We start from the raw sequence: 72089 nt of genomic DNA on the forward strand, positions 1-72089 counted from the left end.
GGAAGGTCCTATGGTCAATCCTAATAAAGAGTATCTAAAAGCAAACTCTAATGCAAAAGCGTTGATGAGTGTAATATCAATTTAATCTCCTATAACCAATTACAATTTTACTATATCATCGAAGACTTTCTTGGATTTGCTGTTTTTCTAAAAAGTTACTACTAATAGATATTTTATGTGGTCCCTTTCGAAAAACTGTTATTTGGTCACTAAAGATAAAACATTATACGTGAATTATGTTAAATAATGAGATGATATAATTTTATTTACTGAATTTTTGTCTTCAACACGGTTATCTAATTCAATCATATTTGTTTTATGGGCCAAATTATTTAAAATTATTTTGATAATGGATGAGGAGTGAGACACGAACACATGAGCTCTTTTCTCTGATATTATAGGTTAAAAGGAGATACTATTTATTATAATAACTGTGGAACAAAAGAGAGTCACGAAACTTATAAGATCTTGATTGAAGAATTAACCTAAATAACCGCTAATCCTATCGCTTAAATTAAAAATAGCCAGTGAATATATAATATATGATATATACATGTATGTTATGTGTATAGCCATATATAATTAGTATTTCCTCCGTTTCAATTTAGATGACACACTTTCCTTATTTGTCCGTTTTAAAAAGAATGACACATTTCTATAATTGGAAATAATTCAACTTTAAACTTCTCATTTTACCTATTTTATCCTTAATGAGAAGCTTTTATGTCATGGTTCCGCAAAGATTTTACTCCTTAAACTTTTAAGACCACAAGTTTCAAAAGTCTCGCTCTTTTCTCTTATTCTCCTTGCCGAGTCAAACTACCTCATCTAAATTGAAACGGAGAGAGTATATAATTCATATATACCGGCTAGAAAAAATAAATAGTGAATCCAGCCGTCTATTTATGTAAAGATCTTATTAGCTAAATCTTCAACAATAGTACGTTGTCACATTACTCTCAGTGGCGGACGCACGTGATGGCAACTTCATCAAAATATATATAAATTAGGATTAAAGTTGTGTAAATTTTGTATAAATATTTTATTTGAACCCACTTGACAACTACTATTTTACGACTAAAGTTATGTACTTCTAAGATTGAACCTGCTTGCACAAAATCCTGGATCCGCCACCGATTACTCTCATGTCTTTTCAACGGCAGTAACAACCTTTGACTTGATAAGCTCCAGCAGCTTTGCTTCTTTTTTCTACTAGAAATCAAGGAAAACGAAAAATTTCCTTTGTCACACAGAAGCAAATTTGGTGAAAGTAGTAGTAACTGCTTAATAATTCTGACAATTATAGTTTTAGTTTGTCATGGCAGACGACCATGAACTACGCAGACTGAGTCTACACTATTTTCTTGTTATTCCCTGGAGAGTGTCAGAAGGTAAAAACTCGAAGTTGAAGTCTTCTAATGTTAGGTCAAGTCAAAAGTGATCTTGTTTTTGTACAGAGAGTACTTAAGGCATGCATGGACAGATCGTAAGATTCCATTTCTAATATTGGACTTTAATCAGTCAAACCAGGAAACAGGACACACACAATGACACAAACACAATATTATAATGCCATATACGAATTTAATGCCCTTAGCCTTAGGTTTTTCATGCTCTCTCATCTTGCTGTAGAGTTATATTATTTTCCTGATTTATATTTTATAGACTGAAAGTGCAAAAATGAAGGTCGGTAATATGTTATAATAAGTTAAATTATAGTATTAGATAGTGCAAAATTTCTTATAATGCTAGTCAATCTATAGTACTCCTTAATTCCATCCTATATATGTGGTACATGTTAACTAAGCACAAAGTTTAAGATTTGTTTTAAAAAAACTCTTGTGGCATAAAACAAGCCATAGCCCATAGATATTCATTATTCTATTATTCATTTCATTAAGGATAAAATAAAAAGTTTAAACTTGAATATATTTCTAAGTATAAAAAGAAATATCATTCCTTTTTAATAGACTAAAAAAGAAAGTGCATCATATAAATTAGGACAAAGGGGGTATTTTGAAAAATAAGGTAAGAAATTTATTACGATCCGTATAAGTTAAATCCTTTATTTATTTATTTCTGCACTTCTGCTGTTGTTATGTATACAGAGTTCATTCATAACAATTTAAGCGGACATGACTTCCACCGGTAACTCTAGAAGAAGTCGTTGCTACTTATCACGAAGACAGTGCAGATTGCAACGAGTTGAAACTTATGGTTGTTTTGGTTTAACAAAGCTTCTACCCATTGATACTCGTCTAAGTATATGTGTTCAAAGCTAAATTGAATTAAATTAGTTTAATATTTTAAAATTAAAATTAAAATAAAATACATAAAATTAAAATTAAAATTAAAATAAAATACGAAAATACAACAAAATTATAATTCTTCTAATTATATCAATATGGTGAAAAAATACATCTTAAAATATTGATCAAAGTTCATGTAGCTTGTACTTCGAGAAGCGAAAAATAACATATTTTGGGACGGGAGAGTATATATGAGACAGTTTGATATAATGATATGCTAAACCATTTGGTAGACTATTTAATCCTGTCATCTACTTTCAAATACTCTTCACGAAAAAAGAATTAGATTTAGGTTGAGTGGGTAAATTCATAAATAAAAGATAAATAAGTACTAATTTAATGGTTTTTGAATTTCTTCGCAGATCTATAAATGAATAAGATGCCAAAAAAGTAAAAGTTGGCAAGTTTTATGTAATAATTATGTCAGGTGGAATACTAAATTTTGAGCCGTCAAAAAGTGACAGCAAGTCTGCAGAAGTTACTTAGAACATCTGGATTCTGGAGCAAACGAATGTAAGTCGTAAAGGATGTTCCATTTGATCTGCTGCCGAAAGACATATGGTAGGAAACCTAATTAACTGTTCATCTTTAGAATCTCTTTGAATGAATTTATTGAGTTGGTTATCTTGAAATCTACCCCAGTCAATCCAACTTAATAACTTGGATATAATTCTCCCAACTCCTTTGTTCATATAATCCCTCCGTCCTATTTTATGTGATGCACTTTGACCGGAGATAGAGATAGATCTAATATTTAAATTTAATAGATTTAATTTTGCATTGAATTCATTATACTGTTAAAATTATGAGTTTTAATCTAATATTTATTGAGATTTTAGTAAATTTTTACATATATATATATATATATATATATATATATATATATATTAATATTCTGTGTCGAAAAAGTTCTGGATTCACATGAACACATAGCCAAAAGGCTACACCCGCCTCTGACTAAGCATGAAATTTAAGAAAGAAATAAAGTTTTTTAAACATGTGAGTTGAAATAATTCATAGATATTCTGTGTCGAAAAAGTTCTGGATTCATATGAACACATAGCCAAAAGGCTACACCCGCCTCTGACTAAGCATGAAATTTAAGAAAGAAATAAAGTTTTTTAAACTTGTGAGTTGAAATAATTCATAGATATTTGTGTGGCTACCAATCATCTCATCAAGAGTAAAATACGATATCCAAAATTAAATTGTTTCTAAATATAGAAAGATATATTATTTTTTGGGATAGATAAAATGAATAACTTAGGAAGTAATATTTAAGTACATCATGGTTATATTCTTGAAAGTTCAACTCCTTATAGCAATCCAACTATATTTATAAGCCTAACATTACATTATATCCCACCTTTCCAGTTCTTACCAGACAGTATGATACCCTCACTTGCCCTCCCAATCTTTCTGATACAAATTGTAATTTGTAAAACCCAACAACAACGATCCAGTAAAATTCTACAAGTGGGTATGAGGAAGGTAGTATGTATGCAGACCTTACCTCTACCCCGAGGTGGTAGAGAGACTGTTTTTGATAGACTCTCGGCTCAATAAGACGAAAAGAGACAATATATCAGTAACATCAACAAAAACTATAAAAATAATAACAATATCACAAGGACCAGTAAATAGATGGAAAGCAAACAATAACCAGTAAATAAGGCTCGACAGCATAAAAATAGAAGAGTAGTGTGAACACAATATTGCCCACCAGCAGTCTAAGACAAAATCCTATCAGACTAGCCTCACACTGGTACGAGTTAGAAATATGCTCAATTATCTCCTAACCTATAACCTTAATGCTCGACCTCGGAGATCTGAAGCCTCGCCATATCCTGCCTGATCACCTCTTCCCAATACTTTTTAGGCCTCCCTCTACCTCTCCTCGTACCCACCAACGCCAACAGCTCGCAACTCCTTACCGGGATATCTGGGCTTCTCCTCTGTACGTGCCCAAACCATATGAGCCTTGCTTCCCGCATCTTGTCATCCATGGGAGCCACATCCACCTTCTCCCGAATATCCTCATTCCTAATCTTATCCATCCTAGTCCTAGTATGCCTGCACATCCACCTCAACATCCTCATTTCTTCTACTTTCATCTTTTGGATATGTGAGTTCTTAACTGGCCAATACTGAGCCCGTATAATTTGTAAAACCCAATAAGTCTAATTGCTATCCTAATTAACAAGCTCTCAAATTTGCTTTCAATGAGACAGCTTTAAATTCAAACGTAGTTGTTGACCAAGCTGGGATAGATGTATCCCCTATATTGTTGGACTTATTCTCTGACTGCCAATCTGAGCCTTTAACTCCCTAACTACTTGTGTGTATATATAGTTTCATCAAGAAATAAAATATCGTTATTTTTTTTCTTTTGGTACTTATTTTGGGAGGGAAAAATATGATGTGTGTAACATAAAGAGGAGAAAAAAATATCACAAGCATATGAGAGGGTTTCTTTTGCAAAACAAATAAATTATATATAAAAATCATGAAAGAGTAATTATTGACTAATTGCTAACTCTATTCAGAAACAATTTATGTTAAAACAAGTACACAAAGAGAAAGTACCAAGGATTCCACTGATACATATACATCTTAGAAATGTTAAGGGATGGTCAAACCTTATTCAACTTATTAATAGCAGCTAGTAGATTTGCACATAAAGTCTCATTTATGTCATAATAATTAAGGCCCAGTGCCAATTCACCCTAATAACGAGTGAGTAAAAGCAAACCTAATTGTTCAAAGCTGTACGACCAGAATTATGGTCAAACCTTATTCAAATGTATTTTTCACAGCTACTAACAGAAAATTGCATGTAAAAACTCATTAATGATACACATTGTTTAATGTATATGTTTATGATGTCCCTTGTGACAGATATTTTTATGAACACTGCTTCTGTTTATTTTGAAGCGCAATTGGATAGATAAAAGAAGCTCAAATAAAATAAAATAAAACAAAATAAGTTGCTGCAAAAGTTAGGGTACAACATAAGTCAACGATAAATATTGAAGGATATCTGACAATAGCAATCAAGATACGACAAATACTAGGAAATATGCAGTGGAAGCAATATCAACGTCTCTTCAATTTATGGCTAGAATTTGCATTAGAGGGAAAAAAAGGAGAGGCTCTAAATCACTAATTGGAAGATCTAGAAAGCTCAATCAAGACGTTTAAACATATGATTACATGACAGAAGGTGAGGTATAGTTTCAATTTCGACTTGAGTATCTAAATTTGGGTCAATAGCGGTAAAATAATATTTCCGAACAAGGTTATAGTACCATGTCAAGCGTGTCCAAAGAAAAAAAGCAAAGCAAACGAAGCATGCCCAAAAGTAAACCAATATCTTGGACTGCTACGATAAATACTACCCCATTTCAAAGTAGCACGATCTAATCAAAATTTTCACCAAATTGAGCACGTCTAGCATATTTTTGCACAATAGTAGGATCATTAATTATAACTCGTTGTTGAGTTCACCTCCGTAGAACTCAATCGTTACACAAGAAAACTCCAATTTACTGTGAAGATTTGCTACTACTAGCACTAGAAATATGAAGTGGTTAGACATTTGGATATACTTGAGTAACAAAGAACTCATGCTCACATAATATATTTTCATGTAGTACCATAAACACCTAAACTATTGGTTTTAGTGTGACGATTTGTTAACTTTCTGAATGAAGTGCATAAAGATTTCACCTTGAATTTTGTTTTTTGCAATAGTTCCGTGTTCGTTATAGTCAAAGGGCTTTTTCCTTCAAATTCTTTTCCAAAATTTACTTCATAGTTTACTTCATGTTTAGGGCTTTAGTGTTTACTGTTGTTTACTTAGTTGAATAAATAATTCATCAGTTTTAATATTTAATGTATTTCTTCTCCTCATGAATGAAGGTTAGATTTCATGACAAAAGCTACTCCATTTATCAATAACTGTCGGAATTTGCAAATTTATGACTTCCATCTTTTTTAACTTGTAGATGAGTAGTAAACTAAGTTCAGTATAAATAAAATAAATGAAGTAGAAACTACTGAATTAAAATCTCACCAGAAAATTCATCAATTACACCTAGCAAACGCATGCATTAGATATAATGAGATAAACGAGACAATAATCTTGCCAATTCTGGGTACGAGTTTGACTGGCTAATTAAGGCCATTTATTTATGAAATGATTCGAAAGAGGCATAAAACTTATGGTTGGCACTATTCTTCTTCATTGTTTCCATCTGGGGTTGGAAGAGATTTTCTCCCCAATTTGTTATATATGGATATGAATTTAATCCTGAAGTAAATTGCCGTATCCAGGAAGGTCTATGCATTCAAAATTCCAATAATTATTCTTCCAATCAACTTGAACAAAAAAGGCTAATTCATGTGTCAAAACTACAATATGCCATAATTTGGTACAAGTTTAATTGACTGGCTAATGTATTTTAAGGCTATTTATTCATGAAGTGATTCAAAGGGGCATATACCCTCTAGGCAGCACTACTCTTCATCATTGTTTTTATCTGGGTTGGAAGAGATTTTCTCGCCAATTTATAATATTGGCTTGAATTTAATTCTGAAATTAATATAAAATAAGAAACTGCCTTACCCTTGAGGCTCCTGTGTCAAAATGCTAGCTTTTCTAGAGCTTAATTATGCAAGAAATAAATTTAGTCAGCATTTAACTATTCTATAACAAGCAAGAAATATCATGAAACTTAGAAACAGAGCATATATATATATATATATATATATATATATATATATATATATATATTCAATAGACTTTTTATATAAGGTGGCACATACCCATCATTCATCCAAAATAAGAAGGGAAAAAAAAAGAGAGCATATATAACTGGTGAAATAATCAAACAACAAATTTTATTCATAAACTCATTTTCTGTCTTGTCTACACCAAGCAGAAAAATTAGGTCAAAACAGTACTAGAATTTTTCCATATTGCATAAATCAACCAAAAAAAAAATTCAAACAGGGTAAACATAGGAGATATAACACTGTAAAAAAGTAACAAAAAGTTGCCTAAGTACAACTTAAGACCCAGTTTAATTTATTCCTGTCTGTGATGTCTGCAGGATAAATGTTTTTCTTGGTCCAGTGGCTGAAATTGATAACTGGAGTTTGCCAAATAAATTGAGCTAGGGTTACCTGCATATGACATTGGTGCATATTCCCAGTTCCCAAGGAAACCCAAGAAGCAGTTTCCAGAATCTAAGCCTCCTATTGCTGCTGAGGAATTTGCATAGTAATTTGAAATGAACTGATGTTCTAGAGATTGAGAATTTGCTTCAAGGGGAGAATCCTTTTCTTGATTGACACTTGTATTATTATAAGAATTGTTGTTGGAGTATTCTTGATCAAGAAAACCACTGTTGCTTGATGACCCTAAATGGTCAAGAATATTAGTACTACTATTAGGGTTTGTTTCATACCATTGTTTATTGCCCTTTTTGTCAAGACCTTTGATCATCATTTTCTCTTTAGTTCTTTCCCTAGCCCTTGCTCTTGCTTTGTTTCTTGACTCCCTCTTATGTGGACTATTTTGCACCATTTCACTCAATCTATCATTCATGTTTATGTCTTTTCCTCTCTTCCCTTCATTGTTTGAGTTCTCCTCCCATCTTGATAGTACTTCACATTCAGACATAAGAGATTCACTCTTTTGATCTTCACTACTTGAACTATTACTATTAATAATCTTGTTATAATCCTTTTGTGGGATGTTCTCTGAGAGCTCAGCTATGGCATTATTGGATTTGGAAAACAACCATTCTATAGTTTTACTTGCCTTATCAAAACCTAACATGTCTTGGAGATCAAAGAACTTACGCGCTATGTGAAGTGACAATCTCACTCTCCGATCCCTCACCCCTTGAGCAGTGCAAATCTTGCTATGCCTATCTTTCTTTCCAGTTCTCCTTCGCGGTGGCGTTGCACTGAGATTTCTCTTCTTTGATGATGTTTTAGCTGCTTCAATAGACATTTCCTCCTTTGATGTCTCGCAAGAAATATTATGAGTAACGTTGCTCTCTTTGGCATGGTGATGATCACCAGCCTCTTGATCTTGGTGATGCTGATGAGACAATATTTGGTTCAAGCTGGGCAACTCATTATTGTGATCATCAAGAAATGGAGAAGGGAAGTTCAAGAAAGATGCAACATCTTCTTGCCTTGAACTTGAACTAGGGTTTTGATGATGACCATATGTAAAAGACTTTTCAAGGAATGCTTTTGAGATGTAGAGATTAAAGGTTTCTTGGCTGTTGCCTGAAGGAAACATTTGTAGAGTTTTGTCAAAAGCAAACCACAGAAAAAGTAATGGATTAATTAGGTTAAGTTGTTCAGCTTATAATGGAAAGTGCTGCTTTATTTTCTATCTTGAACATGTGCAAGTAGGAAAGGTTGAGGGGAGGGGAGGATAGGGCTTGACTATAGCTATGATGAAGAAGACATGATATAGTGGTGGTGGTGGTTGAAAGGAAAAAATATAGATTCTGCGGACTATGGAAAATTAGAAAAGTAAAGGTATCTATTTATATTCGAATCTCACTCTGTCTTTCAAGTAATATTTTGTACACTCCCTCTGATTTAGTCCATCTCTCAAATTTATGTGACACTGCTTTTTTAGTTTATCTCTCAAAAACTTTATCTATATTTACACATCTAACTTAAAACTTCTCATTTTAATATGATTTATATGTAGTATAATTATTCACGACTTTTTTTAAACCATAAGTTTTAAAGTCTTTCTTTCTTTCAAAAATTTGTGTTCGGTCAAACACTCTCGTGTAAATTAGGGACGGGACGGAGGGAGAATTAATTTATAGTACAACAGTCTAGCCAATTTAAAACGCTTTAGTATTTTAAACTCTGACATGATCTTTTTTATCAAACTAATTAAGTACTCCTTCTGTCTCACCTTAAAGGCATAAATTGAAGGGCACGACATTTAAGGAAATAAGATAGACTTTTAAAATTTATATTTATAAATATATCATAATATTTGTGTGGGTATAAAAAATTTTAAATTTATAATCTTAAATATGTCATAACATTTTGGGTGATCATAAGAGCTTGTTAATTATTAACGTTAAAATAATGAGTTCAAGTTAAATTATTTTTATATATACAAAGGTGTTATTTTTCAGAACGGACTAATTACTAAGGAAATCTAGTTATTTTTTTTATTGTTTTTTGGGAATGGAAGGAGTACCTTTAACCATTACATAGCTATGGTGTTCAAGCAATGATGCATGCGCCTCCACTACTTCACTTGATACATATTACCTCCTATCAAAACAAATAACTTTGCTTACCAAAAAATATAAGAATATGAGAAGAAATTACTTCATCATTAGCTACGAGACTTGCACATGATTTTCACAAGCTTCATTAGCCACTAAATCACTTGACTCTTCACTTCCATCATTTTTTCATTATATAAACTACAATTAAAATGAAAATGGAGTAAATGTTTTGCCTAGTCAAATACAGTTAGTATAAATTAAAATCACAGTACATGTTTTGGAATAGATGATAAGAGACAAAATAGAATGTGACAGTACTGTCACCGGGAGCAGGTGAGAGAGATTGATAGCAGTCAGACTTAGAGGGAGGTGGAGCTACGGAGCGTGGGAAGAAAAACTCATCATATATTATATCAATTCAATAAATGTATATTATATGTTCTAATATATAATTCTATAGGTAAATTATAATTAATTAATATATACTATAAATCTAAATTTTTGACTTAAAAACATCTTTCGTCTCAATTTATGTGATATTTAATTTTTCGCTTTTTCAGATTCAAACATCCTAGTTTTTTATTGTATATTTGGACACAAAATCTTTAAGTTTTTCATAGTAAAATTTATATATTTAGAAATATGCAAAATGTACTATAAGTCACAATAATTAATAATTTTTAAAATTTTAAAAATATATTAAAAATTTATAATTAAAGAATAATTTATTTGTCTTTTGAAATTGGAACATCATTACATAAATATTGGATGGGAGTAAATTTTTATTAAAACAATGTTGAGCTAAGAGAACGCAATGAAATGAGTGACTGTTTTTGTGGAGGAGGTCTATGAAAGTGTTTTAAAAGGGGTAGGTATTGGCCAAAGCCTATAGCTATGAAAACCTAAAGAGAAGGACAATTATTTCAAGCAATATTAAAATTGCTTTACTACACATTAAAACTTTGAAGGCCATGCTCCCTTTGACTGGCTGTCGTATCATTTTCAATTCTAAAGTTTGCAAACCCCACTTCCCTTCTTTTTTCCTGTCATTAGATCACTAGCACACAGACTAATCAAATCAATCAAAAACGTTCAACAGTATTTTATTCGGCATTAAGTTTAAGAAAATAAAAAAAATTATTTATATAGTTATAAATCATTTCATTATAAGTAAAACGAGAAATTTAAAGTTATATTATTTTTAAATATTAAAAAGGTATTATTCTTTTGATATACTTAAAAAGGAAAGTGTACATATAAAATGAAACAAATAGAGACGGAGAGTATAAAAATTTATGCATAACTTTAATAGAGTACTATTTAATACCGGGCAACCAAACATTATGTATTGTTCTGGGCGATTATTTTTTATGCATGAGACCAATCAAATATTGTATTATCTTATGTAAAATTTTATATTGGGATTAATAATTTTTAATTACGATTATATATTGTATAACTATCAATGCCTATATTATTATATCCACAGTATAGATAACCCCTATATACACAATAAATCAATCGACCCTTAAGTCTTAAGTCTAACAAGCTAGAAAAGCTTCAACTTGTGCTTCTAATATTGAATTATTGATTCCTCCTAACATGTACATCTGCCTTGACCACTAATGAAAAATCATATGGAACTTAAAATCGATACACACCAATGTCTTGCACTTCTTAGAAAAACTCCCCCTCACCTCTTAGTTTCAGAATTGAACTCTACATAAATTATGAATTACTCTCTAATACATCCCTCATAAGAATAGAGTGCTCGTTAAAAAGCTCCTTTCCTCAGTTTATGTAGCCAAATCCATCAAATCAATAAATTGATTAGGTAAGAATAATTAAATTAGTAATTTAGAGTTCAGAACTCTTGCACAAAAATCCACAGTGAACAAATCGACCATCCACTTAACTTGGTGACCATTATGATTATTTAATAGGCTGCTTAAATTCTTGGCAAAGCTCATTTTCCAGCCAAGCATTATAATTGTTTACCCGAAAACGGATATAGTTGAATTTATATGTAGTTCTAAGGATGCGTGATATAACTTGGTACAAATTAGAAAAATAGGGAGTGATTGATAAGGGAACAAGATGAATCAATATCAAAGCCCAAAAAAGGATAATCTCCTAGATGTTATGTAAATTTCAGTAAATCTCAATGTGTCCATCAATCATTCCTTTTTACAGATGATAACCTCTCTTAATATAGTGGGGAAATCCTGCTTTGGATATAATTAAAAATACATAGTGGGGATCCCATGATAGATTAATTAATAAGTTTTTTCTTGATTTAAGCTGTGATTTCTACCGAGATTCTCCCCCAAATGCGGCCATAACGGCTTTTTGTTCCTTGGCTCGGTCTCAATCTTGGTCGGTCTCTGGGTCTCGAGCTCGATATTAACTCGAGCTTGATATTGATCGGTCTCTGGGTCTCGAACTCGACAACCCAACTTTACATCACAACTCGATATTATAACGACGAACCTCGGTCCATCATGCTTCAATCTCAATTAATCACACGAAGGGAAAATTCGGTTTTGACCGTATACAGATAGTCCCCTCCCCCCCTCCCCCCCGTTTCTCGGAAAGAAGGTGGCGAGAAATGATATTATTTTTCAACCTCTGACTAGACGAATTCTAACGTCTGCGACGAGCCCGATTGTGACGTATGAGACAAATGTTTGTCGGTCCAGTTACCAAGGCATTAAATGCGTGTCAGTCGATAGTCGGCCACTGCCAATTTTGAACCATCACTGTGAAATCTATAAATAGCCCTCTTTTTCATTATTTCAAACTTTTACCTTTTAATCTTTTTTATTCCAATCGTCATAGTTCTCCGTCTTCTTCAAAGCTACCTATTTCTAAGTTTTGGAATTTCTTTGCTTGTTCTTCTCAAAACACCAAATACTTCAATCTCTTCTTCTTTGTTCACGAAAATTTAGATGGCCAAAACCTCTAAAATCGTTTCACAAAAGAGGCTGCTTCCTCATCTCGGCCGGCCGGCGAGAAAACAGTGATGGAGCCATGCCTAGAAGAACTTGTCCACGGGTGGTGCGTTATTGATTCCGACTTTAAGGTCGAGAAACCCTCATCAGTTGTTGGTCAATGCGAGCCTGTATCGAGATATATATGCTCGATATCCAAAAACCTTCTTGATTTGGTGAAGAAAGATCGCAATTGAAAAAACAAAGAGGTTATGATACCGGCACCAGAGGAAGCGATCACTACCCACGTGGAAGGGTACCTGGGTATTTACACTTATCCTTTTATGTTGGGTCCCCTCGATCCGGTCATCATCAATTTTTGCAAGAAATACAAAGGTGACCCTTGGCCAAATTCATCCTTCTTTCTGGAGGATCGTGATACTGCTCCGTTTCTTTGTGAGCAAAATCGATGGGCTTCCCTTTATCCTCGGCCACCTCGTAATATTATATAGCCCTCGACTCTACCGAGGTGGGCTGATAAAGCTTCAACGCTGGGCCACCAAGGTGTTCGTCTCGAGCATAGATAAAGACAAAGATCAGGGTTGGATGGGCGGGTTCGTTCGAGTGAAGACCTCGGACCTGATCCCGGCTGTGAGTATGCCATTTTCCGAGAAATGGAATATGAAATGTAAGTATGATCTCCTTTTAAATTTTTGTTTGTTGTTTTACTTCTTCACCCTTTCTTATCAGTGTTTTTCTCGATGCAGTCGTTGCTTGGATACCGGGTGCGGTTTCCCACCTCGAGAACTAGGTCAGGAGCCTGGTTTCGACATCAACATACGTCGAGCGCGCATGGCGCGATTTGTCAAAGGGACGGTGGGAGGCTCGTACTCACGATAAGCCTTCATCTTGGCTTATCGATTTGCCTATCATTCGAGGCGACATATTTATCCGAAGCATGAGTTTACTTATTTTCTCCTTTTGCAGGTCTCGGAAAGGATGTGGCTGTGAAGCCCCCATCCGGTGATGAAGAAGTTTTACCGTCTGTCTTGAAACCGGCGAAGAAAAATAAGAGAAAAAGGACCTCGGATTCCGAGGGTCAAAAACCTAAGAAGAGAATAGCACGTAAGCCTAAAGGGAACATAATTCCACTAACTGTGGAGTCAGTTCAAAGACTAAGGGAAGAAGAAGAAGAAGAAGAAGAAGAAGAAGAAGAAGAAGAAGAAGAAGGTGGTTCTGGGCTGGTGGTCCATGCACGAGCTGGCACCGATATTCATAAAATTGCAAGATCGGTGGGGATTGATATTGCTCCATCTAGGCTTGAAGAGGTCGAAGAGGAGACTCCAGCCCAAGTTCCTGAGTCGAGTGGAACCGAAGATATTTTTCCTTAGGGTGAAGAGACCATTGAAGAGGTGGTCGATGCCGATGCAGAAATCGGGCTTGAAGCTCGTCGAGAGGGAGGCGGTGCCCCAAAAAACCTACTTGGGGTAATAGAGATCGGGGACTCCCCCTCGTTTCCTTCATTTTCCCAGTCGATAATATGGGACGCTCAATCTGTGGAGATTTGTCACAGGGAGGGGGCCCACGGAGAGAAAGATCCTTTCTGTGGTTATTTTGTCGGGGTAGAAGATGTCACCGGTCTGAGTGACTTGGACGCTCCGAAGAAGAGCTCGGGCGAGGTGGGAGTTTCTTGTCTTTTCAACGAAGCTCAACAGGCCCTGAATCGGGTAAGTTCTTTTTCGTCAATTCTCATACTTGGTATTTTCTTTCCTTGTATAATTCCTTTCTTTTATTTTTGTAGGCTTCTGCACTTTATCACGAAGCTTTCTCCCGATCCTGGGGGGAGTTGAACCGGTATGAAGCTGAAAAGTGAAGGCTTACTAAGGAGAGAGATGCCTTCAAGCTTCTCAATAAGCAGGGGAAAAAAAAAGCAAAAAGACTTCGAGCTGAGTTAGAAGCAACTTAGAAAGAACAAGCCGATTTGGCCGAGCAAGTAAAATAATTCTTTGAAGTTAATGACACTGACTTGGGCGCGATGGCTAACAGTTCAGTCCCACAGGTCTAGCAAAAGCTTGATGTTATCAGGCAACTTCGTGTTGAAGTGGACGCAGTGAAAGTGGAGGCCGAGGAGTGGAAAAAGAACATGGATTGCCTAGCCTCAGAAAAGGAGGTCGCCCGAGCTCAACTGGCCTCGGTTGAGACCTAACTCCGAAGTTTGAAAGAGAAGGCCTTGGTGCAAGCCAAGAAAATTGAGGAGTTCCAGTCTCCGTTGGGTTCAACAACTTCTGATCGAGAGAAACTGGCCATAGAACTTGCAGCAGCCAAATCGGAGATCGAGATAGCCACTGCTAATGCCGATGCAATGGTGGCCGTTTACCGGTCCGATGCTGAAGCTGCTCAGGTTCGAGAAAATGAGGTTGCCGAGGCTGCTCAGGCTCGAGCAAACAGGGTTGCTAAGCATACTAAATGCCAGTCTTGGAGGGAGACTCTGGAGGAGATCCACACTCGTGGCTTCGATCTTACAGCCGAGATCGAGAATGCTAAGGAGCTTGAAGCCGAAGCTAGAGTGTTGGCCTTTCCCGATGATGATGATGATGATACTGGGAGTAAGAGCAGATCCGAAAGCGAAGGAGGACTCGAGGGCAAAAATGCTGCTCCTAGAGAGTACTATGTCCTTTAGTATTTTTCGTGTTTTCTTTTAAGGCCATTTTGGTCTTTCGTAGACAAAACTTGATCGGGCCATGGTGCTCTTGTAAATGATTTTTTGATACATACATATAAAATTTTCTTCCTTATATGGCTTCTGAATCTTTCGCCTTTTTTGTTAATTTATACAAAGGTCAAAAGTGCCTTAGCATGGAATAATTATTTGAAGGTCTAAGATTGAGATAGTAAGGACCGATAGTAAGTACTGCACTCAACCGTTTCTTATAGGTAGTCCCCGAGTAAATGTTCGAACTCGAACTGAGGTAGCTCTTAGGCTTGATAAATAGATGTCAAGTGAAATGATTAGCTCAAACTTGAAGCAAAGTAGCCCTTAGGCTTGATACGTAGTCCCCGAGTGAGAATGGTTTGCTCGAACTTGATTTAAGGTAGACCTTAGGCTTTTATAGTCGAGTGAGAATGATTTCTCGAACTCAAATTAAGGTAGCCGCCAGGCTTTACAGCCGAGTGAGAATGATTTCTCGAACTCGATTTAAGGTAGCCCTTAGGCTTTATACGTAGTTCCCGATTCGAGGTAATAGTTTGAACTTGACTCGCGGTAGCCCCTGGGCTTTGTAGTCAAGTGAGAATGATTTCTGGAACTCGAATTAAGGTAGCCCTTAGGCTTTATACGTAGTTCCCGATTTGGGGTAATAGTTCGAACTTGACTTAAGGTAGCCCTTGGGCTTTGTAGTCGAGTGAGAATTTTCTCGAACCCGAAGCAACGTAGCCCTTAAGCTTTATATAATTTGATCTCGTTGATTTTTCGGACGGAAGTCCCCGATTTATGGGGTTAATCATTCGAACTCCGTTCATGGTCGGCTCTTAAGCCTGTTTGCATAATAGATCGAGAATATGAAGTAGAAGAACCTTTTTGAGGTATGAGATATCGGTAAAGAGGAAATTTCTCTTTATAGGTCATTATTCATGCGTACATGTTTTGTGCCAGGGCTCGAGCAAACTATGCGGGCATGGTTCGTTTGACCATTTGGCCCTTATAAATAGTTTCTATCGAGACCCTGTTGCCATGACATAACAAGCTTGCCCGAACTTGATATTCGAGGGTAATGCCTCCAGTATTCGAGGTTGATTGTAAATAGGCCTCAGATACTGTTGAATTGTTCTAAGTTAGCATGATCAATAGCTGCCTCATTAAAAACCTCGTCGGAAAGCCCATTTGGGACAAAACTTATCTAAGGGAAAAAGAGTGCAACGCGTTCTTTCAGACCTAAAGGCTTCGTGTTGAAGAATCCATTCATGTTTCTGCTCGAACACCTTCAAGGGTTAGTTTCGAAGTACAAATGAACATGGGAGGGTCATACCTTAGCAGTAGTATCGTTTTAGGTGCGATACATTCCAATTGCTCGGTAGTTGTTTGTCGTTTATCATACCAAGCTTGTAGGATCCTTTTATGGTGATTTCGAGAACCTGATACAGTCCTTCCCAGTTCGGACCCAGTTTCCCTTCATTCGGATATCGGGTGTTGAGGGTGACTTTTCTTAGCACCAAGTCTCCGAAATTAAAATGTCGAAGATTGGTTCTTCGATTGTAGTACCTTTCGATCCATTATTTTTGGGCGGTCAAACGGACGAGAGTGGCTTCTCATTTTTCGTCCAACAATTCTAGGCTCGTGTTCATGGTCTCGTTATTTGACTCCTCTATTGCATATAGAAACCTGATTCTAGGTTCTCCGACCTCGACCGGGATAAGAGCTTCGACGCCATAAATCAACGAGAATGGTGTTTCTCTGGTAATGGATTTTGATGTTGTGCGATGTGCCCATAGGACTGCGGGTAGTATTTGTCTCCATTTTCCTTTAGCGTCGATCAATCTCTTTTTAAGATTTTGGATGACAGTTTTGTTGGTTGATTCGGCTTGTCCGTTCCCGCTGGGATGATAATGTGCTGATACGATCCTTTTAATCTTGTGATCCTCGAGAAATTTAGTTACTCCCTCCGTTTCACATTAGATGAGGTACTTTCCTTTTTAGTCTTTTCCAAAATAAATGATACATTTCTATATTTGGAAATAATTCAACTTTAAGCTTTTTATTTTACCCTTAATGAGAAGCTTTTATAACCACACAAATTTCATGGCTCCACAAAGCTTTTACCCCTTAAGCTTTTAATTCCACAAGTTTCAAAAGTTATTTTTTTCTTCTTAAACTCCGTGTGGAGTCAAACTACCTCATCTAAATTGAAACGGAGGGAGTACTTTGTTGCCAATGAATTATTTTCCATTATCACATACAATCTCGGATGGCATCCCGAATCGACATATGATGTGGTCCCAAATAAATTTTATCACTTCCTTTTCTCTGACTTTCTCGAAAGCCTGTTCTGCAACCCATTTAGAGAAATAATCAGTCATAAACAAAATAAACTAAGCCTTACCTGGGGCCGATGGGAGGGCCAACTATGTCTATTCCCCATTTCATGAAAGGCCATGGAGATAGGACCAAGTGGAGTAGTTCCCCAGGTTGATGAATCATGGGCGCATGCCTTTGGTATTTGTCGCATTTTCGAACGAACTCCCTTGCATCCTTACCCATATTGGTCCAATAGTACACTACTCTGATTACTTTGTGGACCAGCGAATCGGCACTGGAATGATTTCCACAAGTGCCCTCGTGAATTTCCCGTAGGATGTAATCGGTATCTCCCGGTCCCAAACATATTGCCAATGGTCCATTGAACGTCCTTCTAAATAGTGTTCCGTCTTCGGACAAGGTGAACTGTGTTGCCTTTGTGCGTAGAGCTCTCATTCCTTTGGATCTGATGGAAACTTCCCGTTCTTGAAGTACTCTATGTATTTGTTTCTCCAATCCCAGGTTAAACTTGTGGAGTTTATCTTGGCGTGACCTTCTTCGATTACCGATCTCATGAGTTGTACGATAGTCCCTGAGTTGAGTTTGCCATCTTCGACCGATGAACCTAAGTTTGCAAGAGCGTCGGCCTCGTTGTTCTGTTCTCGGGGTATATGTTGTAAGGTCCACTCTTAAATCGATGTAGAGTCACCTGTAGTTTATCCAAGTACCTCTGCATTCGACCTTCTAGGACTTCAAAAGTCCCGTTAACTTGGTTTACCAAGAGGAGGGAATCACACTTATCCTCTACGACTTCCGCTTCCAAGATTCTAGCTAGTTCAAGACCTGTAATTATGGCCTCATACTCGGCCTCATTGTTAGTCAATTTTATAGTTATGATAGACTGTCTAACTACATTACCTGAGGGTGATTTTAGTACGATGCCTAGTCCGGACTACTTCGCGTTCGAGGTACCATCCGTAAAGAGGGTCCAGACACCTGAAGAAGTACCCGATTTTATTAGTAGTTCTTTGTCAATCTCGGGTACGAAGGCTGGTGTAAAGTCAGCCATGGTTCATTCAAATTCATTAACTGTAAATTTCTTTGTCCAAGGCTATAAATAGGTCTAGGACTTAGAGGTTGTTTGATAGGATGTATATTTTGGAAAATAATATATGCATTTATTTTTATATATTAATTCTTTTTTTGATAGAGTTTTTTTTACACATAACAAATCACGTCGTTAGCAATATCATAATATTTTATACATGGATAAGTATATATAAAGACAAAAATGTCCTATTTAAAATATTTTTCAAATACAAAACTAAAGAAGAAAGATATTTTTATAAACAAGTAGTAATCTTTTTTAAAAATAAGATTATGCAATTGATATTATTTTTAATTTGATACACCAAACCAAGTAGTTGATAAGAAATAATTTCAGCATAACTAATCACGTCATTACTAATACACTCTATTCAGTATTATTCTTATACTCCAAACCAGACAGCCCCTTAGCGTAATTAAGTGTATTCTTCGTGGCAATTCTTTGATTTTCTCTTGTCAAACTTGCTTAATGATAAACTTTTAATCACTTAAATGTTGTAGGACCCCAATAAATACGTACATCTAGTTATCGAACATCTAGTTATCGAACATCTATCTTCTTTTTATTAAACTATTTATTTTTCATTCATCTATTTATTTTTCCCTCAAAATAATTTAACAAAAATGTTAAACATTTGTAATTACAGAGAAGCTTTCTAGCAAGTACAAAAATTAATGTTTCAAGATATTATGTAACAAATGATGATTTCGTTTAAGTTTTGTAACTCTATAGGCATCGTTTGGCTCATGTCAAATCCATTACTTGAGAATATTTAGATGTTGTTAGTAGTGCCAAAAATATTATTCAAGAGAAAATCATGAGACTAACAAAAATTAATGATAATGCCACGCCTTTCAATACTATATTACATTAATACATTGTAGAGATTTTAGTAACATTTTTCATGTTTTGTATAAGTTAATTTGCAGAAGCTTTAATTATGTAGATCGTTCTCAGATTTTGACAAGGGATAGGAAATAGGTGTCTTTGAGTGTGTGTGATAGAGAGAGATTTTGACGTTTCAATTAGGGATAAATTTCACAGATGGTCATATAACTATGATATTTTTTCACCAAAGTCATATAACTTTGTTTTCTCATACAAAAATCATATTATTATGAGGGTTTTTTCCCAAAGTCATATAACTATGTTTTCTCACACAAAAATCATAAAACTTTTACTAACTCACACAAAAATCATAGTGATCGAAAAATACAACCTTTCAGTAGTATTTTCTTATTTTGTGATTTTTATTTTTATTTTTAGTCTAATAAATAATAATCCAATTAAAATAGGGATGACCCAACTCGACCTGGCCCACCCGACCCAATACTCATATGTAAAAATTAAAATAATACTAAAAGTGAATGGTAAGTTCTTCAAAATATGATACTTCTATCTTCTTCTTTTTTCAAGATTTTTATTCAAATTGATAGCAGTTTTATTTCAAGTGCTCTCTAATTATACATTTTATTTCTTTATTTTTGTGTTAGAATCTCATGCATTCCGAACTAAATTTTTTATGAGGGAAGAATTAACTTTTCGTATTATTTTAACTTGTGTATATGGTTATTGGGTCAGGCTGGGTTGGGTCATTCCTATTTTAAGGAAAAAATATAAAATTAATTGACCGGTATGTTATTTGTATATAATACACACATATATAAAAAAATATTTTATCGGCTATTATTTTTGGGAGGGCTAAAAATATACTCATATTTTTTCTATTTTAATTGGGTAATTATTAATTAGACTGAAAATAAAAAATAAAAAAACGTAAAGTAAGAAAATAGTACCGAAACATGTTTTCCGACCTCTATGATTTTTATTTGAGTTAGTGAAAGTTTTATGATTTTTGTGTGAGAAAACAAAGTTATATGACTTTTGTAAAAAACAATCATAATTATATAATTTTTGTGTGACAAAACAAAGTTATATGACTTTGATGGAAAAAAAAATATAATTATATGATCATTTGTCATAGTCATAGAGGGGACATAGCCAAAGGACCACATATGAAATTAGGGTAATTAATTGTTAAATTAAATATTGTTTATAAGCACATGATGATGTTTTTCTGGTCGCAATGCATCCACCAAATTTCTTTTACCCCACAGGTCACAGCAATTAATTAAGATCGCATCCATGGATATTGGAAAGACAAGAATTAACAGAAATTTAAAAGGAAGAAAAAGATACAAATCTTATAATACTGTCTCTTAACTCTTAAGTGGCATAGTTTGTAATTAGTTAAAATATTGATTCAACTTTTTGTACTTAAAGTTTCTGAAATCTTTTAAATAATTTATTTTCTGAATCGGTATTTTTGTTTTTTGTCATATCTTGAGCAATTTTCACATTAGCAAACTTGAATTTTTAATAATAGTGACGTGTTTTAAAGCCGCACAAATCTAAATATAATGCGGATAACAATATTAGTGAATCGAATTGTTACATATGATATTAGGTGCATATAAAGTTTTACCTAAGGAGTATATGTAACACCTAATGACGTGTAATTTAAAGCTGAGCAGGCCTACGCTTAAAAACATAAAATACCAACGATGGCTGGTCTATTACATGTTTCTCTCAACAATCCTCCAAATATATATGACTGCTCTTTTAGATTATTAATAAAAAGACAAACAATAAAATAAACTACGGAGAATTCTAGTATTCTACCAGTATGTCCGCAAGAATTACCATTTGAGTAAACGAGCATACTTTGTAACTTGCAAGTCTCTATGCTCTTGCATAGTCAAAACTAACACTTACGTACTATAGTTAACAAACTTAGATTGTACCGACAATCCTAACACTATACTAATTAGTTTTTTAATACAATTAGCAAAAAGGGTAACGGGTAAGGAAACAGGGGCATATATATGCAGAATTTTTTATAACCGGTATCGTATTTATATAAATAATATAAATAAGTAAATATTATCTAATATCATTTTCCCACACGCCGAAAGCCTTGGCCAACGGTTTAGTTAAATATTATTGCAAAGGGAGGTGTAAGTTCGATTCTCCTTAGCCTCAATTTTTTAATAAAAATGCTCGCTCGAAGATGTTTAAAAATAGAATGTCAGGTCGAGCCTCGAACCTACAATTTTTACAAACCCAAATATAAGTTTGACCGATGAACCAAGAAGTACACTATGCCAAAAAAAATGGTATCATTATTATATATTGCTTCTTTTTTACAGAATACTACAATAAATATTTAATATTTTTGTTCCTAGTGCATTCACCCCGGGTTCCACCCATGTGCATCCGCCCCTGTAAGGAAAGATAATTCTATTATATATCTTACTCCATTCATTTCAATTAAGATGAAGTAGTTTAACTCGAAACAGAATTGAAAGGAAAAAACTTTTAAAATTTGTAGTGCTAAAAGCTTAAGGGGTAAAAGTTTTATGGGATTGTGTCATAATATTTGTATAATTATAAAAATTTCTCATTAAGAATAAAATGAATAAAAAAATTAAAATTTAACTATTTTTAAATATAATATTTTTGTTTTAGAACGAACTAACAAATAAAGTACATCATCTAGATTGAACGGAGGGAATGAAATATTACTCTTGCACTATTAATTTTTATATTGTTAATCTCTACATTATCAAACGACTCCTTAGGATATACCGACTTTATAATTTTTGAAAAAACAAAAGTCAACATTGCAATCATTATCTTGAGGGTAGTTGCTAAGAATTTCTTTTCAAATTGAAAGTGTGCATTTCGGTTGAGTTTTTGACACTTAGTTAACATTAACGACCTCACAGTTGTACATTACCTGTATTTTGTCTTTCATTCATTCATTGCACGGCCGACTTTTTACTGTTTAATACTATATTTCCATACATTCTGATTTAATTAATAGTTCCTTTTGCTTATCTATTTGGATCTTAAATTAATGCTTTATCTGGTTCTCCTATTGCTAAAGGAAATATCAAAATTTATACCCATAGTAGAAATTGTAAAAATTGTACGGGTTAGTCAGTTTTCGGACTGGTCATTCAAAAATAGTCAGCGTTTGCAAAGTTATTGAAAATAGCCACTATTTTGCTGCAATACGGAAAGTTCCAGCATAACATACTTGAGATCAGTGCACCTGTGTATGAACTTCCATCATATTATGCTGGACCGGTATATTATACTGGAACTCCAGTATACTTATGCTGGAACTCCAATATAATATACTGAAATTCCAGTATACTTATGCTGGAACTCCAGTATATTATGCTAGAGTATTTCCCGAATTTTGAATAATGTTTTCGTTCAAATTTATCTTTACATGAAAAGTAGCTAAATTTCGATTACTTTTGAAACTATGGTTATTTTTGAATGACCACTTGTAAATCTGGCTATTTTTGAATTTCTCAGGGGTATACATAAGCCGGGTTGATTCGAGTTTTTCAATTACCAAACCAAACTAGTTGTCTCAAATTTTTAAATCTATAAACCAAACCAAACCAACAAAAGTCGAGTTTTTCAAACTCGGTTTTTCTCGGGGTTTTCGGGTTTTTTCCGATAAAATCTTCATAGCATAAAATATATAATATGTGCTCTAATATTTCTTAGGTCCTAGTAGGATATAACTATATAAGATGTTTTCTAAGAAAATAATATAAAATAATGTGAGATGAGTCATAATTATACTAAAATACTCAACAAGTCGCATAAAATAAATATTGTTAATTAATAAGACATAATTAAAATAAACATAATCTAAAATTACTAAGTCATGCTAAAATAAGTACTAAGTATTAATTACATGACTAAATAATGATAAAAATAAGTTATGCATTTTTACTATCTAAACCAATGCAAAACTAAAGGAATAAATATACAATACTATTGTCATTCCTACTTCCTAGTATTGATTGACTCTTTTTTAGCATTAGTATTGATTTATTTTGCTTTGAGCTTTATTTGAGTTACTAACTTTATGGGCTATAAAACATATTCGACCATTCAAAAATTCTAAGTTCTAGTTTGAAATAATACATTAAAAGAGTGAATTATGAAAAAGTTAAAAAAATATTTATAAATTACATTACAATAATTATTTTTATGTATAAAATATTTTTAAAACTTGTATACATGTAATGTCAGGTTAGTTTAGTTTCGGTTTGACTTTTTTTAGTTAAAACCAAATCAAACCAATTATGGTCGGGTTTATTTTTCTAACACCAAACCAAATCAAACCAAATCATAATCGGCTTTTTTTCTCGGTTTGACTCGGATTAACGGTTTGGTGCGATTTATCAATTTTTTTTATACACCCCAAGTAAAAATAGTCTAACAACTTAAAATTTAAAGTGTAACATTTCCACGTTTAGTACATAACTTAAGTGATTAAGGACATCACTGAGAGAGTACATGATTTTCTAAAGGAATTTTTACCTTCCTATACATTATTAGAAACCTTATTACCCTCCTTACTCAAGTTTCAATTTAATTACATGGTCATATACAATTTATCAATTATATACAAATAAGTTTTAAATTAGTATCCCTTTATATTAGGAAGTGAATAAGGAATATCAGTTATTTCCTTATCCCTTTACACTTGCCTACTCTCTCTCTCTCTCTCTCTCTCTCTCTCTCTCTCTCTCTCTCTCTCTCTCTCTCTCTCTCTCTCTCTCTCTCTCTCTCTCTCTCTCTCTCGTCTCTCTACTCTCCTTCTCTATTTTTTTTCCTCAATTTTTCTTCATTTGATGTTCTCTGTTTTTTATACTTTCTTGTTGTATAGAATTTTAATAGAATTCATCAATAGATTTCAATCGTTTTAACTTAGCAATTTTCTTTCATGTTGCACAATTGGTGTTCAAATTAAAATTGTCAATCAATAAATTTTGAAGGTGTTTGACTCTCCACCATTGACAGTCATTAAAAAGCTTTGAAGCTTTGAAATCGAATTTGAGTTTTCAAAAACTATTATTTGTTTGGATTGGGTGTTGTTGTAAATAATTGAAAATATTATTTGGAGTTTATATCTCAATTTTGAGGGTGTTTTGGTGAAGATTAGACTTGATTTTGGCTGAATTTCAAATTGAAACTCGAAAGAGAAGAATATACTTACGAAATTGTAGTAAAGTTATAATATAATTGTATGTAAATTATATTTTGCTGTAGTTATATATATTGTTTTATTTGATTATTGTATGAAAGTTAAAAAATAGTTATATAATGTATGATTCGTTGTATAAAATTTGTGTTTAAGTTATCAATACTATCTTTTTACATAAAGTTGTTGATATGTATCAAAATTATATTAAGAGAGTAAGTTTTGATTGAAATTTTAGAGAGGAAGAAGCACACACCACATACAAAATATATACAAATCAGGTAAAAAATATACAAAAGACATATTGTATAAAAATTGTATTTAAGTTGTATGATATTATATTTATATTTAATTGGGTAGAAATAATATATGAAAGTTGTAGATAAGTTGTAAAAGTTGTATAATATATAATTAGTTGTACGAAATTTATTTTTACTATGTATAAATGTAACGACCCGGCCACTCATTTTAAAAGTGGTAGCCCCATTTTTCTATTTACTGCTCATTCTGTACTTTATAACTGTTATGTGACTTGCCGGAGTAATTTTTTCGGGTCCGGTGAGGTTTTTGGAATGAATTGGAACACTTAGTTCCAAAGTTTGAAACTTAAGTTGAAAAAGTTGGTTGAATGTCGACCTATGTGTAAACGGCCCCAGAATAGATTTTTGATGATTCCAATAGCTCCGTATGGTGATTTTGGACTTAGGAGCGTGTGCGAAAAATTATTTGGAGGCCCGTAGTTAAATTAGGCTTGAAATGGCTAGAATAGAAATTTAAGTTTGGAAGTATGACCGGGGAGTTGACTTTTTGATATCGGGGTCGAAATCTGATTCTGAAAATTTAAATAGGTCCGTTATGTTATTTATGACTTGTGTGCAAAATTTGAAGTCAATCGAACTTGATTTAATAGGTTTCGGCATCGAATGTAGAAGTTAGAATTTTTAAGTTTCATTAAATTTGAATTGGAGTATGATTCGTGGTTTTAGCGTTGTTTGATGTGATTTGAGGCTTTGACTAAATTCGTATGATGTTTTAGGACTTGTTGGTGTATTTGGTTGATGTTCCGGGGGCCTCGGGTGAGTTTCGAATGATTAACGGATCAATTTTTGGACTTGGTGTTTTGCTGAAATTTTTTGGTGCTCAGGTCTGGTTTTCTTCTATGTGATCACATGAGAAGGTCCGCGATCGCGTAGGCTTAAGTGGGCAGTGGAAGATTATATCTTTAAATTATGTAGAGCACTGTTGCATATTAATTAAATTATTTTATTTTGTTATATTAATCATCATTAATATATTTTCGTATTTTAAATTTGCCTGACCTGTTCCTGCTAAGTGTTTTACCTGTTTAGTTGAAACTCTATTTCTTTTGTTTCGTGCATTATTTGAAGTTTGGATTTCTTAATTTAAATATTATTAAAAATGAAGTATTTTACATTTAAAAATTTGATGTTAAGTCAAGATGTTAAATTTGTGAAATATTATTTTTGCTGAATATTTTGTGAAGATTTTTGTATTCATTGTGATTGAGCCGTGAGCTCCGTATTGTAAAAATAATGGATATTATTCTCCTAAATATTTTGTGAGACCTTGTACTCATTGTGGTTGAGCCGTGAGATCCTTATTGTGAAAAATATTCTTATTGTTGATTTATTTTGGCAAGTTAAAATATTTGGGCACTTGAGGTGCAAATTGTGATATATTGTGATATTGATACATATGCGGTGGTATAATGTAACTACCCGGCCGGTCGTTTTGAGTATTATAATCCCATTTTCCCATTTACTGCTCAATTTATGCCTTACAATTGATTTATGACTTATCGGGTTAGTTGGTTCGGGTCCGGAAGGAATTCGTAGTGAAATGAGCCACTTAGTCTCATAATTTAAAATTTTAAGTAAGAAAAGTTGGCTGGATGTTGATTTATGTGTAAACGACCTCGGATTTAAATTTTGATGAATCCAATAGCTCTGTATGTTGATTTTGGACTTAGGAGTGTGTTCGAAAAATTATTTGGAGGTCCGTAATGGAATTTGGCTTGAAATGTCGAAAGTTAAATTTTTGGGAAGTTTGACCGGGGGTTGACTTTTTGATATCGGGGTCGAAATCCAATTCTGAAAATTTTAATAGGTCTGTTATGTTATTTATAACTTGTGCGCAGAATTTGAGGTCAATCGGACGTGATTTGATAGGTTTCAGCGTTGTTTGTAGAAACTTGAAATTTTAAAGTTCATTAGGCTTGAATTGGGGTATGATTCGAGGTTTTAGCATTGTTTGAGGTGATTTGAGGGTTTGACTAAGTTCGTATAATGTTTTAGGACTTGATGGTATGTTTGATTGAGGCCCCGGGGAGCTCGGGTGAGTTCCGTGAGGTTAACAGATCATTTTTGGACTTGGCATGTTGGCTGAAGACTGCTGGTATTTTTTTTTGGTTTCCTTCTTCGTGTTCGCGAGTGGGCCCTTGCGTTCGCGAAGGGGAATTTGAGACAGGAAAGATTTGCTCTTCGCGTTCGCGAGTGAGCCCTCGCCTTCGCGAAGAGGAGCTGAGTTGTTCATCGCGTTCGCGCTTTGGTATCGCATTCGCGAAGGGAAAATTAGTTGGCATGGATTTTTGCCTTCGCGTTCGCGAAGAGCAAATGTTGGGAAGCACGATTTTGTGCTTCACGAACGCGAGGGACCTGTCGCGTTCGCGAAGAAGAGCGGTCTGGACAGAAAGTTTAAGTTCTGATAATGGGACTTCGTCCCATTTTCTATTTTTGACGGACTAGAGTTCGGGAAGAGGCGAGTTTTGGGAGATTTTTAAGGAAAACAACGGGGTAAGTGTTCTTAACTTATTATTGGTCAAATTACCCGAATCTATGGTTGTTTTTAACATTTAATGAGTGAATTAAGTTGGAAAGATTAGAAAACCCTCTTGGTTTAAATTGTAGATTTGAGGGCCGAGTTGAGGTCGGATTTTGGCAAAATTGGTAAGGGTAGACTCGTGGTTGAATGGACTTTCGGATTTTATAACTTTTGTCGGGTTTCAAGATGTGGGCCCCACGAGCGATTTTTGAGCTAAATTTCAGATTTTTATGGAAAATTAGTATTTTCTCATGGAATTAATTTCAATAAATTTTATTGACTAAAACGAATTATTTGTGACTAGATTCGAGGCGTTTGGAGGCCAATTCACGAGGAAAAGCCATTGTAGAATAAAGAATTTCACGGTTTGAGGTAAGTAATAGTTTTAAATCTGGTCCTGACGGTATGAAACCCCAGTTTATAGGATTTTGTGAGTATTCTGGAGGTGGCGCACATGCTAGGTGACAAGCGTGTGGGCGTGCACCGTAGGAATTGAGACTTGGTCCATTCCGTGAAACTATAAAGTTGTATAACTTGTTGCTAGCTATATGCTCTCTCTGTGTTATAGAGATTTGACTGCAAATTATGTTATAAACCATGTTTAGGCTACATGTTGGTACTGTTGGGACCCACAGAGGTCGTGTACATGTTTAACTATCTGCTTAATTGTTGTTTTGTACTTAGTCACAGTTTACTTGTTTATTTTATCTTAGTCTCTATTGTTTATTATTGTTGCATCATATCATTGTTGTTTGGGCTGATTTCATGATTATTGAGACCCCGAGAGACTAGAGAGATTTGTGATTGAGTGAGGTCGAAGGCCTGATTGTGAGATATTATATTATAGCATGTGAGTTGTCCGTGCAACACGTGAGTTGGCCGTGCGGATCCAGATATTAATACTATAGCACGTGAGTTGTCCGTGCAACACGTGAGTTGGCCATGAAAATTATAGCGCTTGGGCTGTAGGAGCCCCTCCGAAGTCTGTACACCCCCAGTGAGCGCGGGTTCCCATTGAGTGAGAGTGCTGAGCGTTGAGAGCCGAGTGGTTGAATTATTGTGACGAATTGAGTATCTGTTGTCTTAAAGGCTGTACTTGCTTTTTATTTGTTGTTGCACTTAGTTGCTATCTGTCATTGATGTGAAATTTCCTGAAAGATTTTATATCCGGATTACATGAACTTGGACTGTATAAAATTGATTTAACTTAAACTTTTGGAATTGAAAGCATGTCTACTCTCTGCTGGAATTACTGAAAATGAACTGTAACTGTGTAGATTGTCATTATCTTCAGTTCCTTATTTATTATTGTTACTTGCTGAGTTGGTTGTTCTCATACTATACCCTGCACTTCGTGTGCAGATCCAGGTGTTCCCGGACATAGCGAGTGCTGATTCTCTCGCATAGTTGATTTTCTGGAGATTCAGAGGTAGCTGTCATGTTTCGCAGACCTTGTCTCTCTTTCCCTATCTCCTTATTACTGTATTTGGCCTCAGATTATCATTGACCGTATTTTTCAGACTTGTATTCATATTAGATGCTCATGTACTCAGTGACACCAGGTTTTGGGGAGTGTTCGTATCAATATTTGTGGGATTTTGTATTGTATTTAAATATTATATTTTCAAACTTAAAAGAAAGTGTGGTTTATTGATATTATCGGCTTGCCTAGTATCGAGATAGGCACCATCACGACAGGTTGGGATTTTGGGTTGTGACAAGTTAGTATCAGAGCCTAGGTTACATAGGTCTCACGAGTCATGAGCATGTTTAGTAGAGTCTTGCAGATCAGTACGGAGACCTCTGTACTTATCTTCGAGAGATTGCAGAACCCTTAGGAAAATTTCACTTTCTTGTATTCTGTCGTGCGAATTTGTTGATTCCGAAAACTAAATTTTTGTTATTCTATTCTTTTACAGATGGTGAGGATGTATACTACCGGATCAGACGGCCAGCCACCAGTGCCATCAGTTAGGGCCGCGAGAGGCCGGGGCCATGGTAGAGTCGGGGCCGAGTTGTAGCTCGCACCATAGTTGGGCCAGCAACTGTAATACCACCAGTTGCTCCAGCTCAGGAGCAAATTCCAGATATAGCTCAACCGACAGGACCAGCTCAGGCACCAGTCGTGCCCATTGAGATTCCAGGCCTTCAAGAGACTTTGGTCTAGATATTGGCAGCTTGCACTGGTCTTGCTCAGATGGTTTCGGCTTAGGTCGTACCTTCCACTTCTCAGGCTGGGGGAGGTACTCATACCCCTGTTTCCCGTACTCCAGACCAGGTAGTATAGGGACTTCATATAGCGGGGGAACTACCAGCCCAACCGGTTGCAGCTGCTTAGGCCCTGGTAGTTCCTGTTATGGCAGATGATGAGCAGAGGAAACTTGAGAGATTTGAGAGGCTTCGACCTCCACCATTCAGCGGTGCTGAGTCAAAGGATGCTCAGGGTTTTTTGGATAAGTGTCAATGGATGCTTCGGACAACGGGTATTCTAGAGACCAGTGGGGTCTCGTTCACTACTTTTTAGTTTTCTGGGGCTGCCTTCAGATGGTGGGAGGCTTACGAGAGGTGTTGGCCGGTCGGTGCAACACCCCTTACCTGGCATCAGATCTCCGGTCTATTCCTAGAGAAGTTCGTGCCTTAGTCCTGCAGAGAGGAGCTGCGCAGGCAGTTCGAGCAGCTTCGTCATGGTGATATATCAGTGACGCAGTATGAGATGAGATTTTCAGAATTGGCCCGTCATGCCATCTGGTTGATTCCCACAGACAGAGAAAGGATCAGGAGGTTCATAGATGGCCTCACTTTTCAGCTGCGATTACTCATGTCTAGAGAGAGAGTGTCTGGTGCTACTTTCGACGAGATGGTCGACATTGCTCGTCATATTGAGATGGTTCGCAGTCAGGAACGGATTAATAGGGAGGCTAAGAGGCCTCGTGGTTCAGGTGATTTCAGCGGTGTTCCTTCAGGGGGTCAGTATTACCGCGGTAGGGGTCATTTCTACAGACATGCTCAGACGGGTCGTCCAGCTCATCGTGGTGCATCAGCTAGCCACGGTTCTTATAGTGCTCACTCAAGCCAGTCTTCATTCAGTGCACTACCAACACAGAGTTCTCATCATGCCTCGTCCGCTCAGGCTTCTATAGGTAATTCTTTGGGTTATCAAGAGCAACAGTTTCGTTAGAGGAGGGGTTGTTTCGAATGCAGAGAATTGGGTCATTTCAAGAGAGATTGTCCTAGGTTATTGGGTGGGGCTCTACAACAGAGTTCTCGACCGACGACACCGGCACCAACAGTTACACCACCCGCCCAGCCAGCTCGGGGTGGGGGTCAGGTAGCTAGGGGTTGCCCAAGAGGGGGAGGCCGGACAGGTGGTTGTCAGGCCCGATTCTATGCTTTTCTTGCCAGGCCAGATGATGTTTCTTTAGATGCAGTGATCACATGTATTGTTTCAGTGTGCCATAGTGAGGCTTCTATATTATTTGACCCTGGTTCCACTTATTCATATGTATCATCGTATTTTTCTCATTATCTGGATATGCCCTGTGAGTCCTTAGTTTCACCTGTTTGTGTATATATACCGGTGGGCGATATTATTACTGTGGACCGTGTGTATCGGTTGTGTGCGGTAACTATTGGGAAACCGGAGACCAGAGTTGATCTCTTATTACTTGGTATGGTTGATTTCGATGTAATCCTGGGTATGGATTGGCTATCTCCATGTCATGCTATTCTGGACTGTCACGCAAAAATCGTGACGTTGACGATGTCGGGGTTGCCAAAGGTTGAATGGAGAAGTTTTCTAGATTTTGTTCCTAGCAGGGTAATTTCTTATTTGAAAGCCCAACGTATGGTTGGAAAGGGATGTATATCATATTTAGCCTTTTTGAGAGATGTTGATGCTGATACTCCTATTATTGATTCATTACCGGTCGTGCGAGACTTTCTGAATGTATTTCCTGTAGACCTGTCAAGTATGCCACCCGACAGGGATATTGATTTATATATTGACTTGGTGTAGGGCACTCAGCCCATTTCTATTCCTCCGTATCGTATGGCACCAGTTGAGTTACAAGAATTGAAAGAGCAACTTCAGGAACTCCTTGAAAAGGGGTTTATTAGGCCTAGTGTGTCACCTTGGGGTGCACCAGTTCTGTTTGTGAAAAAGAAAGATGGTACTATGCGGATGTGCATTGATTATAGGCAGTTGAACAAAGTTACAATCAAGAATAAATATCCATTGCCGCGTATTGATGACTTATTTGACCAGCTTCAGGGAGCGAGGGTGTTCTCCAAAATTGATTTGAGGTCTGGGCATCACCAATTGAAAATTTGGGATTCGGATATTCTAAAGACGACATTCAGGACTCGTTATGGCCACTGTGAATTTATTATGATGTCTTTTGGGCTAACCAATTCCCCAACAACATTTATGGATTTGATGAATAGTGTATTCCAGCCATATCTTGATTTATTTGTCGTGGTATTTATTGATGATATTCTGGTGTACTCACGTAGCCAGGAGGAGCATGCACGACACTTGGGTATTGTATTATAGAGGCTGATAGAGGAGAGACTTTATTCCAAATTCTCTAAGTATGAGTTCTGGCTTAATTCAATGGCATTCTTGGGACATATAGTATCCAGTGAAGGAATTAAGGTAGATCCGAAGAAAATAGAGGCATTTCAGAGTTGGCCCAGACCATCTTCAGTTACTGAGATTCAGAGTTTTCTCGGCTTGGCCGGTTATTATCGTCACTTTGTGGAGCGTTTCTCGTCTATTGCATCGCCTATGACTAAATTGACCTAGAAAGGTACCCCGTTCAAGTGGTCAGATGAGTGTGAGTAGAGCTTTCAGAAGCTCAAGACAGTTTTCACTACAACTTCAGTATTGGTGTTGCCTACAAGTTCAGAGTCTTATACTGTGTATTGTGACGAGTCGCATATTGGTCTCGACACAGTGCTTATGCAAGACGGTAGGGTGATTGCCTATGCATCTAGACAGTTAAAGGTACATGAGAAGAATTATTCAGTCCATGACCTTAAGTTAGTAGCTATTTTTCATGCTTTGAAAATTTGGCGGCATTACTTGTACAGTGTCCAGTGTGAGGTATATACCAATCATCGGATTTTAAAACATTTGTTTAAACAGAGGGATCTTAATTTGCGGCAGCGAAGGTGGTTAGAGTTACTTAGGATTATGATATCACCATTCTCTATCATCCCGAAAAGGCCAATGTGGTGGCCGATGCCTTGAGTCGTAAGGCGGAGAGTTTGGGCAGCTTAGCATACTTACCGGTAGTAGAGAGGCCTTTAGCCTTGGTTGTTTAGGCCTTGGATAATCAGTTCATTAGATTGAATGTTTCAGAGCCGAATCTAGTTTTGGTTTGTGTGGTTTCTCGGTCTTCTTTATATGATTGCATCAGAGAGCGCCAGTATGATGATCCACATCTGTTTATCCTTAAGGACACAGTTCAACACGATGATGCCAAGGAAGTCACTATTGGAGATGACAGTGTATTATGGATGTAGGGCAGGCTATGTGTGCCTAATGTAGATGGTTTGCGTGAGTTGATTCTCCAGGAAGCTCACAGTTCGCGATACTCTATTCATCCAGGCGTCGCGAAGATGTATCAGGATTTGAGGCAGCACTATTGGTGGAGGCGAATGAAGAAAGATATAGTTGGATTTGTAGCTCGATGTTTAAATTGTCAATAGGTAAAGTACAAGCATCAAAGACCGAGCAGATTACTACAGAGACTTGAAATTCCGGATGGAAGTGGGAGCATATTACCATGGACTTCGTAGTTAGGCTCCCACGAACTTTGAGAAAGTTTGATGTTCTTTGGGTGATAGTAGATCGGTTGACCAAATCTGCGCATTTTATTCCAGCTAGTACTAATTATTCTTCAGAGCGGTTGGCTGGGATATATATTTGGTAGATTGTTCGGCTACACGGTGTGCCAGTGTCCATCATTTCAGATCGGGACACACAGTTTACATCACAATTTTGGAGAGCCGTGCAGCGAGAATTGGGCACCCAGGTTTAGTTGAGTACAACATTTCACCCCCAGACGGACGGACAGTGCGAGCGCACTATTCAGATGTTAGAGGATATGATACGCACTTGTGTCATTGATTTTGGGGGTTCTTGGGATCAATTTCTTCCACTTGCGGAGTTTTCTTACAATAACAACTACCAGTCGAGTATTCAGATGGCTCCATATGAGGCTTTGTATGGGAGACGGTGCCGTTCTCCAGTGGGTTGGTTTGAGCCAGGTGAGGCTAGGCTATTGGGTACTGACTGGGTTCAGGATGCTTTAGAGAAGGTCAAAGTGATTTAGGAACGGCTTTGCACGGCGCAGTCTAGACAAAATAGTTATGCTGACAAGAAGGTTTGTGATGTTGTTCACATGGTTGGAGAGAAGGTTCTACTCAAGACTTCACCCATGAAGGGTGTGTTGATGTTCGGGAAGAAGGGAAAGTTGAGCCCTCGGTATATTGGGCCTTTTGAGATACTTAAAAACATTGGAGAGGTGGCTTATGAACTTGCCTTGCCACCTAGTATATCAGGTGTTCATCCAATGTTCCATGTATCCATGCTCCGAAAGTATGTCGGGGATCCGTCTCATATTCTGGATTTCAGTACAGAACAACTAGATGGTAATTTGACTTATGATGTGGAGCCGATGGCTATTTTAGACCGGCAGGTTCAAAAGCTGAGGTCAAAGAACATAGCATCAGTGAAGGTACAGTGGAGAGGCCAGCCAGTCGGAGAAGCTACTTGGGAGATTGAGGAGGAGATGCGGAACAAATATCCACACCTATTTGAGACTCCAGGTATTATTCTAAACTCGTTTGAAGACAAACGTTTGTTTAAGAGGGGGAGAATGTAACGACCCGGCCGGTCATTTTGAATATTTTAACCCTGTTCCCCAATTTACTTCTCAATTTATGCCTTACAATTGATTTATGACTTATCAGGTTCCTTGGTTCGGGTCCAGAAGGAATTCTGAGTGAAATGAGTCACTTAGTCTCATAATTTAAAATTTTAAGTTAGAAAAGTTGAACGGATGTGAATTTATGTGTAAACGACCTCGGATTTGAATTTTGATGATTCCAATAGCTCCGTATGGTGATTTTGGACTTAGGATCGTGTTCAGAAAATTATTTAGAGGTCCGTAGTGAAATTTGGCTTGAAATGTCAAAAGTTGAATTTTTGAGAAGTTTGACCGGGGGTTGACTTTTTGATATCGGGGTCGAAATACGATTCTGAAAATTTTAATAGGTCTGTTATGTTATTTATGACTTGTGTGCAAAATTTGAGATCAATCAGACGTGATTTGACAGGTTTCGGTGTTGTTTGTAGAAACTTGAAATTTTAAAGTTCATTAGGCTTGAATTAGGGTATGATTCGAGGTTTTAGCATTGTTTGAGGTGATTTGAGGGTTCCACTAAGTTCGTATGATATTTTAGGACTTGATGGTATATTTGGTTTAGGCCCCGGAGGGCTCGGGTGAGTTCCGGGAGGTTAACGAATCATTTTTAGACTTGGCATGTTGGCTGAAGACTGCTGGTGTGTTTTTCTATTTCCTTCTTCGCGTTCGCGAGTGGGCCCTCGCATTCGCAAAGGGGAATTTGAGGCAGGCAAGATTTGCTCTTCACGTTTGCGAGTGGGCCCTCGCATTCGCGAATAGGAGCTGAGTTGTTTATCGCGTTCGCGCTTTGGTATCGCGTTCGCGGAGGGAAAAATAGTTGGCATGGATTTTTGCCTTCGCATTCGCGAAGAGCAAATGTTGGACAACATGATTTTGTGCTTCGCGAACGCGGGGGACCTGTCGTGTTCACGAAGAAGAGCGGTCTGGACAGAAAGTTTAAGTTATGAAAATGGGACTTCGTCCCATTTTTCATTTTTGACGGATTAGAGCTCGGGAAGAGGCAATTTTCGGAGATTTTCAAGGAAAACAACGGGGTAAGTGTTCTTAACTCATTATTGGTCAAATTACCTGAATCCATGGTTGTTTTAAACATTTAATGGGTGAATTAAGTTGGAAAGATTAGAAAATCCTCTTGGTTTAAATTATTGATTTGAGGGTCGAGTTGAGGTTGAATTTTGGCGAAATTGATATGGGTAGACTCGTGGTTGAATGGGCTTTCGGATTTTGTAACTTTTGTCGGGTTCCGAGACGTGGTCCCCACGAGCGATTTTTGAGCTAAATTTAGGATTTTTATGAAAAATTAGTATTTTCTCATGGAATTAATTCTAATAAATTTTATTGACTAAAACAAATTATTTGTGACTAGATTCGAGGCGTTTGGAGGCCAATTCACGAGGAAAAGCCATTGTAGAATAAAGAATTTCACGGTTTGAGGTAAGTAATAGTTTTAAATCTGGTCCTGACGGTATGAAACCCCAGATTATTGGATTATGTGAGTATTTTGGAGTGGCACACATGCTAGGTGACAGGCGTGTGGACGTGCACCATAAGAATTGGGACTTGGTCCATTCCGTGAAACTATAAAGTTGTATAACTTGTTGCTAGCTATATGCTCTCTCTATGTTACAGGGATTTGACTGCAAATTATGTTATAAACTATGTTTAGGCTACATGTTGGTATTGTTGGGACCCACAAAGGTCGTGTATATGTTTAACTATCTGCTTAATTGTTGTTTTGTACTCAGTCACAGTTTACTTGTTTATTTTATCTCAGTCTCTATTGTTCATTATTGATGCATCATATCATTGTTGTTTGGGCTGATTTCATGATTATTGAGAGCCCGAGAGACTGGAGAGATTTATGACTGAGTGAGACCGAGGGCCTGATTGTGAGATGTTATATTATAGAACATGAGTTGTCTGTGCAACATGTGAGTTGGCCGTGCGGATCCAGATATTGATACTATAGCACGTAAGTTGTCCGTGCAACACATGAGTTAGCCGTGCGGATCCAGATATTGATACTATGGCACATGAGTTGTCCGTGAAGTATGTGAGTTATCCGTGCAGATTATCGCGCTTGGGTTGTAGGAGCCCCCCGGAGTCTGTACACCCTCAGTGAGCGCGAGTACCCATTGAGTGAGAGTGCTGAAGGCTGAGAGCCGAGTGGTTGAGCTGTTGTGACGAGTTGAGTATCTGTTGCCTGAGAGGTTGTACTTCCTTTTAATTTATTGTTGCACTTAGTTGCTATCTGTCATTGATGTGAAACTCTCTGAAAGATTTTATATCCGGATTACATGAACTTGGACTGTATAAAATTGATTTGACTTAAACTTTTGGAATTGAAAGCATGTCTACTCTTTGCTGGAATTACTGAAAATGAACTGTAACTGTGTAGCTTGCCATTATCTTCAGTTCCTTATTTATTATTGTTACTTGCTGAGTTGGTTGTACTCATACTACACCCTACACTTCGTGTGCAGATCCAGGTGTTCCCGGACATAGCAGGTATTGATTCTCTCGCACAGTTGATTTTTCGGAGATTCAGAGGTAGGTACCGTGTTTCGCAGACCTTGTCTCTCTTTCCCTATCTCCTTGTTACTGTATTTGGACTCAGATTATCATAGACTGTATTTTAGACTTATATTCATATTAGATGCTCATGTACTTAGTGACACCAGGTTTTGGGGAGTGTTCGTATCAGTATTTGTGGGATTTTATATTGATATTATCGGCTTGCCTAGTGTCGAGATAGGCGCCATCACGACAGGTTGGGATTTTATACGGTGGTATAAGGTCTGGGTGTTGAAACGCATGCTGTGAGATAAGGGTGGCTTGATACGCGTGGGTAGTAGGGGAACTACTAGAAGTCATGCGGTGTGATAAGGGTGGCTAAAACGCGGGATGCTATTTCGAAAAAAATGTTTTCTTTAAAATTAAATGTGAAGGCTCCCACGGTGATATAAGGAAATGAGATATTGTGAATTTATTTATGATTTGGGACTACGAGGCGGTACCTCAGGAGTGCCCTTGTTGATATTTCTTTATGGTTGTATTTGCCTTTGGTTATTTTGGTGATTTCCTTAAAGTCATAAATTTCTTTTTTCCTTCCGCGAGGTGTTATTTGCCCTTATTTTGTGTAGTTAAATTTTGACATACTACTTACTTGCTTCATTCCCATTGTCATTATTGTTATGATATTGTTAAACTTTTCGCCTTGTCTTTTATTATTTCCAGTAGGGCCCTGACCTGACCTCATCACTACTCTACCGAGGTTAGGCATGGCACTTACAGGGTACCGCTGTGGTGTACTCATACTACGCTTCTACACATCTTTTTGTGCAGATCCAGGTACTTCCTATCAGACCAGGCATTCGTGAACTAGCCGTACACGAAGACTCAAGGTATATCCGCCAGCGTCCGTAGACCTCAGAGTCCCCTTCTATCCTTATTGTGTTGCTTTCCTTATTTCTCTTTAGACGCTGATATATAGAGACACTTAGAATAAATTCTTAGAAACTTCTGACGTATTTTTACCGGGTTTTGGGAGTTGTGACTATTTGAATTGCGGTTTGATTTATTTTATATGTTGAGATTTGAGTTTCAGTTTTGTATTCCGCATAATTGATAGGCTTACCTAGTCTTAGAGACTAGGTGCCATCACGATATTCGACGGAGGGAAATTGGGGTCATGACAAGTTGGTATCGGAGCTCTAGGTTCATAGGTGTTATGAGTCACAAGAAGGTTTAGTAGTGTCTCGCGGATCGGTACAGAGACATCTGTACTTATCTTTGGGAGGCTATGGAACTGTTAGGAAAATATTCACTTCTTTGATTCCTTATCGTGCGCATTTGTTGACTTCAAAATTTTAAACCATTGTCTTTGTATTCTCTCATAGATGGTGAGGACACGTACAACTGGATCCGATGATCAAACACCCGTGCCCCCGGGGCCGAGGCAGAGGCCATGCCAGAGGCCGAGGAAGACCACGTGGTGTAGCTAGAGAACCTGCACGAGTTGCTGCAGAGGAGCCAGTAGCTCCAGTTGGAGAGCAGGCACCTGAGACGCCTATTACTACCCCTGCACTTTAGGAGACTCTTGCCCAATTTTTGAGCATGATTGGAAATCTAGCTCAGGCAGGGTTGATTCCACTTGGTCCTGCCACATCTCAGGTCGGGGGAGGAGCACAGACTCCCGCCGCCCGTACCCCAGAGCCACGGGCCCAGGTTGACCATGCCCCAGAAGTTATACCAGTACATCCAGTTATCCCAGTTCGGCCCGAGGTTAGGGTAGCAGTTTCAGAAGGGGGAGCAGCTCAGGCATGAGAGGTACAAGAAGTACCACCTTTCCACATTCAGCGATTTAGTTTCAGAGGATGCTCAGGGTTTTATTGAGGAATGTCACCGTATCCTCCGTACTATGGGTATTATGGATTCTAGTGGGGTTTCTTTCACGGCATTCCAACTTAGAGGAGCGGCCTACCAGTGGTGGCGGGCATACGAGTTGGATAGTCCGGTTGAGGCAACTTCACTCACTTGGACTCAATTTTCAGATATGTTCTTAAAGGAGTTTGTTCCTCAGAGTCTTAGAGATGCATGGCGCGCAGAGTTTGAGCAGCTGCACCACCGTTCTATGGCCATGTCAGAATATGCGGTCTGATTCAGTGATTTGGCTAGGCATACACCAGCCTTAGTTGCTACTGTTTGAGAGTGGGTCCGTTGATTTATTGAGGAGCTCCACCCTAGTATCAGATTCAGTATGCCCAGAGAACTGGAGATGGACATAACATACCAACATGTGGTCTCAATTTCTAGGAGATTGGAGGGTATGCGAACTCGGGAGAGAGAGGAGAGGGAAGCTAAGAGACCTCAAGATTCGGGCTCATATAACGGTTCTCGTGCCCCAGCTGCAGCCCTTCATGGTAGAGGGTATGTTTGTCGTCCTATTCATTCAGCACTTCCAGCTTCCAGCGGTATTCCGGCTACTCCCAGACCCCATGTTCCATATTATGCACCGCTAGTGTCTACTGTACGTCCTGTATGAGGTGCTTTCAGCGGGCAGACCAGTCGATCAGGCACGAGCCAGTCCCAACAACCACGTCCTCTGAGGGCTTGTTTTGAGTGTGGTGACACTCGTCATATCATAAGGGATTTCCCCAGACTTAGGAGGGTTGCACCTTCACATATCTCTTAGGCCCCACCTATTCCACAGGGCCCTCAGGCTTCTCAAGCCATGATTACTGCACCAGTTGCCACCCCACCTGCACAGCCAGCCAGAGGTGGAGGTCGGACAGGTAAAGGTCGCCCTAGAGTGGGAAGCCAGGCCAGATATTATGCCCTTCCTGCTAGGACAGAGGTCGTTGCATCCGATTATATTATCACAGGTATTATTCTGGTATGTCATAGAGATGCATCAGTCTTATTTGATCCAGGCTCCACTTATTCTTATGTGTCATCTTATTTTGCCCCGTATTTGGGCGTATCCCGTGATTCCTTGAGTTCTTCTGTGTATGTATCTACACCCGTGGGTGAATCTATTATTGTTGACCGTGTGTATCGGTCGTGTTTGATTGTTATAAGTGGTTTTGAGACCAGAGCTGATTTAGTATTGCTCAGTATGGTGGATTTTAATATTATTTTGGGCATGGACTGGTTGTCGCCCTATCACGCTATTCTTGATTGTTATGCCAAGACGGTAACATTGGCTATGCCAGGTCTACCGCAGCTAAAGTGGAGAGGAACCTTAGATATGTTCCTAGAAGGGTTGTTTCATTTATTAAGGCTCAACGAATGGTTAAGAAGGGGTCTAATGTGTGAGATGTTAGTGTTGATGCTCCTACCGTGGAGTTAGTTCCTCTAGTAAGGGATTTTCCTGATATATTTCCAGCGGATCTTCCGGGTATGCCACCCGACAGGGATATTGATTTTGGCATTGATTTGTTACCGGGCACTCAGCCCATTTCTATTCCACCATATCGTATGGCCCCAACAAAATTGAAGGAATCAAAGGAGCAGTTACAGGATCTGCTTGATAAGGGTTTTGTTCGGACCAGTGTATCACCTTGGGGTGATCCTGTCTTATTTGTGAAGAAGAAGGATGGTTCTATGCAGATGTGTATTGATTACCGCCAGTTGAACAAGGTTACAGTGAAGAACAGGTATCCATTGCCACGTATTGATGACCTATTTGATCAGCTTCAGGGTGCCAGAGTGTTCTCTAAGATCAACTTACGTTCAAGCTATCATCAGTTGAAGATTCGGGAGCCAGATATCCCGAAGACTGCTTTCAGGACTCGATATGGTCATTATGAGTTCCTTGTAATGTCATTTGGGCTGACCAACACCCTAACAATATTTATGCACTTAATGAATAGTGTATTTCAGCCCTATCTTGATTCTTTCGTCATTCTGTTTATTGAAGACATTCTGGTGTATTCTCGGAGTCGGGAGGATCATGAACAACACCCGAGGACTGTGCTTCAGAATTTGAGAGAAAAGAAGTTGTATGCAAAATTTTCAAAGTGTGAATTCTGGCTTGAGTCAGTGGGATTTTTGGGTCATATAGTTTCGTGTGAGGGGATCAAGGTAGATCCGAAGAAGATTGAGGTAGTGCAGAGTTGGTCCAGACCGTCCTCAGCTACGGAGATCTAGAGTTTCCTTGGTTTGGCAGGGTATTATCGTCGATTTGTAGAGGGTTTTTCTTCTATTGCTGCACCTATGATCAAATTGTCCTAGAAGGGTGCTCTGTTCAGATGGACCGAGGAATGTGAGGAGAGCTTCCAAAAGCTCAAGACAGCTTTGACTACAGCCCCAGTATTGGTGTTGCCTACAGGTTCGGGGTCTTATACTGTGTATTATGATGCGTCGTATATTGGTCTCAACGTAGTGCTGATGCAAGAGGGTAGGGTGATTGTCTATGCGTACAGACAGTTAAAGGTACATGAGAAGAATTATCCAATCCACGACCTTGAGTTAGAAGCTATTGTTCATACCTTGAAGATTTGGCGGAATTATTTGTATGGTGTCCATTATGAGGTTTATACCGATCACCGAAGTCTACATCATCTATTTAAACAGAAGGATCTGAATTTGCAGCACCGAAGGTGGTTGGAGTTTCTTAAGGATTATGATATCACCATTCTCTATCATCCCGGAAAGGCCAATGTAGTGGCCGATGCCTTGAGTCATAAAGTGGGGATTTTGGGCAGCTTAGCATATCTACCGGTAGCAGAGAGGCCTTTAGCCTTGGATGTCCAGGCCTTGGCCAACCAATTTGTCAGATTGGATATTTCCGAGCCGAACCGAGTTTTGGCTTGTGTGGCTTCCCAGTATTCTCTATATGATCGTATCAGAGAGCGTCAGTATGATGACCCCCATCTTCTTATCCTTAAGGACACAGTTCAGCACGGTGATGCCAAGAAAGTCACTATTGGAGATAACGGTGTATTACAAATGCAGGGCAGGCTATGTGTGTCTAATGTAGATGGTTTGTGTGAGTTGATTTTCCAGGAGGCTCACAGTTCGCGGTACTCCATTCATCCGTGTGCTGCAAAGATGTATCAGGACTTGAGACAACGCTATTGGTAGAGGTGGATGAAGAAAAACATAGTGGAATTTGTAGCTCGGTGCCTAAATTGAAAGCAGGTGAAGTATGAGCATCAACGACCGGGTGGATTGCTTCAGAAGTTGGAGATTCCAGAATGGAAATGGGAGCGGATCACTATGGGTTGGGCTCCCACGGACGCAGAGGAAGTTCGATGCAGTTTGAGTGATTGTGGATAGATTGACCAAGTCAGCTCATTTCATTTATGTAGTTACTACTTACTCTTCGGAGCAGCTGGCCCATGTTTATATTCGCGAGATCGTTAGGCTTCATGGCGTACCAGTATCTATCATCTCTGAATGAGGTACGCAGTTTATATCATATTTTTGGAGGGCCGTACAACATGAGTTGGGTACTCGGGTGGTGTTGAGTACAACATTTCACCCTCAGACGGGCGGGCAGTCCGGATGCACTATTCAGATACTGGAGGACATGCTTCGTGCTTGTGTGATAGATTTTGGGGGTGCTTAGGATCAGTTCTTGCCACTTGCGGAGTTTTCTTACAACAACAACTACCAGTCAAGAATTTAGATGGCTTCGTATGAGGACTTGTATGGTTGGCGGTGCCGGTCTCCAGTGGGTTAGTTCGAGCCGGGCGAAGTTAGGCTATTGGGTACGGACTTGGTTCAGGATGCTTTGGAAAAGGTTAAATCGATCCAGGATCAACTTCGTACAGCCCAATCTAGACAAAAGAGTTATGTGGATCGGAAGATTCGTGATGTGGCATTCATGGTTGGTGAACGGGTCTTGCTACGAGTTTTGCCCATGGAGGGTGTTATGAGATTTGGGAAGAAGGGAAAGTTGAGCCCTAGATATATCAGGCCTTTTGAGATCCTTGAGAGAGTTGGGGAGGTGGCTTACAGACTTGCATTACCACCTAATCTCACTACAGTTCATCCAGTGTTCCATATTTCCATGCTCCGGAACTATCACGACGATCCATCTCATGTGTTAGACTTCAGCTTAGTCCAATTGGACAAGGATCTATCTTATGTCAAGGAACCAGTGGCCAGTTTGGACAGACATGTAAGAAAGTTGAGATCCAAGAGCATCGCCTCAGTAAAAGTATGTAACGGCCCGATTTGTCATTTTAAGAATTAGCGTTCCGTTCAGCGGCTTAAGACCTCGAGCAGCTTCGTAATCTATTTTATGACTTGCACGTGCAGTCGAGTTTTGTTCTCAGATGATTTGAGATTTAATTGAAAGAACAATATATTCTTATTTTGGAAGCTTAAATGAAAAGAGTTGACCGGAGTTTAACTTTTGTGCAAACGACCCCGGAATGGAACTTTGATGGTTCCAATAGCTTCTTATGGTAATTTCGGACTTAGGCGTATGTCCGGAATTGGAGTTGGAAGTCCGTAGAATAATTCAGCGCATTTTGGCGAAATTAGAAAGTTGATGCGTGCTAATTATATTATTCTGTATGCAGACGAGGACTACTAATATGATTGATACCAATTGGATATGATAATAAGTGTACGAGGTATATTATAAGTGATGTGGGATTTAAGGTGAGCCCTAAGTCTAAGTCAAGTTGGAAATTTCATGATAGACTAAAATTCAAGTGGGTGCGCACAAAATTAAACTTTGAACGAGCATATCTACATACATATAAGGATTTATGGGATGGATTACCTATCAAATTAAATCTCTTCGAGTTTAGTTTTTAACTCTTCAAACTGTTCATCATTTGGACACTCCTAAAAGAAGTTATCACTAAATTACTAAAGGATGGCAGAATGCAATTTTGCGGCCAATTCTGCGACTGCAGAATCATTCTGCGGGCCGCAGAAGTGGTTATGCGACCGCAAAATGGTCGCAGACCTTCCAGTGAAGCCCATTTCTGGGCATCAATTTTGTGGTGCATTGTGCGACCCGCATACCAGTTGTGCGGTCCATTATGCGACCGCAGACCTGAGTTCGGAGGGTTAATTTTTCTATTTTCATAACCCGACCCCATTTTGATAAAAAGCCTTTGGGGCTTATTTTGGGGTGTTTTTCTCAGAGTTTTAGAGAGAAGTAAGAGAATTTTAAAGAGAGAGAGAGGGGGAACCTAACATTCTAATCATCCAATCTTGCACCAATCTTCATGAATCAAGGAAGCCAATCACAAGATCTTTATCTAAGAGGTAAGATTCAAACCCCTAGTCTTCAATTTCGAGTTTGGGGTAAAAGATGGGTGTTTGGGAGTATAATTCTTGGGTGTACGAGTATTATGTATATATGCTTGTACCAATAAGGTTGTGGGGAGATTGTTGAGCTCAAATAAGTAAAGATTGGGTTGTGGGATGAAAGAATCCATCATAGAAGAACCTTGAAATCAAGATGCACACCCAGTGTTTCATGAAATGCTTAAATGAGGTGAACCCACGAATATTTTCCTAATTATGTTTCACTTTTGTTATGTTTCTAAATAGACTGAAGTTGCTAGAATTTCTGGAACATTGTAGTAATGTAAGGAAAGCTCAAAAAAGATTGGAGCCGTCCAGAGGTCAATTCACGTGAGAATGCTATTTTGGAATATTGGCCTAACTCGGGTGAGATTTTGGGTCGTGACACTTTGTGTGGGGCAAACCACCCCTTAGGATTTGAGATGATTGTGTCATTTGTGTTATATGAAGGTCGTGTACGCGAGATGACGAGTGGGTACACGACCTATATGTGGTATTTGACCGGTTAGGACCGTTAGACTCCTTTTATACAATTGTTTGTAAATATCATGTTATGATTATATCTTTTGTTGTTAGAATTGTTTGTACGTGCTTTACTTGAAATTGTTAGTACATGTTCTATCCTTGTTGTCAAGTTCACCCTTATATGCTAATTGTTGATTGTAGTCACTTGTTGAATTACTACTTGTCTGCTATATGCCTTGATTGTGGATTGTTATTACCTTGCTATTTGACTTTGTGAGCTATCGTGTAGCTTTTTCATTAATTGTGACTTCTTTGTATAGACTCGTTATTCCTTATGATTTTGTGGTACACCGTAGTTGGTTGTAAATTGGTTGTTTAATTTGTGTTGCTTGAGGAGCGGGTTGCACGCCGCAACGTATGTGTTAAATATTTAATTTGAGGAGCGGCCGCAACAGATTGTTTGAATGAATATGTTGGAGTATCGGGTTGCACGCCGCAACGGAATTTAAAATGAATATATTAGAGGATCGGGTTGCACGCCGCAACGGAATTTAAAATGAATATATTGGGGTTGCACGCCACAACGGAATTTAAATATGAAATTATTGTGATATTAGGGTTAATTCCGATTGTAATTCTCATGATGCATTCATGTTGGGACGGTTATTGTAGTTTCTTAAATCACTTTATTATATTTTAAACATAATTAATTAACCGTCAATGTATTAAAAATGGAACAATATGGACTTCTTATGTGAGTCATGCATCCTATGTGATATGATAAGTAATTGAAACTTAGCAGATTTAAATGAAAGAATTTTCAAGAGGTTCTACTTGTATGTCTTTCAAAAATAAAACTCATATTTTATTCGGAGATTTACTAATCTAAATGGTGATTATATTTCTACTCTAATTGGTATCTCAAATTTGATCATTATATTATTGTCATGTAATTTACGTAAAAATTATTATCACGTATTACTTTAATAAATCCCATATTTATCTCGTTAAGATTTGATTGAGTGTCTTATTTGTATAAATACAATATTTAATCGGATATGATATATTTCTAAACTAGGTTCAATTGATATTCTATTTGTACAACCTATCCACTATTTTACCTTATTTAAATCCTAAATTGGCTTAATAACCCATTAGACACTTTACTATGTTCAAATTGGAATTGTATTTAATTGTGTTTAAATTATTCATCATTTCATGGTAAGGACGAGAGTAAGAGCACGATGGGTGATGTCGTGCCGTGTTTATATTATAGTTGTACTCTGACTGTTTTGTTGCTTAATTGCTTGATTGTTTGCTCGGTAACCATCCGTGTTATCATTATTTTCATTGTTGAATTGAATGGAAAAATCTTCTATTATTGGCCTTATATTGATATTCTTTCCTTGTTAGCTTTATGTAATAAATTGTACAGGTTTATATGTCTGGTAGGTGTCTTGACCTGGCCTCGTCACTATTCTACCGAGGTTAGGCTTGATACTTATCGGGTACCATTGTGGTGTACTTATGCTACGCTTTTGCACATCTTTTTGTCCAGATCCAGGTACCTCAGTGATGTTGATAATCTTACTAATTGATCGGACATTGTTGTGGAGACTTAAGGTATACCTGCTGTCACGTTCGCAGGCCTCAGAGTCACCTTCTGATTTTTTCCTGCACTGTTGATTCTATTCTGGAACAGTTGTATTTAGAAATTTTCTAGTAAACTCTGTAGAGCTTGTGACTTGTACTACCGATTTTGGGAATTGTATTACATTTCTACTTCATTTTTATTCCAGATATTTGGTTGATCTATTATCATTTCAACTGAACTGTTAAAAATGGCTAAGATTTATTCTAACTTTGGTTTGCCTAGTAAGGAAAATGTTAGGCGCCATCACGGCCTCGAAGATGGGAATTTTGGGTTATGATAAGTTGGTATCAGAGCTCTAGGTTCATAGGTGCTACAAGTCATAAGCAGGTTTAGTAGAGTCTTGCGTATCGGTATGGAGACGTCTGTACTTATCTTCGAGAGGCTACGTAAACTATTAAGAAATTTCACTTCTTTCATTCCTTGTCGTGCGGCATTGATTCAGCATGAAACATATATCTCACATTCCTTTGCATCCACTCGTGTATGACATTGCACACTCGGTATCAGTTGTGCGCTGACGGTTCATGATGCCGCGGATTGACTACGAGGGAGCCAGGTATGCTCAACATTGTCTCAACGTGTAGTTCTGACCAAAGATGTGGATGTATTGAAAGATCACTCAGTGAATCATGGGGGGGTACAACAGACCTTGGCATCTGGTTGATTTGTACAAGTTGTGAAGGTTAATATTGTGGATCATCGGACATGGTGGCCTATGACTTCACGCCAAGTGGGGGAGTTCACTATCAATAGACGGATTGCGGAGTCACATGTTATATCAGTTTGGGCATGAGATGTATATGTATGTAGTACCGAAAGGTTCCCCAAAATTTACACATGTTTAAGGCCTGAGATTTTGCAGGGGATAATGTTGGGACTTGCGGTATGTCTGCGTCCTTAATAATCCTATACTTCAGAATTAAATGAGTTAGAGAAACAACTCCAAATTTACAGAAGGTCTATTCAGTGTGGGCGTCTCAGTTACGACATATGATCACAAAAGTATAGCTCCATACAGACAAATCCTGGCACGAACCACGTAGTCCAGAAGCTCATCAATCACTGAATATTTCTTGATAATTCTTTTACAAGAATTTTTAACAGATAACAAAAGAGAAAAGTACAAAGCAACAAAAGAATTAAAAAAACCTGTAGACTTCTTAAACTTCTTAAAGGATCTTCATCCCAATTTTGTAATGTTGCTTTATGTCACGAACCCAAAAATCTCACCACAGGCGTCGTGATGGCACTTAGTCTCTAAGACTAGGTAAGCCGATTTCAATTATATTTTTGGAGTCATTTTTTTCTTAATTAAATAAGTAACCAAAACTAACAGCGGAACAAATATGAATGTACAACCTCCTAAGACGGGTAGTAGTGAGTCACGAACTCTAACTGAATACATGGAATGATCACGAGGACCAAATAAACAATACTGTTTGATTAAAAATTAACAGTACAATGAAATGAAAAGACTCCAAGGGATTGCGACGACCAAGCAGCTCTATCTTGAACCCTTACGATCCCGCTTTAACTCTTCTCAAGTCCAATAACTCCAATACCTGGCTCTGCACAAAAATGTGCAGAAGTGTAGTATGAGTACACCACGGTCGGTATCCAGTAAGTATCAAGACTAACCTCAGTGGAGTAGAGACGAGGTACAGTCAAGACACTCACTATTCTAATAACATGTGCAATATAATATACAAAATAATAGAAAGCAGATAACAATAAGGGCAACATAAAATAACCAGTAATATACACAGCAGACAACAAGAATACCATTAATATCGCTCAACAATTAATAATACAATTACGCACAATAAATCAAATCCTTCAAATAAATGTCATTCACACATAATTCTTTCAAATAACTCTCTTTCAAATATAATTTTCTCAAATAATTACCTTTCAAATATAATTCTTTCATATAATACCTTCTACATAAAAATCCTTTCAAATAAATATTTTGAATATAATTCTTTCAATTAAAAAGTCACAACGTGACACCTCGTTTCATAATCATAAAAATACGAGTCTCAGCCCATTTCTATATTTTTCGTAAACACGGGTCTCAACCCATTTTTCATATTTTCACGGTACCTCGTGCCCATATTTAAATCATCATATTTTTCCGGCACCTCGTACCCTCATTTCATATCACAACTGCACGGACAATTCACGTGCCAAATATCATTATCATTTAATCAGTACACCTTGTGCCCACAATTCATATCACAACTGCATGGACAATTCACGTGCCAATATCCTCATTATTTACTCACGGCACCTCGTGCCCACATTTCATTTTATAATCCGCCTGGCAATAGCCACAGGCTCTCAATCTCAACATAAATCAGATTGTCATCAATTTACTAACAACAAGAAAAATTGCACAAGGTATAAAAATAAACACAAGAATATCACAACATCACTTGAAAATCATCAACCCCACAACCCCACATCATCACATATCGTCCCTGACAATAGCCACCCTTATCGATCCTATTGCCACCGTTATCACTCCTATAGCCACCCTTATCGCTCCGCCCAGACAATATCAATAGCCACCCTTATCGCTCATATTGCCACCTTTATCGCTCCGTCCAGCCAATATTCCAACAAACACAACCACAGTGAAATGCCACCCCTATACCCACATAATATCAACAGTGAAATGCCACCCTTATATCTTCAAAATAATAATTAACACAACACAACAATTTACACTGAAAATTATCACGGCAACATAACAAAATCAATTCATATCATAATTTGCCAAATAGCTACAACCAAAATTCCAAAGATACAACCAAGCCAATTAATTTCACATCAAATAGCCGAAGGCTCCACACAATATGTACAACACCTAAAAACAATCAATAGAAATAAAAATTACTCAACATAAAGCAAAGTCTTTATTAACTCTAAATTTTCAATAATTATATAAACACCTCTTCTTAAGCTCATTTAATTAATTATTTGCAGAGGAAAAAATCTAAAATGAAATTAAATTCCAATAATTATCAAACCAGCAAATTCAAAAAATTTCATAAATAATCAAATAACAATCACATCAAATTGTCATATAATAACAGAGTCAACAACAAGGATTTAGGCACGACAAATAGATGATTAAATATATACCAATAATTATCCAATTTACTACACAATATGCTCAAGACTTTAACTCAATAAAATTTGCACATATAAACCAAGTACGTACTCGTTACCTCGCGTACATGGTATTCAATTACACAAATTACACATAAGACTCAATGCCTAAGGGAAAATTACCCTACTCGAGGTTAAGCAAGACGCTTACCTTTTTGAAGTTAGGTCGATATTCCAAAATAGTTTTCTCATTTGAATTGACCTCCGGACGGCTCCAATCTTTCTTGAGCCTTTCTTACATTACTACGAGGTTCCGTAAATCCTAACAACTTCAATCTATTTAGAAACATAACAAAAGTGAACCATAATTAGGAAGATTTTCATGGTTTCAGCTTATTTGAGCATTTTATCAATCACTAGGTGTGCAAATTTGGCTACAAGGTTCTTCTACAAGATTTTCTTCACTCTTCAATCCAATCTTTACTTATTTTATCCCAACAATCTTCCCACAAATCTTATTGGTACATACATGTATAAATAATACTCTCATACCCAAGAATCATACTCCTAATCAACCATCTTCTACCCAAATTCGAAATTGAAAACTAGGGTATGGAACCTTACCTCTTAGATAAAGAACTTGCGAGATTTCCTTGTTGGATTTCAAAGTTTGGACAAGATCTTGATGAACAAAACACTTCATCTATTTCCTCTCTCTAGAAAACTCTCACTTCTCTCTAAAAAACCTCACATAATTGCTCCAAAATAAACCCCAAAGCCTATTTATCAAAATGGGGTCGGGTTATGAAAATAGGAAAATTAACCCTCCGAACTCAGTTACGCGGTCGCACAATAGACCGCACAATTGGTGTGCGGGTCGCAAAATGATCGCACAAATCGGTGCCTAGAACTGGGCTGTTCTGGACCATTTTGCGACCAGTTTGTGGTCGCATAACCATTTTGCGATCGCATAATTCGTCGCATAATTGGTCGCAGAATCGCATTCTGTCAGCCTTTGGTAATTTGGTCATAACTTCTTGTAGAAATGTCCAAATGACAAACGGTTTGAAGCGTTGGAAACTAGACACATAGACCTTTCTTTTTATAGGTAACAAACCATATAACTCTTCATATCAAGAGAGGTGTGCTCGTTTGAAGTTAGGTCTTGTGCTAACTCACTTGAAACTTTAGTCTATTATGAAATTTCCAACTTCAACATTCTATGCCGAAACCTATTAAATCAAGTTCGATTGACCTCAAATTTTGCACACAAGTCATAAGTGACATAACGGTCCTATTCCAATTTCCAGAATCGGATTTCGACCTCGTTATCAAAAATTTAACCTTCGATCGAACTTTCCGAAAATCATATATTTTCCAACTTTCGCCAAAATGCGTCGAATTATCCTACGGACTTCCAAATTCGAACACGCGTCTAAGTCTGAAATCACCATACGAATCTATTGACATCATTAAAATTCTATTGCGAGGTAGTTTGCTCAAAAATCAACTATTTGGTCAACTCTTTCCATTTAAGCTTCAAAATAAGAATTTCTCTTTCAATTAAATTCTAAATCTTCCGAAAATCAAACTCGACCACACTCACGGGTCATAATACATATTATGAAATTGCCCGAGACCTTAAGTCGTTGAATGAGGCGTTAATTCTTAAAACGACAAGTCGGGTCGTTACACTTTACTGTTACGGTCCATGAACTATGGCTCCTCCCAAAATTACCACTTCAAAATCTTCAAATTTTCACTCACTATGTATCAAAAATAGGGCAGAATATTAAATTGCTGAATAATTCGCAAAATTAAAACCAAAATTCATGTCAAGTAGGTATGAGAAAATTCACAAACCGTAAAATATAGAGATACGAGCTTACCCCTTCTGCTCAAGAATAGAGAAGCTATGGGGTTCTCTCTCACTCTTCTTCTCTGTCGTTCTCGCATTTTTTATTCTAATCATAGTTGAAAAAAGAATTGGGAAAGTGGGGAAGGGGATGTGGGGGTGGGATTGGCGGCCGAAGAGATCAGAATGTAGTTTAGGTTTTGGTGATTTTGCATTGGGCCTACTGCAATTGGTGTTTGTCATTCTTTTACTTGTTGTTATATACTTATGTAATATAATTTTGCTTTCTTTTATTTTTTAATTAATACATCTTAATTCAGTAAATGCAAAGAAATGTAAGTGCTAACAATTATAAGTAAGAACACTACCTACTAAGAACACTACCTACGAAAATATAAAAAGAATACATATATAATTTATGTTAAGTAACATAGAAAAAATAATTATTTGCATAAAATAAAGATATTCTTAATTAATTTCATCCTATATGATATTGTTAGTAGTTTGTTATATACTCCTATTTTTATTATATTAGATTCATATTTTAGTGTTTAATTAGATTTATAAAAAAAATTATGCTTATTCAAATTGAATAATTCGTGATCAATGTGAATAATTACAAGCACAAAGTTATACATTTACTGTATAACTACATATTTTTTTTAAATTATATTAGAAAATCACAAGTACTACTTAGTTTGATATGAATTATTATATACTAATTAATTTTTTATACACTCATTTATCAAGCGGTCCGGGGAAGGGCCGGACCACAAGGGTCTATTGTACGCAACCTTACCCTGCATTGAACCCGTGACCTCCTATTGATATGAATTATTATATACTAATTAATTTTTTATAAACTCATTTATGTAGAAATATTAAATTCTCAATTTTTTGAAAGACAAGATCCTCTTTCTCTATACGAATTATATTAAATTCTTAATTCTTTGATTCATCAATATAAATAATTTATTGTACAATGTAGTTAGTACAAGATTATAGTTGTTTAAATTTGATATAATTAGTCATGCACATAATTGTGGGATATAATTCCATTTTTTTTAATTATAATTGAAACTTATACAGTCAGACTTCTCTATAATAACATTCTTATACAACCACCACTCACTATAAAAGTCAAGACTTTCTCATAACCGATTTTTATGTTATGCTATAATATGTATCATCTATAACGATGTTTCACTATACCAATAAAAAAATATCGGAACAAAAGAGGTCATTATAGAGGTTTGACTGTACGTAACTCTTGTTTAATAATAATTATAATATAATCAATTTTTCTATGGACTTGGATCTCAACCATATTAAACTCTTAATTCTTAGTGTAAGTATATATAGTAAAACTAAATACTTATATCCCCTATATTATAAAAATCCTACGGTTTCACTTCCTCTGAGGTATATCCATAACTAAATGTATATTAAAATATACTTATTCAAAAAATAAAATATTTAAATAAAAAGTTCTACGTATTATTTTTATAAATTTAATAGAGAAGATAAATATTACAATTATTTAATAGTTTTATTTTAATAAACGTAGTTATACATTTACCTCATAGAGGGTGTAAGTGTAAGATTTTTATAATATAGGGGAAGTAAGTTTGATTTTAAAATACAACAAATGTATCTAAAAATTGATTGATATTATAATGATTAAACCTAAAAATTAAAATGGATAATAAAGTTAGCGATTGAAGTTTCGTTTCTAGATCTTCTGCTATATGTTAGTACAAAAACTAGCAACAAATTTCATTTTTCATCACAAATCCGTCGCTATTTTACTATACTTTTTTCAGTTTAACTTTTATTCTGTTTAAATTCTATTTTAAGATTGAAGATGTTTTTCATTTTATTCTTTCTTATTTAGAAGTTAATTAATTCTTCAAGTTATATACATTGTTGTTTTTCCAAAATTTCTATATGAAATTATTTTTTTATAACCGCTAATAATTTTTAGACTAACTCTTGTCATGACTTTCATAGTCGAAGTAAAAGTATTCTTCTACAAATATTTTTGCAGCTAATTTATTATAGTTAACATATTATTACTACAATGATAATGTTATGACCCAAAATTCGTTAAAGGTCGTGATGGCGCCGGACATCGCTGTCAGGTAATCCAAAAATAAATACTTAATTTGTTTATCATATTAATATTTTTGAAATCATATTTCCTTCAATTAAATAATAAAAGATGGAATTTACAGAGTAAATAATAATATTTTTAACAATTTAAATACAGGTCAGCCCAAATCACCCCAAACTCAGTATCACAAGTGCATGAGTCTCAACTAGGAATGTAAAATAAAATACAACATCTGTCCGGAATACAAATTCGAACTGGAGAAATATCAATACTCTAAAGGAGACTCTGCTGGCTGCGGACTCGTAACGTGGAATGCAGCTTACCTAAGTCCCCGCAATAATCGTGCCTCTACGCCCACAAGTCCACTAGACATATATTCACCTACACAAAAATGTGCAGGAAGTGTAGTATGAGTACGTAAATCAACGCGTACCCAGTAAGTAACCCGCCTAACCTCAAAGAAGTAGTGACGAGGGGTCGACTTCGACACTTACTATGGGCTATAAATAAAATATCAATGATATAATTAAGCATGGATTACGTAGAACGGCTATAAGCTCAATATCATGAAATAAGTAAACAATTCTTTTGTTCATAAGAGATTTCCAAATTTATTTTCGCCATTCAACATTTTTGTATCTCGGGCCAATGAAAACAATATCAATTATTATCAATTCCAAAAATATATCATGCGCAAATCATGCCGAGGTCGTATGGCCCGATCCAACATAATATTTAAATTGTGCACTACCGAGGGTCGGACGACACAAACTATAGATGCATCTATCTGCTACCGAGGCGTTCGGCCCGCTCCACAAAAGAGAAAATACATTAAACAACCAATTCAAGATTTATTAAGGGTCAAATATTCCAAAATTTCAAATTCTCATTTAACTGTCAAGTAAATGAAGTTTAACCTTTTTACAATTCCTTTATCGAGTTTCTAAATGTCTTAAACAATTAAATTAACAAGTAGGGCGCAAACATCGCAAGTACAACATGATATGGGTCCTAGACTACCCATACATAAGCATAATAGTAGCTACGCACGGACTCTCGTCACATCGTGCGTACGTAGCCCCCACAAATAAGAACACATAATGATTTGATTCACTTGTGGGGTTAATTCCCTCTTACAAAGTTAGAAAGGAGACTTACCTCGCTCCGAAATTCCATAACCGGCTCCGAAACCTTTCCAACAACTCAAACCAATGCTCATCGCTCCAAAACTAGTCAATAAAGGTGCAAATCCATAAATATATACTCTAATACTCATAATAATTCAATTTATAACAATTTCCAACTCCCCTCGAAAAATCGATAAAGCAACCCTCGGGCCCACGTGCCCGGATTCCGAAAATATTTGAAGACAAACACTACCCATAGCACTACGAACTCAAATATATAACTTATTCTAAATTTCATGCCCAAACTCATGATCAAAATCCAAGAATACCAATTTCTAGGTTTTTCTTCAAAATCTCAAATTTCTACTAATTTTCATGTTTAAATCCATATATAAACCATGTATTTAACTCACAATATGTGGGAATTACTTACCTCATGAAGGATGACAAAATGACACTTCGAAATCGCACCCAAGACCGGCTCCAACGAGAGAAAGGAGGTGAAATGAGCCAAAACCCGATTTGGCTAACTTATACATTCTGCCAATGCGACTTCGCACCTGCGAAGCCAAAGGCCGCTTCTGCGGCGTCGATTCTGTGGCACCAAGACCGTTTCTGCGGAAAATATTGGAGGCCGCCCCTTCGCACCTGCGGACAATGTCCCGCTCCTGCGACATCGTAGGTGCGCAAATGAACCTCGCTCATGTGCTCCACTCTGCCTCTGCTCTCCAAGAGACCGCATCTGCGCCATCGCAGATGCGAAAGAAGTCTCGCACCTGCGGGCACTACCTAGCTCGCCCAAAATCGCTTCTGCGACCCTCCTGGCCGCTTTTGCGGCTTCGCACCTGCGGCCAAAACCTCGCAGGTGCGGTTAGACCAGATACCAGCTGCCTTAGCATTTTCCTTAGTCCAAAAATCGATCTGTTAAGCATCCGAAACTTACCCGAGGCCCCCGGGACCCCGTCCAATCACACCAACCAGTCCAATAACATAACACGGACCTACTTGAGGCCTCAAATCACATCAAACAATATTGAAATCATGAATTGCACCCCAATTCAAGCTTAATGAACTTTAGAACTTCAAACTTCTATATTCGATGCCGAAACCTATCAAATCACGTCCGATTGACCTCAAATTTTGCACACAAGTCACATTCGACATTACGGACCTACTCCAACTTCTGAAATCGGAATCCGACCCCGATATCAAAAAGTCCACTCCCGGTCAAACTTCTTAAAATTATCCAAAATTTTAACTTTCGCCCAAATGACCCCAAAATGACCTACGGACCTCCCAATCCACTTCAGGGCGCGCTCCTAATCGGACATCGATAATATTGAAATGCACTTCAATCCAAATTTATGAAATCCTTCCAAAATGCCAATCCACAATAGGCGCCGAAACGCTCCCGAGTCATTAAAATCTCGATCCGAACATACGCCCAAGTCCAAAATCATCATACGAACCTGTTGGAACCTTAAAATCCCAATTCCGAGGTAGTTTACTCAAAAATCAGACCTTAGTCAATTCCTCCAACTTAGAGCTTCCAAAATTAGAATTTTCTTTCTAAATTAACTCCGAACTTTCCCGAAACTCAATTCCGACCACACGTACAAGTCAAAATACCTGAAGTGAAGCTGCTCATGGCCTCAAACCGCTGAACGACGTGCTAGACCTCAAAACGACTGGTCGGATCGTTACATTCTCTCCCACTTAAACATACGTTCGTCCTCGAATGTGCTAAGAACTGCTTTAGAGTTGTCTGAAATCATTGGTCAACACCTCGTGCACCTACCCGTTCTACCACAACCCAGTTGAGCACATTAGCTCGAGCCAATCTGAAGATCTTCCTCTTTATTTAGTCAAGTAAGTCTTGGAGTCAAATTCCAACATCCGGAATTCTCCACCGGGCATGTTTCCAACATACGAACACCGTATCAATCACTACACACTGCAACAAACACGATTTTCTACCCTTACTAAATTCTTACCATGCACCGCATAATTCACATGACCATCATTACATCCTCCGATAATAATAGCCAAAATTCTACGAATCTGATGCCCACAATACACTTCATGACACGTATAAGTCATGTTCCAACTCTTGAAATGTTGTCACGATGGAAGAGATGTGCATAACGAGTCAACAAATCATTGGGTTTCTTCTCTTGACAAGAACCATTACCTTATTATGAACCAAATAATGATATTTGCTCTCTAATATGCTTCATATAAATCTGATCGCACTGGTCCCAGGTCCAAAAATATCGTCTCACCCAGTACAAGTCGTTCCATCAATAAGCCATCACAAACACTACCAAAGGTCTCATATGATGCCACCATGTGCCAACAATCCACAAACTCGAATGGGGTACATAAGGAAAACGAACTCTGGAAAGAACTACTTAACCCACGTAACTAATTAAACAACCGAAATGGTGTCATGAATCATTTCTCAGAAAATGCGGGACAAAACACACAAGAATAGATATATGGGATTGTGCTCAACATCACACTGTTGCGGTGTGCAACTCGATCCACACATGATACTGTTGCAACATGTAACCCGATCCAACCATGCTACCCGTTGCGGCATGCCACCCGATCCAAACAACATATCCGTAGCGGCGTGCCACCTGATCCACACATAATAATATAAAGAAAACACACCTCGAACCATAACGCTCATACTCATGAAATGCCCGAATATCAACCAATGGCCGAATATCAACCATAAGCACGTCAAGTGCATAATACAAATCCTGGGGAGACGGGTAGCGTCATACGCTATAAAACTCAAGCACAACTAAGGTGCGATATATGATCTACATCTCGAGAGCCATCCTTCTCACATAACACCACCGCTACGCGGGACCTCAACACATTGTACAGATAATCAAGCCGTCTCACCACCCATATGGCACAATAAAGTATTACATGAAGTAGCTGACGACGAAAATAACATCCAATGCCCGAATACTCCTCCATAAGGAATTCTATGCTGAATGAACACACCCAGGCCGGTGTAGAGTACACATCCACATTTGGACCCATCAACGGAACAGAAACCGATTCTGATCGTACCGCACTGGGTTAATAACCTTTCAAGGATCCATAACACCCCTTTTTCCATGACACACAAGAACATCCGTCAAATCCTAAACAAACTTCCACAATTCACAACCAATTGAATAGAGCGCCTTTCAGGACTAAACTCTCACATTAGCAATAGTACCAAATCTCTATACTTGGTTTCAAATCTTTAATCAATCAAGTGACTACATGTCACACTTATACAATCTTCTTGTGGGATACGCTCCCACGACCTTCCGCACCAGGTAACAAGTCTGCACATCCATACCACCTGCCATACTAATGTTGTAAAGCAAATCAAGAAGCCGCAAATCAGTACACAAAGCCTCTTACACAGGACACCGATCTCAGGTGACGCTAAAGACAATACCAGCTTACTCTAAACATATGAATTCTTCCCTGATCATCCGAGCTCGTGACATTCTTTGTCAACACCGAACCACAACCTTGATCCTCAGCTTCTAATTTCCAATGCCGCTCACTGTACCTAACATGCCAATACGTGAGAGTACCAGAATTCCATAATAACCCCTGATCCACTAATAGGATAAACACTTCATCATATAGAAACCTTTTACTTAGCTCATTTCAGAAGAACCAATGCAACACGCAACTGAATTTCCAAACCGCAGGAAATACAACCTCATGTCGTAATCTAAGCTGCCATAACTCTTCCGGAAATACCGTTACACAACAAAGCCATACGAATCGAATACCTCCCAAATCAACCAAGTTGTGGTGGCGCTCAAGCCCAAGTGTACAACCACAAACCACATGTATAACTTCACGCTGGAGAAACTGGTCACTGCCATAACCGTGCTGATTCAACCATTACTAACCGAGCCACTTCTTGTAATTTACTCGGGACTTTCCCTAGAAATAATAATAGTCCATTCAAAACATCATGAACCCAAATTCGCACTCATCCTGAGTGACCTTATTTCACGAGACCACGTTGTCTCCAAAACCCATGAACTATCTCATACCCTCCTTATGCGCATATTCGCATCTTCAAAATGGTACACCCATTCTGAAAATCCCTCTATGAATCCGAAGTTATTTTCTCCCATTCCTCCAATGCCACACCGCAGACCGAGGTCCCTAGCCCGAGTTATGGAATTTTGATGAAAGATTAAAAGCTTGAAAGCTTAATGATTTCTAAGAAATTACTGATGTTGGATTTATTGACCTCGGGTCCGTATTTTGGTTCCGGAGCCCGGTATAGGTCCACTATAATATTTATGACTTGTCTGCCAAATTTGGCGAGAATCGGAGTTGATTTGAGGTAATACGGACGTCCGGTTGTAAAAACATAAGTTTTAAAGTTTTCTTGAAAACTTCCTTTGATTTGGTGTCCGATTCGTAGTTCTAGGTGTTATTTTGGCGATTCGATTGCGCGAGCAAGTTCGTATGATGTTTTAGAACTTGTGTGCATGTTTGGTTTGGAGCCCCGAGGGCTCGGGTGAGTTTCGGATAGGCTACGAGATGTTTTGGACTTTGAAAATATGGTATTTTGCTGCAGCAGGTGTTCTGGCATGTTCTTCTTCGCGTTCGCGAAGGTACTCTCGCGAACGCGAAGAGTAAACTGGGCAGCTGGATCTTTCTTCTTCGTGAACGCGAAGGCTTGGTCGGGAACGCGAAGCGATGGGGGCATTACCCTTCGCGAACGCGACCATCTCCTTGTGAACGCGTAGTGTTAGTCACACCTGGGGGAGGGTCGATCATTCCTTCAGCGCGAACGCGAGCTATGCCTCGCGAACGCGAAGGCCAGGGGAGGAAACCTTCGCGAACATGAAGGAGGACTCGCGAACGCGAAAGCCACGGGCTGCTACTCATTGCGAGCGCAACAGGCCCTTCGCGAACGCGAAGAAGGCCTGACCCCTGTGACTTAAAACAGAACCAAAAACGGAATTTTTCCCATTTTTCACAAACCCTCAATTATAACTCGACTTAGGGGCGATTTCAAAGGAGTTTTTCACGATTTTGGACTGGGTAAGTGTTCTTTATCATATAGTGATTGTATTTCACAAATCCATGTCTATATTCATCATTTATTTCGGATTTAGATGGAAGAAATTGGAATTTTTGTAAAACTTTCCAAAAACGAAAAATTAAGATTTGAAGGTCCATTTGATATCGGAATTAGACAAATTTGGTATGGTTGAACTCGTATCGGAATGGGTGTTCGGATTTCGCGAGGTTTTCCAGGATTTGAGATGTGGGTCCCACTACTGAATATTTTAATAATTTTTGAATTTTTATCCGAAAAATTTGTAAATTCATATGGAATTAATTCCTATGATTAGTATTGAATATATTGAATTGTTTGTGAATAGATTTGAAGCTTCGGAGGCAAATTTAAAAGAAAAAGATGTGGTTGAATAATTGATTGGAATTTACAAAGCGAGGTAAGTGTCGGGGTTAACCTTGACTTGAGGGAATAGAATCCTTAAATTGTTTGTTATGTGAATTGCATGTAAACGACGTATAAGCGAGGTGACGAGTGTCAATACGTCATCAAATTAATTGTTTGCCTGCTTACTTGAAAAATCACAAATTGTTTTTAATCATAAATTAATTATTATAATAATTATTTCTCTCTTATTCTTTGCAAATATAAATTCTTGAATTCCTGCATTAATTGTTACATGCTATTTGAATTATGTGCCTTAATTGTTATTTGACATTTAGCATAATAAATATTAAACTGCCTATTTGCCCCCTGATTTCCATAATAATTTGCTATTTGTCATTGTTTGCTTCATAATTAAACCATAATTATTGTATGCTTGTTGTCTTGTAATTTTATATTAATTGTTACATTTATTGGAAAAATTTCTTCTATAAGAATTGGTAAATGAAAATGTTGGAGGAGCGGGTTGCACGCCGCAACATGATTAATTATAATGAATATATTGGAGGATCGGGTTGCACGCCGCAACAGACTTATTAAAAGTCTATATTGGAGGATCGGGTTGCACGCCGCAACAGACTTATTAAAAGTCAATATTGGAGGATCGGGTTGCACGCCGCAACAGACTTATTAAAAGAAAATGTTGGAGGAGCGGGTTGCACGCCGCAACATGATTGATTATAATGAATATATTGAAGGATCGGGTTGCACGCCGCAACAGACTTATTAAAAGTCAATATTGGAGGATCGGGTTGCACGCCGCAACAGACAGACTTATTAAAAGTCAATATTGGAGGATCGGGTTGCACGCCGTAACAGACTTGATAAAAAGTTAATATTGGAGAATCGGGTTGCACGCCGCAACAGACTTGATTAAAATAAATATGTTGGAGGAGCGGGTTGCACGCCGCAACAGAACTGAATGTGGATATATTGTGAGAGCGGGTTGCACGCTGCAACAGAAATAATGGAAATGATAATTGGTTATGACTGCTGAGTTGCCTTCAATTATTATAAATGAATTACATGATTTATTTCTATTATTGTTGTTATTACTAATATTGCGTACATGTTAATGTAAGTGAACCGCCTTAGCCTCATCACTACTACGTCGAGGTTAGGCTCAGCACTTACCAGTACTTGGGGTCGGTTGTACTTATACTACACTCTGCACTTCTTGTGCAGATTTCGGAGTTGGTCTCAGCAGCGTACCATAGACTTGCTCGAATTTCAGCTATCAAAGGAGACTTGAGGTATAACTGCATGGCATTCGCAGTTCTGAAGTCTCCGTCTTGTATTTTAGCTGTGTGTTTATTTCCAGACAGCTTTATTTTATTCAGAACTTTATTTGTATTTATTCTAGAAGCTCGTGCACTTGTGACACCAATTCTGGGATGGTATTTAGACACCGTTATTATTATGAATTATTTCAAAATTGCTTTCGCATTTGCTTCCTTGTTATTAATAAATTTAAAAATTTGTTTTAAAAACAATTAATATTATTCTAACGTTGGCTTGCCTAGCAAGTGAAATGTTAGGCGCCATCACATCCGAAGGTGGGAAATTTGGGTCGTGACACCAACAGATCGCCGCCAACTCTAAACCTCCCCGAAGATCATCCTCCTTGAGCCACTAACATTAGGATTACCGATTAGATTTTGAACCACAGCCCACTGCGACATCTGGCAGCCGCTTCCCCGGCACCATTCACACTACTCTTCCCCAAAGGCGATTCGAAGAAGGCCATAACACCGTCGAACCTAACACATTCAATCAAGGATGACGACACCACATCTCGGATGAAGATTCCACCACACTCAAAAATACCAAGTCTCGTTACTCCATCAATCCAACCTGAACATTCTTAGTCTGATTGCCTTTCCTCCGTTGGAAATAAAACATTGAACCTCTATATCACGCATTAAGAAAAAACTCCTTCCAATTCATTCACTGCCCCTACACGTAGACAAGTATCCTACCATTACCTTAATACTGTGAGATAAGAACTCATGAACATTATAGGAATTGGTGCATAGCCCCAAAACAATCAGAAATACAGCTACTGAGCTGAGATGACAGAACATCCTTCCACAAGGTGACGACATTAGCCCAATCGAATACACAGGGAGAAACATCCTGCTCTACATCAGTAGTGCCATTAAAATTCCTCGATTCCAAATTTATAACAAGAGCTTCTTGTCGCATAAGATTTAATAGGAAGGAAATGAAGGCATAAGCCTCAAAGGAATCAAATCGTACGATGAGGAATCAAGAAGGGAAGTGCTCCTAACAGCCCTGTAGCCTCTCGAAGATAAGTACAGACGTCTCCTTACTGATCCGCAAGACTCTACTAGACTTGCTCATGACTCGTGAGACCTAAGTGAACCTAGTGCTATGATACCATGTTGTCACGACCCAAAATCCATTAAAGGTCGTGATGGCGCCAGACACCGCTGTCAGGCAAGCCAAACAAAAAATACTTAATTTGGTTCTCATTTTAATATTTTGGAAATCATATTTCCTTCAATTAAATAGTAAAAGATGGAATTTACAGAGTAAATAATAATATTTTTAACAATTTCAATACAGGACAGCCCAAATCACCCCAAACTCGGTATCACAAGTGCATGAGTCTCAACTAGGAATATAAAATAAAATACAATATCTGTCCGGAATACAAATTCGAACTGGAAAAATATCAATACTCTGAAGGAGACTCTGCTGGCTGCGGACTCGTAACGTGGAATGCAGCTTACCTAAGTCCCCGCAATAATCGTGCCTCTACGCCCACAAGTCCACTAGACATATATTCACCTATACAAAAATGTGCAGGAAGTGTAGTATGAGTACGTAAATCAACGCGTACCCAGTAAGTAACCCGCCTAACCCCGAAGAAGTAGTGACGAGGGGTCGACTTCGACACTTACTATGGGCTATAAATAAAATATCAATAATATAATTAAGCATGGATTACGTAGAACGGCTGTAAGCTCAATATCATGAAATAAGTAAACAATTCTTTTGTTCATAAGAGATTTCCAAATTTATTTTTGCCATTCAACATTTTTGTATCTCGGGCCAATGAAAACAATATCAATTATTATCAATTCCAAAAATATATCATGCGCAAATCATGCCGAGGTCGTATGGCCCGATCCAACATAATATTTAAATTGTGCACTACCGAGGGTCGGACGACACAAACTATAGATGCATCTATCTGCTACCGAGGCGTTCGGCCCGCTCCACAAAAGAGAAAATACATTAAACAACCAATTCAAGATTTATTAAGGGGCAAATATTCCAAAATTTTAAATTCTCATTTAACTGTCAAGTAAATGAAGTTTAACCTTTTTACAATTCCTTTATCGAGTTTCTAAATGTCTTAAACAATTAAATTAACAAGTAGGGCGCAAACATCGCAAGTACAACATGATATGGGTCCTAGACTACCCATACATAAGCATAATAGTAGCTACGCACGGACTCTCGTCACATCGTGCGTACGTAGCCCCCACAAATAAGAACACATAATGATTTGATTCACTTGTGGGGTTAATTCCCTCTTACAAGGTTAGAAAGGAGACTTACCTCGCTCCGAAATTCCATAACCGGCTCCGAAACCTTTCCAACAACTCAAACCAATGCTCATCGCTCCAAAACTAGTCAATAAAGGTGCAAATCCATAAATATATACTCTAATACTCATAATAATTCAATTTATAACAATTTCCAACTCCGCTCGAAAAATCGATAAAGCAACCCTTGGGCCAACGTGCCCGGATTCCGAAAATTTTTGAAGACAAACACTACCCATAGCACTACGAACTCAAATATATAACTTCTTCTAAATTTCATGCCCAAACTCATGATCAAAATCCAAGAATACCAATTTTTAGGTTTTTCTTCAAAATCAAAAATTTCTACTAATTTCCATATTTAAATCCATATATAAACCATGTATTTAACTCACAATATGTGGGAATTACTTACCTCATGTAGGATGACAAAATGACACTTCGAAATCGCACCCAAGACCGGCTCCAACGAGAAAAAAGAGGTGAAATGAGCCAAAACCCGATTTGGCTAACTTATACATTCTGCCCATGCGACTTTCGCACCTGTGAAGCCAAAGGCCGCTTTTGCGGCGTCGATTCTGCGGCACCAAGACCACTTCTGTGGAAAACACTGGAGGCTGCCCCTTCGCACCTGCGGACAATGTCCCGCTCTTGCGACATCGTAGGTGCGCAAATGAACCTCGCTCCTGCGCTCCACTCCGCCTCTGCGCTCCAAGAGTTCACATCTGCGCCATCGCAGATGCAGAAGAAGTCTCGCACCTGCGGGCACTGCCTAGCTCGCCCAAAACCGCTTCTGCGACCCTCCTGGCCGCTTCTGCGGCTTCGCACCTGCGGACAAAACCTCGCAGGTGCGGTTACACCAGATACCAGTTGCCTTAGCATTTTCCTTAGTCCAAAAATCGATCCGTTAAGCATCCGAAACTCATGCGAGGCCCCCGGACCCCGTCGAATCATACCAACCAGTCCAATAACATAACACGGACCTGCTCGAGGCCTCAAATCACATCAAACAACATCATAATCATGAATCGCACCCCAATTCAAGCTTAATGAACTTTAGAACTTCAAACTTCTACATTCAATGCTGAAACCTATCAAATCACGTCCGATTGACCTCAAATTTTGCACACAAGTCACACTCTACATTACGGACCTACTCCAACTTCCGGAATCGGAATCCGACCCCGATATCAAAAAGTCCACTCCCGGTCAAACTTCTTAAAATTATCCAAATTTCCAATTTTCGCCCAAGTGACCCCAAAATCATCTACGGACCTCCAAATCCACTTCCGGGCGCGGTCCTAAGACCGTAATCATCATACAGAGTTATTCCCAGACTCGGAATCCCAATCGGATATCGATAACATTGAAATGCACTTCAACCCAAATTTATGAAATCCTTTCAAAATGCCAACTTTTCACAATAGGCGTTGAAACGCTCCCGGGCCATCCAAAACTCAATCCGAACATACACCAAAGTCCAAAAATATCATACGAACCTGTTGGAACCTTCAAATCCCACTTGCGAGGCCGTTTACTCAAAAATCACACCTTAGTCAATTCCTCCAACTTAGAGCTTCCGAAATTAGAATTTTGTTTCCAAATTAACTCCGAACTTTTCCGAAACTCAATTTCGACCACACGTACAAGTCGTAATACCTGAAGCGAAGCTGCTCATGGCCTCAAACCGTCGAACGACGTGCTAGAGCTCAAAACGACCGGTCGGGTCATTACAGATAACATCAAATGTATGACAATATATATATAGTTATCGTCAATTATGAAAGGTAATTGCCTACAATTCATTTTGTCATGACAAATAATTGGAACTATTAATTTAACTATTTGTATCAATTTTTTTTAACTTGAAGCAAAAAATATCAATTAACTACAAGATTGTGTTTTAACTGATTTAATGTGACTAAAATGTTATTTTGCTACACGAAGCGTCGAGTCGTTGCAAAAACTTATAAATAGCTATAAAATTTCACCACAACAATAAATATGTGGCTATATCATTTATGACAAATAATTGTAGTTATTAAGCCGACTATTTCCACGATTTATTTAAAAATTGAAGCAAAACTGTTTGCTCAACTACAACATTTTAATTTTAATAATTTATTGTGACTAAAAACTTTATTTTGCTACAGTAAGTTTCAGCCTTTGGCAAAAACTATTGATTAGTTATGAAAGTTTATCATATCAAAATATTTGTGGCTATATTATTTTGTCATTACAAATAATCGTAGCTATTAAGCCAACTATTGCCACAATATTTTATAACTTGAAGCAAAAATATTTATTTAGCTACAACAATTTGTTTCAAAAAATTTATTGTGGTTAAAAGTATACTATTGCTACAGTAACTTTTAACTCATGGCAAAAACTTATGATTAGCTATGAAATTTTACTGTAGCAATAAGTTTGGAGCTATTTAGGTAGTTATTGCCACGAAAATTAGTAATTATAGCAAAAATAATGAATTAGCTTTGTAAATTTAGTTTTGTGGCTAAGAAATTTTAAGAAATTTATAGATAGCCACAAAATTCTAATTTTGTGGTTATTATTGAGTAATAGCTACGAAATTTAGATTTGTAGCTTAGATTTCGTAGCTACAGATACATTTTGTTGTAGTGGAGGAAAATGAAACTAAGTAGACCTAGAGGTCTCGAGGTTTTGGAAGATTCAGTGGATTCTATTCTACAACTATGGGCCATTATGGTGGAGGCTCGGGCGGTCGGCCAACCTAGACCGCATTTCACAATACTCGTAGTGCTCCAATTAATCCGGGTACTCATGTCGGGCAGTCATCTTTTAATGCACCACTGGCACGGGGTTCCTACAATGGTTATTCCAGTTATCCGGTACAGACTCAATATGTACAGTCGAACTGCAGATGGGTTGTTATGAGTGTGGTGATACTAGGCATATTATGAGAAATTGTCCCAAACTTGGGAAAAACCTATTTCATCAGAACACTCAGGCCAGGGACTCCATTACAGTTACTACTCTACCTACACTACCAGTTAGGGGTGGAGGAGAGACGGGTAGAGGGCTCCCAAGAAGTGGAGGCCCGACCCATTGATATATTTTCTTTGGTATGGTTGAGGTCGCTACACCAGATGGTATCGTTACAAGTAGGATCTCGAGTTATTATAAAGTAACAATTTCCTTAACTTGATTCGGTTCTGATTATCGAGGCAAGTCCTCCTAATATGCTCCACTCATAAGTGAGCTTCGTAATCCTGAAATCTACTTATGTGAATACTCTTGTTGGGAGATTATATGGAGATAGCTATGTCTATCATTATGTGTTGGTCACAAAAAATTAACTGTCAGGCTAAAAGTGACTTTGTTTATCATTTCGGTGAGTTTGATTTAATTTTCAGATAATTGATTTCAATTGTGAATTATATGCCCTACCGGTATGAGGTTTATTATGTGTTGTGATTTTGTTTAACAGAAATTATTTAAAAGAAAAAAATGGAATATTTCGATTGGCACAATGTGTATATTACGTGTAATTCAGAACTGAGAACGAGATCCTCGCATTTTAATATGATTTGATATGTTTAAATCGGTCTACGAGCCGCGGTGGTAGTTATATAAGGACGAGATCCTTGTGCTGAAAATTTGTGTTTAAATTCTCCCTTGTGAAATTAAATGTCTACTATAGTACTTATAGGGAGTTATGCCTGTTAGGCTTATTTGAAAATTCTTGTATGAATTTCTCTGTACATAATTTGCCAAATTCGTATTGTAATTATTGAGTTTTAGCCTACAACGTGAGTACCCAGGTGGCGTTAAATGTGACTCATTAATTTGGATAAATAATTATGAGGTCTTCATGCCTCGTGTCTCGTTGTTAGTAAAGTGGAGGTTTGAAACGAGATTTTTGTTAGCATGAGGTTAATTGGCGATGTTGTAATCGATTATGAACAACTATTAAGACCAGAGATGCGGTTATAAGCATACATATGATGTGTTTCATATCCAGATATCATTATGATAATGCGGTGCTTGTAATTCTGAGATTGGTGTTATTGATATATACATTGTGGTACTTTGTTGGGTTGTGGATGTGTTATTAGGAGTTATTTTGGTGTTACTCTGGCAGGTGGATAGGCCCAATTACAGGGGAGACTCTGCCAAAATTTCTGAAAAATTTGGGAGTTAGTAAAATTTGGGAGATTGATATGTGCGAAAGAAGAGATAAGTTAGGTTATGTGTTTGAGGGCGGACTCTACTTCTCATTTGAGGATGAATGATTCTAAATGGGGGAGGATGTAACACCCCGAAATTTTTGAAGTACTTAAGCGCTATTAAGAAAGTTGATATGTGCGTAGGCACGAGTTGCTATAGCTAGTTGAGACTAATACCGTGCGTTGATGTGAAAATCGGACTTTTTGAAAATGTTTGGAGTGTAAAATATTTGGTCTTAAAGTTTACAAATATGGATAAAAGAAATAATCTCAATTGAGATGGTGTTTTCGGGATTATGTCAAATGCAATAACATGGGATCAACCGTGAGTATATGTGTAAAAGTAAAATCCTCAATATGGTAACCTCAGAATAATTCTTAGCACGTTCGAGGACGAACGTTTGTTTAAGAGGTGGAGAATGTAACGACCCGACTTGTCGTTTTAAGAATTAGCGTTCCGTTCAGCGGCTTAAGACCTCGAGCAGCTTCGTAATGTGTATTATGACTTGCGCATGTGATCGAGTTTGGTTTTCAGATGATTCGAGATTTAATTGAAAGAATAATATATTCTTGTTTTGGAAGCTTAAATGAAAAGAGTTGACCAGAGTTTGACTTTTGTGCAAACGACCCCGAAATGGAACTTTGATGGTTCCAATAGCTTTTTATGGTAATTTCGGACTTAGGCGTATGTCCGGAATTGGAGTTGGAAGTCCGTAGAATAATTCAGCGCATTTTGGCAAAATTAGAAAGTTGATGCGTGCTAATTATATTATTCTGTGTGCAGACGAGGACTAATAATATGATGGATACCATTTGTATATGATAATAAGTGTACGAGGCATATTATAAGTGATGTGGGATCTAAGGTGAGCCCTAAGTCTAAGTCAAGTTGGAAATTTCATGATAGACTAAAATTTCAAGTGGGTACGCACAAGACTAAACTTTGAACGAGCATATCTACATACATATAAGGAGTTATGGGATGGATGACCTATCAACCTAAAGCTCTTCGAGTTTAGTTTATAATGCTTTAAACGGTTCGTCATTTGGACACTCCTACAAGAAGTTATGACTAAATTACCTAGACACTCCTACAAGAAGTTATGACTAAATTACTAAAGGCTGGCAGAATGCAATTTTGTGGCCAATTCTACGACCGCAGAATCATTCTGCGGGCCGCAGAAGTGGTTTTCTGGGCATCAGTTTTGCGGTGTATTATGCGACCCGCATACCAATTGTGCGGTCCATTACGCGACCACAGACCTGAGTTCGGAGGGTTAATTTTTCTATTTTCATAACCCGACCCCATTTTGATAAATAGCCTTTGGGGCTTATTTTGGGATTTTTTTGAGGGTTTTAAAGAGAAGTAAGAGCATTTTAGAGAGAGAAGGAGGGAACCTAACATTCTAATCATCCAATATTGCACAAATCTTCAAGAATCAAGGAAGCTAATCACAAGATCTTCATCTAAGAGGTAAGATTCAAACCCATAGTCTTCAATTTCGAGTTTGGGGTAAAAGATGGGTGATTGGGAGTATGATTCTTGGGTGTACGAGTATTATGTATATATGCTTGTACCAATAAGGTTGTGGGGAGATTGTTGAGCTCAAATAAGTAAAGTTTGGGTTGTGGGATGAAAGAATCCATCATAGAAGAACCTTGAAATCAAGATGCACACCTAGTGTGTGATGAAATGCTTAAATGAGGTGAACCCACGAATATCTTCCTAATTATGTTTTACTTTTGTTATGTTTCTAAATAGACTGAAGTTGCTAGAATTTTAGGAACATTGTAGTAATGTAAGGAAAGCTCAAGAAAGATTGGAGCCGTCCGGAGGTCAATTCACGTGAGAATGCTATTTTGGAATATCGGTCTAACTCCATTAAGGTAAGTGTATTATCTAACTTTGTGTGGGGGAAACCACCCCTTAGGATTTGAGATGATTGTGTCATTCGTGTTATGTGAAGGTCATGTACGCGAGGTGACGAGTGGATACATGACCTATATGTGGTATTTGACCGGTTAGGGCCGTTAGACTCCTTTTATACAATTGTTTGTAAATATCATGTTATGATTATATCTTTTGTTGTTAGAATTGTTTGTACGTGCTTTACTTGAAATTGTTACTACATGTTCCATTCTTGTTGTCAAGTTCACCCTTATATGCTAATTGTTGATTGTAGTCACTTGTTGAATTACTGCTTGTCTGCTATATGCCTAGATTATGGATTGTTATTACCTTGCTATTTGACTTCGTGAGCTATCGTGTAACTTTTTCATTAATTGTGACTTCTTTGTGTAGACTCGTTATTCCTTATGATTTTGTGGTACACCGTAGTTGGTTGTAAATTGGTTGTTTAATTTGTGTTGATTGAGGAGCGGGTTGCACGCTACAACAGATGTGTTAAATGTTTAATTTTAGGAGCGGGTTGCACGCCGCAACAGATTTGTTGAATGAATATATTGGAGGATCGGGTTGCACGCCGCAACGGAATTTAAAATGAATATATTGAAGGATCGGGTTGCACACCGCAACAAAATTTATAATGAATATATTGGAGGATCTGGTTGCACGCCGCAACCGAATTTAATATGAATATATTGGAGGATCGGGTTCGGAATTTAAAAATAAAATTATTGTGATATTAAGGTTAATTCCGATTGTAATTCTCATGATGCATTCCATGTTGGGACGATTATTGTGGTTTCTTCAATCACTTCATTATATTTTGAACATAATTAATTAACCGTCAATGTATTAAAAATGGAACAATATGGACTTCTTGTGTGAGTCATGCATCCTATGTGATATGATAAATTATTGAAACTTAGCATATTTAAATGAAAGAATTTTCAAGAGGTTCTACTTGTGTCTTTCAAAAATAAAACTCATATTTTATTCGGAGATTTACTAATCTAAATGGTGATTATATTTCTACTCTAATTGGTATCTCAAATTTGATCATTGTATTATTGTCGTGTAATTTACGTAAAACTTATTATCACGTATTACTTTAATAAATCCCATATTTATCTCGTTAAGATTTGATTGAGTGTCTTATTTGTATAAATACAATATTTTATCGGATATCATATATTTCTAAACTAAATTCAATTGATATTCTATTTGTACAACCTATCCACTATTTTACCGTATTTAAATCCTAAATTGGCTTAATAACTCATTAGACACTTTACTATGTTCAAATTGGAATTGCATTTAATTGTGTTTAAATTATTCATCATTTCATGGTAAGGACGAGAGTAAGAGCACGATGGGTGATGTCGTGCCGTGTTTATATTATAGTTGTATTCTGACTGTGTTGTTGTTGCTTAATTGCTTGATTGTTTGCTCGGTGCCATCTGTGTTATCATTGTTTTCATTGTTGAATTAAATGGGAAATTCTTCTATTATTGGCCTTATATTGATATTCTTTCCTTGTTAGCTTTATGTAACATATTGTACAAGTTTATATGTCTGGTAGGTGTCTTGACCTGGCCTCGCCACTACTATACCAAGGTTAGACTTGATACTTACTGGGTACCGTTGTGGTGTACTCACGCTACGCTTCTGCACATCTTTATGTGCAGATCCAGGTACCTCAGTGTTATTGATAATCTTACTAATTGACCGAACATTGCTGTGGAGACTTAAGGTATACCTGATGTCACATTCGCAGGCCCCAGAGTCACCTTCTGATATTTTCCTACACTGTTGATTCTATTCTGGAACAGTTGTATTTAGAGATTTTCTAGTAAACTCTGTAGAGCTTGTGACATGTACTACCGGTTTTGGGAATTATATTAAATTTCTACTTCATATTTATTCCAGATATTTGGTTGATCTATTATCATTTCAACTGAACTATTAAAAATGGCTAAGATTTATTCTAACGTTGGCTTGCCTAGCAAGTGAAATGTTAGGCGCCATCACGACCCCGAAGGTGGGAATTTCGGGTCGTGACAAAGTAAAGTGGAGGGGTCATCCGGTCTAGGAGGCGACTTGGGAGACCGAACATGATATGCGCAGCTGTTATCCTCATCTTTTCACCACTCTAGGCATAATTTTAAACTCGTTCGAGGACGAACGTTTTTTAAGAGGGGGGATGTAACGACCCGATCAGTTATTTTAAAAGTTGCAGCCCTGTTGCCCCATTTACTGCTCATTCTGTACTTTATAACTGTTATGTGTCTTG

General features: G+C 37.4%; 1 protein-coding gene across 1 annotated transcript; it reads right to left on the reverse strand.

The window, feature by feature from the left end:
* Positions 1 to 7196: 7196 nt before the first annotated feature.
* On the reverse strand, positions 7197 to 8870 carry LOC107773593 (uncharacterized). The gene has a single exon (XM_016592994.2). The coding sequence runs from the start codon at positions 8626 to 8628 to the stop codon at positions 7399 to 7401; it is 1230 nt and encodes a 409-aa protein (XP_016448480.2). The 5' UTR covers positions 8629 to 8870; the 3' UTR covers positions 7197 to 7398.
* Positions 8871 to 72089: the final 63219 nt, after the last annotated feature.

Source organism: Nicotiana tabacum, chromosome 12, assembly GCF_000715075.1.
Source record: "Nicotiana tabacum cultivar K326 chromosome 12, ASM71507v2, whole genome shotgun sequence".
Classification (NCBI taxonomy): domain Eukaryota; kingdom Viridiplantae; phylum Streptophyta; class Magnoliopsida; order Solanales; family Solanaceae; genus Nicotiana; species Nicotiana tabacum.

Excerpts from the sequence above, each read along its gene's own strand:
- LOC107773593 (XM_016592994.2), bottom strand. The coding sequence starts at position 8,628 with ATGTTTCCTTCAGGCAACAGCCAAGAAACCTTTAATCTCTACATCTCA.